Here is a 72,089-nt window from a genome sequence, read left to right on the forward strand (position 1 = left end):
CTTACCATAATAGGGCATTATTGTAAGTTTATAAAACTTCTTCAAGAAATCAAAATTATGTTGTATTTTTTTAGCAAAATTTTTTGAGAAATTAGAGAGGTCGTTATGAAAAGTAACTTTTACTCAAAAAAAAAATCTTTTCCTTTTTTTTCGTAAATATTTTTTTTCTTTTCCTGCTCAACTTGGAGAAAATTTTATTTCAAATTTGGTGGAATTGAATAAAATTTTATTTCAAATTTGTGACTTGTTTTTTTTTTCAATTCCACTAATTCCAAGAAACTACTACTTGATAATTAGATTGTATCATTGAGCTTGGACCATCTATGCTTTGGTAAATGCCTGTCACAAGCTAATTTGAAGCACATTTGCAAAATTTGTTCCAAGAAGGAGAGTCTTTTTTGGGTGGCTTGGTCCATTAGCTACCTCATTAAAAGTAAGAATTTTTGGACAGTAAAAATGAGCTCAGGATTTTGGAGGAAGTCACTTGGGTTAAGGTCAATGACTCAATGGCAAGAGGTCTCTTAAAGCATAGGGTGTGGGCAGGAAGGACACCAGTTTGTGGATAGATTACTGGTTGCCCAATGGTCCATTAGTGCAGCATAGGGCTCTCTAGTTTGAAAATTCTTCAATTAGATAACATCTAAGTTGATAGCCTAATTTCCAATAACCATTGGGTGCATCCAAGCACTTTATAGCTGCACTAATTCTTCAAGAAGTTTCATTTCTCAACTACATGAGTTGCCCCAACCTTCTTTTGAACTAGATTGTGTTGAATGGTAGCCTAGCCCTACCAAAGTGTTCTCAATGGCACACAGCATAAGATATTTCAACCCTCCTCACCAATTTTCCCTTGGCACAAAGTTGTGTGGTTTAAGCACCATATACCAAAGCATAGTCTTATCCTTTGGCTAGCTGTGAGAGGTAGATTATACACATTAGATGTCAAACCAGTCCTCCACAAACACTGCACAAACAGCTGTTACTTACGTAATTCAGAATGGGAATCCATTGACCACCTCTTCTGCAAATGTGTGTATACTTCTCACATATGGAGGTTTGTCCAAGAAGTGGCAGGTTTCTACATTTCACCAAGCAACTGGTCTGATCTACTACAATGGTGTTCATCACATTGGTCCTCATCAGAATTTCTAGTCAATAAGCTGCTTTGGGCTGCAGCTGTGTACTTTATTTGGATGGAACGACATGCAAGAGCCTTCAGGAACCAATCAACCTCTTCTCACAGCATCATAGCTTAGGTTAAAAGCTGTGTTAGAGCCAGACTTGCAACACTCAAGCTTAAAAGCTGCTATGACTTGAAGCAGATCACATCCCTCTCACAGCTGCAGCTACTTTTTCAGCAGGGTTGTTCCACAGCTTGTGGTCAATCCTGGGGCTATTATCTTAACCCAGTGCAAGAGAGGCTGAATATTGTAGTACTGGAGTGCCATCACATATGCTAAGGTAGATGGATAACTCTTTGATGAGTAAGCTGGTTGAAGTTTTTTTTTTTTTTTTTTTTTTTTTTGAAAATTCAAGTAAATTTATAAATATTAACAAGAGTACATACACAGCCTACAGCATGGTTAGCCAAAAGCTAAACAACTAATAAGGGCCCAGACTTGGCCCAAAGGCCAACAAGGCTTAGGAACCAAAAACAGTTAGTTCTCACATCCGGTGACCATGGAGAATGGCTCCAACTTCCGTCGACGGCTGAAAACGTATAGTAACGTCCGGTTGCTTTTGCGGTGGCCGGATTGTGGAATCGGGTAACTCCCATTCATCTGCAACTCTGCGGGGGATGGTTGTCATGGCCGGATTGTGGAATCGGGTAACTCCCATTCATCTGCAATTCTTGTTGTTAGTTCTTCCCTAATTGCCATCATAGATGCTGAGGTAGATGGATAACACTTTGATGAGTAAGCTGGTTGAAGTTTTGTGGAATTGGAATTGGAATTGTAATGTTAAATTTAGATGTCTCCTGCTTGTTGTATTCTTCTTGTTAGTTCTTCCCTAATTGGGACTCATTGTACATTCTTTCTTCCTCGTATATACAAGCTTATCCTTTAACTTTACTTTCCAAAAAAAAAAAAAAAAAGCTTATCCTTTAACTAAAAATAAATAAAAAATTTAGATACAGATCCTCTTATTGCTCCTGTAATGGAGAGGTCTGAAATACTCACTATTTATGTTAGTGTATCACATCACATTTAAGGCATAAACACTACTCTTAGATTGAGAACCAGACTAACAAAAATAAAATAAATTTATATAAGATCAAGTTCAGATATGCAAGAAACTGCCTCAAAATCAGAGGATTCATTCTATACTCATTGTACTACCAAATGCATGCAACAGAGAATTCTCTCTGTTTTTTTTTTTTTTTGCTAAATATTCTCTTGTTTTTTTTTTATCATTAATCATAATACTTATTAGTAAAGTAGTATCTTTTTTGAGAAATAGTATAATACAAGCCCGAACTGCTCCTCTCTTAATCAACTTTTGATTACTCAGTCTTGACAATTCTAACCTAAAAATGGTTCAACGAACCAACAAATTAAGCAAGCAAAAGAGGTGGTGGCATTGGCAAACCTTAAAAACCACTACTTTTCAAGATATGAAACTTCCAAGAACATCCTATGCATGTGAGCATCATTATTAGTAATAACCAATTGCACTTTCAAGGGGCTTAGGGACCCGCAACTATAAGGTTGCTTCATTGTAATCTGAAGGCTACGGGACACGGGTTTAGTTCAGCTTATGCCCCTGCTGTGCCTTGGAGCCAAAATCAGTGCCAGGTTCAGTTTCATACTTCGGCTTATTTCCTGTTCTGCAGTCTAGTGTTTCTTTGTTCATACAATCTCATTAATTAACCCATATGAACATTCCATCCAAGCTTTCTAGCAAAAAGGATATCTTCAAAAACATCACAAACCCTAGAGAGACAAAACCACCCTAAAAAGAGGGAATAATATAGAGAAAACCAAGAGAAAGTTCCATTACACCATCGTCAACGGCGTTGTATTTTTTGCTTTAATGCATTGTTAAAAATATTTTTGCTTTAATACATTGTTAAAAATAAGAGGGTACTAGATAGACACATTTTTTAAAAGAAGTTAAGCCGAACATTCACTTTGAAATCTTGCATTCCACTTTAGTAACTCACTTAGGAACAAATATACTAAGAGTGTACTTGTATTGGTCATAAAAGATGAAACTATTTAAGTAGGTGAATGTATACATAGGTTTTAATACATTTATGGTTAATCCAATGACTCTTAATTAGAATCAAGTTTAATCACCAATAGGCAGCCCCAAAAACTCATTTCACTTTGACAATTTTTTTTTTTTTTAATAAATGAAGATGTATATGAATGGAAAAGGAAAAAAAATTATAATATATGAAATTTGTGTTCTGAAAAAATAAAGATGTAATCGCGCAGACAAATAAACAGAAAACTCATCTACTTGGCAAATTCAATAAAAATAGAAACATAAAACTAACTAATAATACATCATAATTATCAAGAAAGGGATCATCACCGGTTTTATTTTTAGGTGTTTCATCAGGACACGGACATTTCACCTTGACATTGACAATGTGCACTCTCTTTGGAATCTTGATCTTCAGTACACCATGCTTGAACTCCATCGTCCTCTCTTCCACCTTGTAGCAGTCCTGAGGGATTTCAATTTTGCCGTAGTACTTCCTCCTCGGGTAATGCTTCCCCCAATACCCCTTTTCCACCTGTTCCTCTCCATTCACATGGAGAAAGTTGCCTTCAACCCATAGCTTCAGCCCTTCTTGTCGGATTCCCGGCATGTCCAACCTCACATACAATGCTTTTTCATGCTTCATCACCTTGTGGGGGATGGACGACCCTTCTTTCAGAAATCGATTCACCAGTGAACAAGCTGAACAAGACCATCACAGATTATAAAAGCATCCAAACACATGGAAAATTAAAATTATTTATTACTATGTTTGCTAGTAGTATACATAGAGTTGGTGGTTGAAAGTATTCATTGTTTCTGTTACTCCTATACAATTTATATATATAATACACACACACACACACACACACACACACACACACATATAATAAATCCATTCACCAGCATATATACAAACTGAACAACTCATCACCACAACTTATAAAAGCTATCACATGGGAAAATTAGCAAGTACTATGTGTCTTTTTTTTTTTTCTTTTTTTTTTTTTCCCGGTAAATAGTACTGTGTCTGTTTAATAATATACATGGAACTAGGTGAAAGTACTCGTTATTTCTATAGCTCCTATAAAATTTAAGTTTTGGTAGTTTTATTTGGAATTAAAATTCACTATGTCAGCTTTGCATACCCAAAAATTATTCACAAGAGCAGTGCTATTCAACTCAGTATTTTTTATGTTTCTTCTCCTTATTGCTCTCAAATTGATGTGTGCCCCCAACAAACAAGCTGAACAACTCGACAACAAATTTATAGAATCATCGAAACAGAAGAGAAAACAATTATTGATATGTCTGGTAGCTAGTGGTGTCTTGAAATTGAAGCCCGTAGAATTTAGGTATGTTAAATTGTTAGGGTACAATTTAAGTAATTGGTTTTTTTTATTATTATTATTTTTTTAAAATTGGAATTTTTGTATCTTAAATTTTCTAAAATTATCCACAAGAACAGTGCTATTCAACACATAAAACCTCCGCAACATCAGATAATTTATTTTACTTTTTTTGGAGTAGGAAAATTGAACAAAAATTGCAATCTAAACCCTAAAAATACCTCACAATTTATGTCAGTTTCGAGCAATAGAAATTAAATTAAAATCGTCATACCAAATCAAAAACATACTAAGAAACAATTGAGTGCTCTGTTTTTGTTACCTTCGCCGTTAGCACACTGTTTGGAGTGGAAATCGACTTCTGAATGTGAACCATTCGTTGGAATTCCGGAGCTGAGGGAACGAACGGAGGATGGAGTCACAACCCTTGGGGAGAGAAGCTTCATGAGAGTGTGGGCTCTGGTGAGAGCTCTTGATGATGAAAACGCCATTATCGGAGCTTGGGTTTTTAGTTGAAGGAGAGGGTTTTTGATTCCTTCTTCATCAAGTAAGGTATCTGAGGTGGGTGATTAATGATTATATTTGGTAAAACAAGGTGGTTGCATAAGTTACGAATTACTGTGGCAATGAATTTTGGATCTAATGAGACTTGGTATCTTTAAATTTTATTATAGAGTTAAGCGCAAAAAATAATTATGATATATAGGGATTCTGGAGAAATAGTTTCTATTTTTTGAGAATGTTCATAAAATTCAAAAAAAGTGTACATAAGTCTCTTTGATCACTTTTTGGTTAAAATCAACATAAAATAAATTTAAAAACTCTATTTTACCCTTGGATTAAGTGCAAAAAACCCCTCCACTATCGATATAGTGCAAAACAATCCCTGTAGTATAAAACCCCCTAATACTATCATTTTGGTGCAATTAACCTTGTTCGCATAAAAAAATATTAATACCCTCTCTAATATAAATGAAATAATATTAAAAAAATTAGGCAATGTAAAATTACCATTTTAGACAATTTATTCTTTTCTTTTTTCCTTTTTTTTTCCCCTTGTATTGGGTGAGAGATGACGCACTGTGGGATGCATGCTGACCGAAGGTTATCCTACAGTAATGAAATATGCCAATTTTAAAGGAAATGCAAAATGTCCTTATTCGTAACTAGCATTCATTTTCTTTCCAAGTATACCGAAATTAAGATAAGACAATCCCAGATTGAAACCTTAAATTCCAAAACTGTGCCAACAGCCTGATTGAATTTATCTTTATCATGTCTTGGGTTGCACTCGATTTAGATTTGGGTTGGTTTATACAAATATATACTTAATAAAAATAACCTAATTTTTTTTTTATTATTTAAAAACAGGAGATAGTATTATCAACATTAATATTGAACTTGCTATCACAAGAGAGATTGAGGCTCCCTTTGTTTAGATGTATAATATTTTTGTAAAAATAGTTTTTTGATATTTGGTTGTAATAAATAATTATGAAGAAAATTATAGGATTTTTGAATTTATTTTATGTCAATTTTGATCAAAAATGGATTAAGGGGCTTATTTGTACCTTTTTTTAAATTTTATGTACTGAAATGCACATTTTTAAAAAGTATGGACTATTTTTGCATAAATTCTATATATTAGAGTTTTTTTTTTGCATTTAACTCAAAAATTTATATTAAAGATGGTATTAATGTCTTTTTATGCTAACAAAGTAGATAATAGAGGAATTTTATATCACACAGGATTGTTTCGTATTATAGTAAGAGAGGATTTTTTACACTAATTATATTTATGAATTAGAGTTCTATATTACGTACAAGTTACTGAAGTTGACAGCAAAAGAAATTGAAGTGGTTGATGGTTCAAACAGGTCGGGCAACTTGGGAGTCTCAATGTGATTACTGGGGATGGAATTGTCATTTCAAATCCTCTCCTATTCGAGGTACTTTACCGTACGAATTTTATCAACCTCGTTTGTAGTTTAAATTTCTGACACTTTAAATGTTGAATTTCTCACTTTAATTGTTAAGATTTTATTACTAAAAATAGTTGCATTTGCATGGGAGGAAAATATGAGAATAAGTGTACCGGAAATTAATAGCCTAAATTTTAGGCATAGTGTAAAGTAAGAGAGAAAAAAACGTGTCGCGAAGGAAAGGATAGTGCATTAAATTTGAGTTCATAGAGCTTTCTCCATAAATTAGTTTTCATGTGTAATTTTTTGTGAAATTTTTTTAGGAAAATAATTCTTACACCACTAAATAGATGCAGTGAATTATTAAACCTAGTTTATTAATTAGTTAATTAAGCAACAAATAAGGAAGTTGAACCCTCTATTTTATTATATTTGATATAAATAATCAATTAAAAATTATTCAATTAAACAATTCACTACAAATATTAGGTATGAATATCACTACTCAAAAGTATTGAAAAATATTTGATTTCTTTTCTTTTCTTGATACTTTCAACTTAACCAAACGGTGCCTCACAGGTGATGGTGGTGAAAAATATACTGTGGGGAAAAAAATGAACTCGACTAATCCAATTAAGGAAAATGACTAGATTACATAGGTGTATATAAAATTAAAAAAAAAAAAAAAATACTATTTTAAAATTGTCACAATTAGAAATAGTAAATTGGTGAATAGGTTAAATTCTGCAAATGAATGAATTTCAGTCAAATTGGTTCTCCATTTATCCATCCAAGCTATTATATAATCTTTTCACTTGCATGGGTCCATATTTGTAAGCTTTTGAAGGACCCTGTCCACTTTTTCAGGGATATCGGATTAATCATGAATTATCCAACTATATATTTTTATTGAGTCAACTTCCAATTAATACGCTAAAAAGATAGACTTAATTTACTAACACACAACACAATAACATGAAGAATATACTGAAGATCCAAAATACACTTTCATAAATAACCCATATCAACATTAATTTCTTTAGAGTTTGAGTCCTGTAGTGAGCAATTTATGAAATAATGAGGACCACTCCTTAGGAGTTTTGAGTCCTGTAATGTAAAATTTATGAAATAATGAGATATCACTATCCGTCACTTACAAATTAACTTGACTTTAAAATCATCAAATTTATCATTTCTCTTTGTGAAAGGTCTCCCACCTTCCAAAAAAAATATAAATAAATATAAATATAAAAATTCATGCCATCCAAGGTATAGAAATCACATCAATTATCAAACCACCAAGAACATTAAAACAGGAACACCATAAGTGAATTCAATTACACATTTTTCACTCTGACTTTGACCTAAACCCTAAAAAGGGGAGAAATTGTCGGATGGATTTAAAGCTATGGCTTAAATAAAGCCGAAAATGCACTATTATTATTGATTTTTTTTTTGGGTAATTACGCACTATTATAATTGTTCTGGTCATTTTAGTGCAAGATGGGCAAGAATTAATAAGGGCAAAACATCAATTAAGTGGATTCTTCTACAAGATGAACAATTCACCCTAACATCAATTTCTTCCTTTATCTTGGGAATCTTGACCCTGAGCACACCATTCTTGAGCTCCGCTGAAATCTCTTCCACCCGGTAGCATCCATGAGGGAGGTTGATGTTGCCGTAGTACTTCCTCGGTGAACCACTTCCCGCCATTTCCTCTCCATTGATATGGAGAGAGTTGTCTTCAATCCACAGTTTCAGCCCTTCTTTTCCGATTCCCGGCATGTCCAACCTTGCATACAGCCCTTCCGTGTGCTTAATCACCTTGTAGGGGATCGATGACCCTTCTTTCAGAAATCGATTCACGTACGTACAATCTGAACAATTAATAAAATCATCATGACAAAATATATATATATATATATATACGAAAATTGAGTGATTTGTTTTTTGTTACCTTCGCCATGAGGACACTGTTTGGAGTCGTGACGATTATTGGAGAATGAATATGGACCGTTCGTCAGAGGAACGGCGGTGTTAAAGGAACGAACTGAAAGAGCAGCGGCGATCCTTGGAGTGAGGAGTTTCATGATAGCCACCGAGACAGGAGCGGCAACACTTGGAGAGAGGAGGTTCATGAGAGTGGACGATGAGGTGAGCGCCATTGTTGGAGCTTTCTAGGGTTTTGGGGTCTAACGCAGAGATGGTTATATATATATATATATGTATGTGTGTGTGTATATATATATATATATATATTATATGTATGTAGGTGAGGCAGGCGTGCTAACTTTTAGATCAATTTAAAAAGGTAGTAATAGATTGCTTATTATATAGTTTATATTCGATAAATAAAGGGTTGAGTGTAAAAAAATTACTTTATTGTGCAAAACTATTCTGGTGTGATAAAAAATCTTCCTAATTTTTATATTATCTATTTGGTGTAAATTAGTCCTTATATGATATAAAATGATGATAACACTCTTATTTTAGTTAAATAAATTAAAATATCTATAAATACAGTTCATATAAAATAATCATTTTATTTACTTATTAAAAAATAAAATTACCTTAATTTTTCTTAAAATATTTGAGTGGGGTAACCCCAATTGCAAAAACTAGTAGGACCACTAAATCTAAAATTGACGGCCAAAAAAGTTGGAAAAAAATGTAGGACCCACTAAACCTACAATTGACGGCCAAGATTACTAGAACGTCCCCAACGCACATGTGGAACTGGCAACACCCGAATTCTTCCTAATGTAAATATCCTACTGCTATATATCTCTATATAGGAGTATATATTTCATATACAGTATATCTGATTTTCTCTCTCTAAAGAGTCGAAAATTACCCTAAATCTCATCTGATCTCGTCGTCTCTCTCGGTAAACTTCAGTTCATGTCCTTTTACAAATTATTTACAATTAATTGCTATTTATTGTAGTTGAATATTGGATACTATGAGGTCAAATATACGAACATAGATTGTTACTTTTTTATCTAAATTTATTTATTTTAGATTTATCATATATATTTTCTGATGTTTCGAGTGGCTAATTCATGCTTTGTGTTTTTGTTTTATGTTTGTGTCATCAATCATAAGTTTAAGGTTTTCTTTTTTGACGATTTAAGTTTAGGGTTTTTCTTTCTTCCTTTTTTAATTGTGTGTATATATAAATACAAGCTTTTGATTCAGATTTAATTGTGTGTTGTAGTGATGCGCCAGAGTTATTAGTCGATTTTCGCTTCCCTGTCGACTTGGAAACTTAGCTGATTGAAAGTCTATTTCTGTGATGCCAGAGTCTTGACTCAGAGCAAGTTACAACATAAGGTAGAGAAGGAAGCTGGAATTAGGAAAACAAATACAAGCTTTTTTAATGCACATATGGGTGAGGGGGAAAAAATGAGAATCAAAAGCCTAAAATAGGGTTATTATTATTTTTTTTATTTTTATAAAAAAGTAGTCCGATAGGTTTATATGCACATTTTTTTAATTTTATAGATTAATATACATATTTTCAAAAAGTATGGGTTAATTCTATAAAAACTAAATTTTTTTGCCCTTAACCCATAAATAAAGGGAGTACATAAATTATTTTTTATTTAATAGTAAAAAAAAAAAAGCGTTAGGGCTCCTTTTGGTGGGATGAAATAATAAAAAAAAATGTTGGAGAAAAAAAAAAATAACAAGAAAAGAGAGGAAAGGAAATATTATATATAATACATACATTTTAATAATTTTAAAGTTTGGTTAGCTGGAAAACAAACATTTTGAGCCAAAATTCCTTTCCATAACTACATAATTTTCTCATAAAATTTTCTTTCAAAAAACACATAACAACTTTAATTTCTTAAAAATGTCTTATGAACTTATAATAATAATATCCTTTATTTTATAATAGCTAATTTTGCATAATTTTTTACAAAATCTTTTATGCTAATCAAATATTTATTTTCCTTTCATTCATTTCATTTGTATTTTTGTTTTTTAAGAAATTTGTAATTAGTGGATTGTAAGGATTCGAGTCTCTAAAGGAGCAAAGTGATGTGTAAGTGGTGTAGAGTGTGTGAGTTTCTTATCAATGAAAAAAAATAAAATAATAATAAATTACAAAGCCGATAATTTTAATTTTTTTTATTTATTTTTATACTATTCTAGTTGATAATGTCCAACAAAAATTCTTAATATTAATAGATAAGATACACTAATTTTAAAATGTTTTTATCAATGAGAATAGTAACAAAATTATCTTTTTATTTTTATACTATTCTAGTTGATAGTGTTCAACAAAAACTCTCTTAATGCTAATAGATAAGATACACTAATATTAAAGTGTTTTTGTCAATGAGGATGGTAACAAAATTGATGTCCAAGTTTAATCTTTAGGTCTGATTTTTTTAAAGGGCTTTTAGAATAAGGGATTGAAGATCACAAAACCCCTGTAGTATACTCCGTAATATTTTAACAATATATATACCTTTGCATTATACGTAGTAAAAGTTATCAAGTACCCTTGCATAAATTTATTTTTTTGTTATTATTTTTTTTTTTTCAGTTTAGAGGCATGTGACACTCACATGCCAACAAACTTGAGCATTAAGACCAAAACACCCCTCAAACGTCATATCGTTCACCATTCATAAACCTCAACAACTCTTAAAACACCATTTTTCATGGACAAAATTAGGCCAGTTAACGTATCCTATCTAAATCGGATAGTAATTCATATCTAATTTGTTTAGCTAATGAATTATTAAATTAGAATCTCTAACGGAATATCGAATTGAATATTTTAATTCATATACAGATCAAATGACAAATATCGAATTCGAACTATTACACTTATACAAAAATTTATTCCATAAACAAAATTTTCAATCTGAATCTCCAAATGGCCCCCAATTTCCTTCATGCCTGTTTTTCTTTCACCACTTCTCTCTAATGGAGGACCGTAATTTAAAACGTCCAGAATTTTAATCCTAATATGTATTTAATAATAGATTTAAAAGAAAAGGTGTTTGTTTCACCTGTTGCCTACATTACTTGAAATTCACTACATCAGTAAAACTTCTAGTATTTGAAAAATATATGAGATAATTAAATATTTTACATTAACTAATTCATTTTACAAAACCAAAACTAATAATCCATGACCAAAAATATAAAATAACTTGGCTACTATTTTGCCTGCGTTTCTCTATCCAGTTAAAAAACCCTTCCCCATCACTACCTTTTATTCAACAAATTTGCAAGTAGCAACAGAAACCAAATAAAATTAATCAAAAGAAATATATAAAATGGCCATTAAATAAAGATTGCCTGAGAAGTATTGATTATAATCAAAACTTAAATTTCAAGATTGATCCATGTTTTATACTCAGCTTAATAAAATATTTTGAATATGTTCAGCAACTAATTTATAATTAGGAGACTACTATTAGCTTCATAAATTTTTTAGAAAGGTCATGCAAAACAACTCTTAATATATTATTATATATCCATCTAAATGTTTTCAGTTTTTTTGTTTTTTGGTAAATTAAATGTTCAAAGTGTTGTTACTGTAAAAGCATGCCAAAATATGTATACTATCATTGCAAGTCTTAAGTTTTTTCAAGATCCTTAAAGTATTCTAATGGAGAATTATGGTTTCTATTTATTTAAAATCATTTAGTATATGTTTCCATAATTTATCAATAGAATTGATAAAGTGTAGAAAGAAACTAAAAATGATGACTTTTAATTTTAGATTAATTTTTTTTTTTTTGGTTTAATGGTAAGCTTAATTTTACTTCGTCTCAGTTGCCGCTTGTGAATTTGGCAAAAAGTAACCAAATTATTTTATTCTTGTTTCCTTTAATAAATTGTCTAGTGTCATTTTTCTTTAACTAAATTTAATAGCATGGAAAGAAAATGTAAGTTTCTTAAAATAAAGAAAAGAAAAGAAAAGTTAGATTCTAAGGCTACAATTAAAAGTAAGTATATAATTTTTTGCTTTCAAGGAGCAGTTGAACACTACTATAATATATATATATATATATATATATATATATATATATATATATAATGAGTAGTGATCTCTTACTCCCCATAGAGCAAGAAATTTCATTCGCATTTTCTATAGTGACCATCAAATCTAATCTGAAAGGTCTTTATAAATATTCACGTACATCATTTCCTTTTAATGCAAAACTACTGCTGTGATCTCTTACTCCCGTAGTGTAAGAAAATTCATCCGCACTTTCTAGAGGGACCATTAGATCTAATCTAAAAGGTCTTTATAGAAATCCACGTACATTATTTCCTTTTAATACAAAACCATTGTTATTATATTTAGTTTTTAAATTTAATATTTACAGATACCAGGGTCCAACTATTTGGCTAACAAATAAAAATTTACTACTTCACCGATTTTATGTGGCAACTCATGTGTCAAATATAATAGGACTCACTTTAAAATATAAGGTAATTTTTAATATAAGGTAATTGACTATTTTGGCTGCCTATGACTCACTTTAAAATATAAGGTAATTTTTTTCCCCTAAAATATAAAGTAATTGACTATTTAGAAAGTTGTAATATTCTTCTAAGTTTATCTTAATCTAGTATATTTGTTGGTAATTAAAGTTTCAACCACCATATATATTTATATATATTTGTTTTATATTTTAAATTGTATCTCTATAAGAACCATTAAGATACTTCAGATTGTATTTTTGATCATTAATATCCATCTATTACTTTGATATGCATTTGTTAATTGTTATAATGATCAAAACTAATGATCTATCAAATTACCAAAAAAAATTTTTTTTAAAAAGATTGCAAAAAGATAAAAAATTATAAAACATTGCAGTTTTTGCTCTAGATTTTATACAAATCAAATTAGCAAATTTGTGACAATTTTGTAAGAATCATATGTCATTAGTTTAATTTTGTTGCTCTGAATAGGTTGAAGTATGTATGATTAGAACTATGACTTATTATGAACTTGTTAAACGAACTTAGTGAATAATTTGTGACAGTTTTGTAAGAATCAAAACTTAAAGATTAAAGGGAGACAGGGGAGATAAAAAATTTGCAAATATAATTTGTATGGAAGAAGAGAAAATACTTTTGTAAGTCTTTATTTGAGATGGACGTTATTTTAAAAAATGAGGAGGTTTCTAATTTTTTTTTTTTTTTTTTTGGTAATTATATTGTTATAATCAGTGGTATTGGTAAATATTAAATTTGGAAACTAGAAATAGTGAGGTGGTTTTGTATTAAAATGAAAGAATATAGGTGAGTTTTTATAATGACAGTTAGATTAGATCTTAATGATCTCTATAGAGAGTGCGGATAAATTAAATTTTCTTACTCCACAAAGAGCCAGAGATCACTACACTGTATATAATATAGGTAAAGTACAGACTTGTTTTCTTTTATGGGCAAAGTACCAAAAAAAAAAACAAAAAAAACAAAAAAAACCCTCAACTTGTAAGTTTTTTTCCAGTAAACCCCCTTGTCTAATTTTTTTATCAAAGAACTCTACACTTATAGCCCTTTCCAATAAATCCCCTTGTCTAATTTTTTACCAAAGAACCCCCCTCAACTATCTAAAGGACTAAAAGAGTTGATCTTTAGACCAAAATATCATTTTATTTAAATCTAAATTTTTCTTCACTTCAAAAATTAATATCTCATAAACCGTACATCCAAATATTGCAAATAATATATGTATAGAAAGCTTATAAAACAAGGATTACAGAATTATAAAATTTGTTTAACAAAATTTCATAACCAGAGAGAAATAGACAATATAAAAATCTACTACAATAATCTTATTTTATTTTATTTTTTATAATATACTCGGGTTATTTGCAAGAAAATTTTCAGAATTATTCATTTTCATATGGAGTATAACATATAAAAATTAGTCCCAATAGAGACCGAATATTCATTTTTATTTATTTTTAAATGGTGAGTCTATAAAAGAATGAAAATACTTTAACGCAAAATATGATATTTCATGAAATTGATTTCTGTTGGGGCTAAATTTTTTTATATATTCGGCCCCATATGTAAATGAATAATTTTGAAAATTTTCTTGCAAATATGTAGAGTATTTTATTTTTTAAAAATTAAATAAGATTATTAGAGTAGATTTTTAGATTGCCTATTTCTATCTGGTTATGAAGGTATGTTGTACAAATCTTATATTTCTGGAACACTTTTCATGCATATATTATTTATAATTTTACGGTTTGTGGGATATGAATTTTTGAAGTTCGAAAAAATTAAGATTTAAATAAAAGGGCATTTTGTTTCAAATATCAACTCTTTTACCCCCTTTCAGATAGTCGAGTGGGATTCTTTGATAAAATATTAGACAAGGAGTTTATTGGAAAAAAATTACTACAAATCGAAAGGGTTCTTTAATAAATAAATAAATAAAATTTACTAAAAAAAGTTACAAGTCGAAAGGTGTTTTTTTGTACTTTGCCATTTTTTTTTTTTTTTTTGTTTTAATCAAGAAATGCCTTCGCCTGGCCTAAAATTGGTGCCCTCTTTCTAATTTCAAGTTGTTAAGAGAACAAACATTTAAGGTAGGCTCTGGAAACAAACATAATTAGAAAGTTTGATTAAAAAAAAAAAAAAATCACTGAATAACGTGAAAGAAAAGGATTTGAATTTGCAAATGTAACTTAACTTTGGTTAAATTTGCAAATGTAACTTTGGTTATATGTTTGTTTGTTATTGGGCCTCTGTGTCTAATTGCCCGGTCGTTTAGCAATGGGCTTTGGCCCTCCTCCACTTATGTGGATTTGTACTCTATTGGTAATTTGGATTTTTGTACTTTTTCTTCATCCAATAAAATTGTTTAACCTTCCGGGAAAGAAAAAGAAAAAATAAGTTATTTAGACAAATTGTCTCCAATAAATGAGTGCTCAATTTGCCAGGGCTTTTTTGCTAAAAATTATCACGTCACATTTATTTGCAAATTTTTTAGACCATCTCAAGACCTGAAAATTTCTTATATGGCATTTGACATCCTTGTTCCATTAGGGGGAAAAAAAAAAAAAAAAATTCTCAAAATTACTATATATATATATATATATATATATATATTTGTTTAATCACAAAAAATCTAAAATTACATTAATATTCGTTTTTTCGGTACAAGTAGTTTATAGTAAGTAGGTTGATATTTTATTTTTACTCATTTTTTTAATAAATTAATTTCTCCATTCTTGTGATATACCAATTAAAAAGTACATACTTTTTTTGGCAATAAATGTTACCATGTTAGCATACAAAGACATCAATTAAATAAGACAAAGAAAATAACAAAAAACAATTCAGCTTTTATTCAACCATTATTCAACCATATTATATAAATATTTCGTCATTGTATACGAATAGATAAAATTCTCTTCAAAACCCAACCTAACCAAACCTAGTGATCGAGAGACATTAAAAAAAACCCAAACTACAACTAAAACCTGAAATAACCAAAGCAGAAAACCCAAACTAGACCTAAAACCTAACTCATTCGACTTTCACATTGATGACTTCTACCAGAAATAACCAAACCACATTAAGAAAACCCAAACTAGAACTAAAACCTAACTCATTTGACTTTCACATTGATGACTTGTTTCTTGACCTTTGGGACCATGATCTTGAGCACACCGTTCTTGAGCTCGGCATCGATCTCCTCCGCCTTGTAGTGGCTCTGAGGGACATGAATGTCGCCGGAGTACTTCCTCGGGCCATCCTTCATCGCCAATGGAGATTGAGGATCATCTACCACTTCCGATCCCTTGACGTACAGAGAGTCGTCCTCAACCCACATTTTCAGCCCTTCCTTGTTGATCCCTGGCATGTCCAACCTCGCATGCATGGCTTCTTCGCTTTTCACCACTGTGAAGGGACTCTCTGGCCCTTCTTCCAGAAAGGGATTCACCAGATCAGAATCTGAAATAACCCAATAAAAAAAAAAAATCATTAGTCAAATTCAACACTAACAAAAGTACTGTTCGGAATCGGATAAAGACCTGAATGACCAGTTTTTCTTACCTTTAGAGTACGAATCGTTGTGGTCGGAGTCAGAAGAGTGGTCTGTATCCTGCTCGGAATCGTCGTTGTCGGAGTCATGGTAGTGGTCATCAGAATAGTAGTAGTCGGATTCTGGAGGAGGAGGAGGAGGAGGAGTGGAGGAGCGTTTCTCTGGAGGAGTGGAGGAGGCGAAGGAACGAACCAGAACTGCTGGAGAAGCTGGAGAGACATTAAGTGGAGCGAGTAGCTTCACGAGAGACTGGACTGAGGTGAGAGCTCTTGATGACGCCATTGTTGGAGCTTGCTAGGATTCTTTGGGCGTCAGAGGGTCTGAGATTGAGAGACATGCAGGGCGGGGGTGGGTTTATATAGAGGAAAGGTTTGGGTTGTTTCCTTGTTGGGCAGTGTTTGGATCGAGGAAAACAAGGAAGAGTACTAGGGTACGTGAGGGAAATTTTGTATTCTTTTACTTTCATTAGGTTAAGACTTCAAGCAGTTTTCAATCTGAATCAGAGAGCTGAGTTTCTATACAGGTCAATGTTTACTTGTATTTCAAATTTTATATCTATAAAGAAGTTATTAAGGAGGAGTTCTCACTGAGTTTTATGGAATATGATCTTATTATTTTTATCATCTAAATTTACAATTATTATTTGATATTATAATTTTAATTAAAAAAATTATTAGTTATTACTACCAAAATTATTTTAGGGCTTAATATTCTTTCAAAATTTAGTTTATGTAATTGTGTTACTAATTATTATTTTCTAAATAAGACTTATAATTTGTTTTATTTGCAACCCAAATCAATAAAATCATAGATTCACTTACTCTATCAAAATTTTCGATTGATTGGATTATCTAATTATAACTTATAAGGTTATTTATCTTTCATATTTTTTTTTTATATGTTATTTTTTTTATTTTTGTTATGAATGAATTTTTATTATTAGTAGATTGACATTCTGACATAATAGTTATTAAGAAGCAGTTGCTAAGTCACACAATTTGTCCAAAGAGGCCCCGCTCTCAAGCTCCACAGGCGAATTTGTAAATTTATTTTCCTAATTTACAATTTCCATTCGTTGCTATACTACCATATATGATTGGTTGAAAAACAATTCAATTATAGAAGTTGTAATTAATGCTTCTTTTCAATGTTTTTGAAGTTATGAAACTTCAACTTTTAAGACCAATTTATCATTTTATATTTTTTCTTTTTATTTTTCTTCGACTGTTTCTCCCTCTTCTTTAGATAAAGAAAAAGAGATTTTTTATTTTTTTAATTTTTTTTATTTTATGTGAATTGATTGTTTCTTTCCCTTTTTTTTTTTCTTTTTTTTTTTTTTTTCAATTCTTTCATTTTGTATATATATATATATATATATATATATATAGTAGTTAACCATAATGTGATAAGATTGAGAAACCATACTTCTGCTATCTCATATATTAACTAAAACTCAAATTTTATAATACTACTTTAATTAAAACTCAATCTCATACGATATTTCAATTAAATTACATAGAATCCAATAAAAAATCCATCAAGGTGGAACATATATATATATATATATAAGACAAGTGAACAAAAAAAGAAAAAAAGAAAAGTAAAGAATGAAGTATAGCATATATATCCATTCAAAAAAAAAAGTTAAATATATGTAACAAAGGAAAGAAGGAATGTTATTAGGTATAAAGAAAGAAGAAATAATTTAAAGAGTAATTTGGCCTTAAAGTTGAAGTTTTATAATTACAAAAAAATAGGAAAGAGACATTAATTATAACTTATTTTTCAACAAATCATATGTGCGCCTGCGTATAATTAATATATATATATGGTAGTATAACAACGCCATACAACTGGGGCACACCAATATTTAAGTAATTAATGTATATATTAGGTAATAGTGTACGTAATAAATACATATATGGTCATATAGGTGTTCCTATATGAGTGAGACTCTGATAAATTTAGCTATATAAAGTTAATTAGTATGTAAATAGCAAATTAGGAAAATGAATTCGCGAATGCAAAATAATCAAGAATATGCTCCCGCTCTGTAACTTAGGGCAGTTATGAAGGTACTCAATATAAATATTATGAATCAATATTTTAATTACATATATATATATATATATATATATATATCTATATATATATATATATTGGATAAATTATATATATATTATTGCTATTAAAGATTGCTCAAAAAAAAAAAAAAAAAAAAAAATCTGGCTACACTCTGTCAAGTTTTTCATGAATCATATACTAGTATATAACTAAAGTCCAATTAAGATAAGAGAAATTAAAGAATAATATTTTTCAATAACAACTATGCAATAGGACTAAACTATTTCAGTTTTCGTGATTTCAATTTGCAATGCCCAACAGAGACTCGTAATTAGTACGGACAAATCGCTAGTCCCAAAGTGTTAATACCGATTTTCAACTTCTTTAATAATAATGCCGATTTTCCACTTCTTTCAATTTTTAAATAAAAATGAGATACTTCTCGTGAGTAATGATACATCCCAGCCATCAGACTCTTTAGAGTCTAAAAGCGTAATTTTATTTTTCAATAACAGTTATGCAATGGGACAGAACTACTTCAGTTTTTGTTATTTCAGTTAGCAGTGCCCAGCATAGACTCTTAATTGATTAATACTGTAATAAATAAGGACAAATCTCTGGTCCCAACGTGTTAATTGGCGATCAATAATGAACATCTCAATTGATAATAATACCGATTTTCAATTTTTAAATTAAAATGAATAAGATACATCGGACTCCTTTGAGTCTAAAAGCTTCCAAATCCAGCATATTAGGTGTTACAGGGCTAAATTACACTACGAATTTTTTCCTCTGTAATGGCACTTGGGGCCACCAAGTCTCAGCCAACACAACAACACAATACACAGTATAGAAATGTAAAGAAAGCACTCACAGTTTACAGGGACAAGCCCTAACCTTTGCTCATATTAAACATATTACAAAGGAACATGAGTTCGTACAAGGAACAACCAAGGCTCACACCCTCCTCTCTGTTCCCTCTATAAAGCCCACCTTAGCATTATATAGGCCACTCTCAAAACCGCCCATAACTGCCCACTAAGATGATGGATGATACCCCCATCCACCTAGGGTCATGCTGGCACCCTCTAAATGTGCCAGCACCATAATGCAGTTGACAAGCCCAACTGCTAGATTTGTTGGCATGTTCTGTTCATGCCACATAACAACAAGAAGTTACATTCGGCATAGTGGAAAAAACCACCCTTAACCGCCTGTGTGTTGATCCTCTCAGAATTGTGCCACATGCTTGGGAGGTTACTCAGCACTCCCCCACTTCCCATGATGAGTGGGAAGTGCTAGTAACTTCCCCCAACCGACCGAGCTCACTAAGCCACCACCTCTTGTAACCGCAAGTCATGACTTTGTGTTGTCTATGCTCTAGCCACATCTGAGTTAACCTTGTGAACCTAGTCCAAGCCAAGTCCACCAATCTGCACCCACATATATATATTTCTGAGTGCACGGCGTGCCAAGCCATGCACGCCCATGCGCACGCCTATGCGCACGCTCGGGTGCACGCCACAGTGCAAGCCGACACATACACTAGTGCCCTTCTACGTGCGCCATGTTTGAACCCTCATGCGCCCGTGGCTATATGCTCGCCTGGACGCCCGTGCGCACGCTGAGCTAGACGCTCACGCACACTAGGTTGGACACCAGCCCGCGTGTCAGTGCCCACTTGTTTGCCCTTCAATATCTTGGATGCTCCCCACTTGTGCAACCATCTTGGAGTGGTGCAACACGTGCCCATGCACGTTGGCTAAGCCCTCTAAGCAAGCCATGCCATAGCCCAACCAATGTGCTCAACAGACCCCCCTAGTATAGTCTTAAGGAAATCCAGCACTCTGACAGGAGTAAACATCACCCATGCTTGATGAGTCATAATGGCCTTTCAGGCCTTTCCCGACATCCAAATTGAGTGCCGTCTACGCCAACTAGCTTCTATGGACTAAAGGTACCTCCCATAAAGATCCCGAGTCAAAACTCCAAGTTTCACTTTTCGCCATATTTACGAAAGTGCCACTGGGCACCCCCAGTGCATGCCGAGCATCCTTTTAAGCATCTTGTGTGCACGCTGAGCATCTTGTGCACGCTGACAACCCACTGAGCATCCTCATGGCTGTCTAACCAAAGCCAAAGTATTCCCAAGACATGACATGGCCTTGAAATGCCCATGTCTTCCATTGGACAACCGTTAAGGGGCTAACAAACCACCCCCACCAGAAGAAGTCGACGCCCTTGTCGACTTGTCCAAGTACTCCCTTACCTGTTTCTCAAACTGCCATAATATCACATCCCTTTCCCAACTCGCCTTTGCTTCACTGCATCCTTTCCACTGCACTAAGTAATCAGTTCTGCGATTTTTCTTACTCTGACCCTGGGTCCGGTGAGACAAAATCTTCTCCACCTTCTTGTTAAACTGCAACCGAATAACAGGTGGGGCTCTCTTAGCCTGCTGTCTTGATGTATCTGCAGTGTCTTCATGAAAAGGCTTGAGGAAACTCACATGAAAAGTAGGATGGACCTTCAGTCTCTCAGGTAACTGTAATCTGTAAGTAACATTCCCCACTTTCTTCACAACTTCAAATGGACCATCATACTTCTGAATCAGCCCTCTGTGAATAGTCTTGCTGCTTATCTTCTTCCAAATCTGTGGAGTCAACTTCAACAGAACCTTGTCTCCTACTTGGAACTCTAATGGCCTTCTCCCTTTATCTGCATACTTTTTCATCCTTCTCGCAGCCTTGGTAAGCCTGTCCTATGCCTCCTCCACCATCTCTTGCATGGAACGGGCATATCAGTATGCTGTAGGGCATCTTCCACCAGTCCTCTGCACTGACACCTCCTGTGGTGTGCGAGGTTATTGCCAACTCAAAGAGACTCATTCCTGTTACTGAAGACCTGTGCAAATTATAAGAGAATTGTGCAGTGTCTAGCAACTCCAGGCAATTTTTCTGACTTGCAGTGACATGGTGCCTCAAATATTCTTCCAATAACTGATTCATCCTTTCAGTCTGTCCGTTAGTCTGAAGATGGTTTGCTGTGGAGAACTTCAGTTCAGAACCCATCAAGCCAAATAGGACTGTCTAGAACCTTCCCGTAAATCTGGTGTCACGATCACTAACAATATCTTCGGGCAAGCCAAAATATTTCACCACAAACTTATGAAATAAACCAGCAGCAACTTCTGCTGGGCATACATGTGGTGCAGCAATAAAAATTGCATACTTAGAGAATCTATCTACGACCATAAAAATAGATCTCATACCTTCCACCTTAGGAAAACCAGAAATGAAGTCCATTGAAACTGACTGCCATGGACGCTCTGGTATAGGCAAGGGTTGCAGTGGCCATGCCTCCTTCTTCCTCTCATGCTTGTCTTTCTGACAAACCAAGCAAGTCTTAACATAAAACTCTATGTCATCCTCCATCTTGGGCCAGTAATATGATCTGGATATCAACGCCAGTATTCTATCCACCCCTGGATGTCCAGCCCACTGAGGATCATGCATTTCCCGCATTAGTTCCCGTCTCAAACCTCCAATAAGAACATATAATCTACCTCCTTTGGCGTAGAGTAAATTATCTTCAATCCAGTACTTTTTGACTTCACCATCAGCAACCTGTTGCTTAAGTTTCTGATAGGCATTGTCGGACTAAGATTGCTCTTTGATTCTGTCAAGGAAATCAGTATACACCGTTGTCAACGACGCCACATACTCCTGCACTTCTTTCCTACTCAAGGCATCAACAACTTGATTCTGCTTTCCAGGTCTGTGAACCCACACAAAATTGAACTCCCCAAGAAACTCTTGCCAACGAGCTTGCTTTGGAGTAAGCTTTTTCTGTGTCTTGAAGTAAGTATTGGCCACATTATCAGTCACCACTGTAAACTTGGTACCCAATAGATAGTGCTTCCATGCGTCAAGACAATGTATCACTGCAGTCATCTTCTTCTCGTGAGTTGTATACCTCTGTTCAGTATCCTTAAGCTTTCTGTTTTCAAAGGCACATGGGTATCCTTCTTGGACTAGGACCCCACCAATTACTCTATCAGAGGCATCAGTATGCACTTCAAATGGCAAACCAAAGTCAAGCAGTCTTAAGACCGGTTCTGTAGACACTGCCTGCTTAAGCATCTCAAAAGCATTCTGGCACTCCTCAGACCAAACCCACTATTTGTCCTTCTTCAGCAAGTCCGTTAAAGGACTAACCTTCTTGGAATACCCCTTTATAAACTTTCTGTAGTAGTTTGCCAACCCTAGAAAAGATCTCAACTCTGTCACTTTGGTAGGTGCAGACCTATCAAGGATGGCTTTCACCTTTCTCTCATCCATTCTTACATGGCCCTTACTGATCCAATGCCCCAAAAACATCACTTCTTGGCGACAAAACTCACACTTCTCCTTTTTGACAAATAACTGAAACTCCTTCAGTTTTGAGAAAACCAATCTCAAGTGTTTTAAGTGATCTTTCAATGACTCACTATAGACTACAATGTCATCCAAATAAACAACAACAAAGCGATCGATGTAGTCATAAAACACATTATTCATTAAGTTGCAGAAGGTTGCCGGGGCATTAGTTAGCCCAAACGGCATTACAAGAAATTCATAAGACCCATAACGAGTTACACATGCAGTTTTGGGTTCATCTCCTTCTGCTATACGCACCCGCCAGTAGCCTGCACGTATATCCAGCTTAGGAAAATAGGATGCCCTTGACAACCTGTCAAATAAATTTGCGGCATTGGGCACTGGGTACTTGTTCTTCACAGTCACCTTATTCAGAGCCCAATAGTCCACACACATCCGCATTGAGCCATCCCGCTTCTTCTGGAACAACACTGGCGTGCCATACGGTGCCTTGGATGGTTGAATATAGCCAGACTCCAGCAACTCATCCAACTGTCTACACAATTCAGCCAGTTCTGAAAGCGCCATCCGGTATGCGGCCTGAGCAGGAGCCCTTGCACCCGGTTCCAACTCTATCTTGTAATCAACAGCACGTCGAGGGGGCAATTGTTTGGGTAGTTCTGGTGGCATCACTTCTGCAAATTCCTCTAGAATTTCAGCAACAGAATCCGAAACTTCAATAAACTGATCCGGTTTGATCTCTATCATAGCTGCAAGAAAGGTAGAGTCTCCCCTCTTCAAACCTGTTTTCACTTGCAATGCAGAGATTATTTCGATGTAGCCATATTTATGATCTTCCTTCTTTTGGTGCCCATAAAGAGCCACTGATGGAATAAAACATGGACAACTCCTGTCCCAAATAAAAACTCCTCCCAAATTTGGCACAACTACCACTCTGGCTTTCGTAAGGAACTCAATTCCAAGAATTAGATCAAAATCATCTAAGGGTACAGCCATAAGACTAACTACGCCCTCCCAACAACCAACTTTCATAGAAGTAGTGGCAATGCCTAAGACAGGCTTGGCTTCAGAATTCACAGCTTTCATCTTATTAGCATGTGGAATTAACTTTAAATTAAAGTTACTTACTTCCCTCTACGCAATGAAGTTATGAGTGGCCCCCGTGTCCACCATTGCCAAAACTTCCTTGCCGTTCAGCGTCACCTGAATGAACATGAGCCCTTTCAACTCCATGGACTGTTCTTCAGTAAGAGTATTCAGCATTTGCAGAGGATTAACTCGGGTTGGACCAGATTCCGAGTCTGAGTCTCCATTTGAATCAGCGACAATAGCACTCAGCTTCTCCCTCTTGGGGCAGTCCCTAACACGATGGGGACCATTGCAGATGAAACAACTGTAGTTGGGCTTAGTCCCACTACTACTCCCTTTGTTATTGTAATCTGCCTTGGCTTTGACAAAGCCACCGCCTTTATCCTTCTTTTGATTCTTGTCCTTCTTCTTGTCCTTGAACTTGAAGGACTGGCCTTTGTCTTTCTTTCCCTCCTTGGACTTCTTCTTGTCTTGTGTAGTAGACCTAGTCATCTTGAAATCTACAAGATAATCTACCGCTGTCATGGCAGTAGGAAGGTCCCTCACACCTTGCCTACGGAGTTCTGCCTGAGCCCATGGTTGCAATCTGGACATGAAATTGAACAGCTTGTCCTCCTATGACATATTTCGAATGTCCAACATCAAGGAACTAAAGTCCATCACATAGTCACGAACGGTACCTGTGTGTTTCAATTTCTTCAGAGATTCCCTTGCAATCCATGCAGTGTTTTGTGGCAAGAACTGGTCTTTCAATTCCTTCTTAAGGGTCTCCCAAACTTCAATCCGAGGCCTACCCGCAGAAGCATCGTCCTCTGTCCATGTGCGCCACCATAGTTTTGCATCACCAGACAAATACATGCTTGTAATGGTCACCTTCTCACCATCGGGGATCCGAGCAGCCTTGAAGTACTGCTCCAGGTCCCATAGAAAATTCTCTAACTCTTTGGCATTTCGGGTACCACTGAAAGACTTGGGATCCGGCACCTTGATCTTCTGTGAAAGAGGATCACCACCGCTTCTGGAACTCCCATGAATGGCCCTCTTCACCAAGGACACTTCATCTTCAAGGTCTTTCAGGTTCTTCTTGAAGACGTCAGTCAATGACTCAACATCTTCAGTGATACGGGTCAATTGCTCTTTGGTGGCCTGCATGAAGTCACCAAACCTATCAGGATCAGTCTTCAAGATCTCCACTTCAGAAGCCAAGTTTTCAATTCGAACAACAAGGCTCTCTGCACTATCTTGTACCTCTGTGTCTGTAAGAAAACCTACAAACTCTTCCAAACGGGAAACTCTCTCACGAGTATTACCTCCAGCCATCGTAGAACGGGACTGACGACGGCCGTTCCAATACGCCAAACTGAATGTAGTGAATGTGTGGTTCAAGAAAAGCCTTTTATGTCAAATTTAAATTTATAAAAACCACTACCAACACTACTACTAACGTAGCAAGAGTGAGTAGGGATCGTCCCAATGGATTATACGTGTTGGAATTTCAACTTCGACTCTAGCGTACCAAATGATTGTAAAAGAGAATTGGGTTGGTTGATTACTTCTAGAAAAGAATTAATTAAAATGCATTAAGATAAAGAGTAAGTAAGAAGGAAAGGTCTTGGGGTGTAGAGATCACCACCAAATAATACTATTCCAAACCATAATCAAGTGACTAATGAGGGAAATGAATGTGTTGCAACAATGTTGTGTGTATAAAAGACATTCAATTGGTAAGGGTGACTCAACAGGTGCAAATTGTCTCAATCAACATGTGTGAGGCCACAATACATCTATTGGTAGAGGAATATATTGTCTAGACATCATGTGAAGAGAACAAAATATCAAATCAAGTCATTGAACCTTTCATTAAGCTCATAGTCCAAGCAATCCATAAGGATGACTTAGTTAAACATGCATTATCTAAACATCATGTGAGAGGCCACAATTTATCTATTGGGAAAGGAATAAATTGTCTAAACACATGTGAAAGATACAACATATCATAACTAGTCATTAATCCTTCATTAAGCTCACAATCCACATACAACACAATATTAGAGGAATATGCCATTTGGACTCACAAGCATGGAACATCAAACATCAAGAGTAGATTGTCCTCCCATCTAACATTATACTACCACTACACTAAATCTACACTACTAGTATGAAAATAAAGCTATCTAGACTAGGGGAGAGACACAAGCCATCAAGAATAGGCATAAACCATCAAATGAACCAAAATAGTATTCATTAAGCATATCATCTTGATAATCTCTAGATCTATAGCATCAATACACATAGACATGCATCAAAAATACTAAATCTAGAGATAAGCACATGAATATCCTACTTTAGCATACATAGACATATGGGTAGCATAGAATAGTCAATTGGAAGCATTAAACCATACATACCATGAAATGATCAAGATTTATATATACATGAATATCAAGAAGTATCATACAACACCAATCCCTCAATAATACACAAGATTAGAGTATAAAAAGTATGCTTGGGGCTAACTCTAGCCCCAAGAGGATGTCTAGACACTCATGGTAGTGATGATCCAACCCTCAAGGGCTAACTCCATGGCTGCTCCTTGTTGGTGAAGATCTCCTCCAATGGTGCTCTAGCTTCCCTCCTTCCTCCTCTCCAAGAATAGCCTCCAAGATGATTTTCAATGTGTGACAAGAGACTCTAGACTCTCCTCCAAAAAGTGTATCATATTCCTTATATAGGTAGGTCAAATACACCCTATGATGAGCTGTGGTCGTGCAAGGCATATTCTCCAATGATTGGGTGAAGGATGGAATAAATGAGCTGGACTTTAACTTTTTCTCGCTGGAGGAAGTTCGATCGATCGAACCTTAACTTGGATCGATCGAAGATGGGTTCGATCGATCGAACTGCATCTTGGATCGATCGAAGTGGTCTGACTCCTCCGGATAAGGACAAGGCTGAGATATTTCGAAGATATTTATAGGGAAAAGGACAAAAGTGGTTGGTAGGCGTACAGCTGTGGATAAGATCAATCATTTGAATAGGACAAAATAGGGTTCGATCGATCGAAGGTGATGTTGGATCGATCGAACTTGGAATTTCAGCAAAGGCCAAGGTTGGATCTATCGAGAAGTACTGTGATCGATCATAGATGTTCGATCGATCGAACTCTAAGTTGGATCGATCGAACTTTTCAGCTGCACAACTTTGATTCCTTTTTGCTCCTTTCTTTCTCCACTTTGCTCCCTCCTTTGGTTTATCTCAGGATTGCTTCAATTAAGCTCTTATTTGGCTGAGTTAGCTCAATTTTGGGATTAGTGCCTAAAAATATAAATAACACGTAATAAGTCTAAAACGGTAAAGTAAGATAGATAAAGGTACTAGAATGCTTAAGCTTAACGGGTTTAAATGCGTACTTTTCAGTACTCATCAGGGACTCTGATACCAATTGTTACAGGGTTAAATTACACCACGAATTTTTGCCTCTGTAATGGCACTTGGGGCCACCAAGTCTCAGCCAATATAACAACACAATACACACAGTATAGAAATGTAAAGAAGGCACACACAGTTTACAGGGACAAGCCCCAACCTTTGCTCATATTAAACATATTACAAAGGAAAATAAGTTCGTACAAGGAACAACCAAGGCTCACACCCTCCTCTTTGTTCCCTCTACAAAGCCCACCTTAGCATTATATAGGCCACTCTCAAAACCGCCCATAACTGCCCAATAAGATGATGGATGACACCCCCATCCACCTAGGGTCGTGCTGGCACCCTCTAAATGTGTCAGCACCATAATGCAGTTGACAAGCCCAACTGCTAGACTTGTTGGCATGTTCTGCTCATGCCACATAACCACAAGAAGTTATATTCTGCATAGTGGAATAAACCACCCTTAACCGCCTGTGTGTTGATCCTCTCAGAATTGTGCCACATGCTTGGGAGGTTACTCAGCACTCCCCCACTTCCCATGATGAGTGGGAAGTGCTAATAACTTCCCCCAACCGACCGAGCTCACTAAGCCACCACCTCTTGTAACCGCAAGCCATGACTTTGTGTTGTCTATGCTCTAGCCACATCTGAGTCAACCTTGTGAACCTAGTCCAAGCCAAGTCCACCAATCTGCACCCACGTATATATATTTCTGAGTGCACGGCGTGCCAAGCCATACACGCCCATGCGCACGCTCGGGTGCATGCCAAAGTGCAAGCCGACGCACACACTAGTGCCCTTCTACGTGCGCCATGTTTGAACCCTCATGCGCCCGTGGCTGTATGCCCGCCTGGACGCCCGTGCGCACGCCGAGCTAAACACTCGCGCACACTAGGTTGGACGCCTGCCTGCGCGCCCACCTACATGCCTTCACGCGCGCCGTTGCACACCAGCGCGCGTGTCAGTGCCCACTTGTTTGCCCTTCAATATCTTGGATGCTCCTCACTTGTGCAACCATCTTGGAGTGGTGCAACACGTGCCCATGCACGTTGGCTAAGCCCTCTAAGCAAGCCATGCCATAGCCCAGCCGATGTGCTCAACAGACCCCCCCTAGTATAGTCTTAAGGAAATCCAGCACTCTGACAGGAGTAAACATCACCCATGCTTGAGGAGTCATAATGGCCTTTCAAGCCTTTCCCAACATCCAAATTGAGTGCCGTACACCCCCAGTGCACGCCGAGCATCCTTTTAAGCATCTTGTGTGCACGCTGAGCATCTTGTGCACGCTGACAACCCACTGAGCATCCTCATGGCTGTCTAACCAAAGCCAAAGTATTCCCAAGACATGGAATGGCCTTGAAATGCCCATGTCTTCCCTTGGACAACTGTCAAAGGGCTAACACTAGGCCAATTTTCTCTCTCTTCTGTCTGCTCCTACAAAATTGGTCTGTCTTATAGACTTGTATTCTAATTCTGCCACATAACAGTGAAATAGACTATTTTTTTTAGGTGTAAATATTATTACTCTTTCACAATTTATGTTTATAAAGAGATCATTAATACCGTGAGAGAGAGAGGAGTTCTCTCACTTGTTTTTACTAAGTTCTTCATGGAACATTTAACTAAACCTAATTAATGTAAGAGAAATAAAAAAAGAAAAAAGAAAAATCTAAACTGGCTATTTAGAACACTGTAACAATATAATATTAAGCTTTTATTAATTTTGTAGATATAAGTGTATCATTTAAGAATTGATTTTTTTTCACATAAAAAGTTTGGTATAAAATATTTTTCTTCAGTATCAAACTATGCAATAGAAATAAATCACCGGTGTCCAGGGCAGTGTGTGCAGGGGAGCAAATTTTTTGCTGTGAGCATTCTATGCAGTCCCCAGTTGTGAGTTTTAAGTGGCCTATATTTTGCCACATCATTCTTCATTTAATAGCTCTTAAGGCAGCGTTTGAGTGGAATTGAGACAACGTTTGGATCCTTCTTCACCACCATTTATAAGTATCCTTACACACAGAATAAGTTATGCATATAATACAGACTAAGTAATGTTACATACCAATGTAACTCAATTCAAATACTGTGTTTAGCAATTACACCACCATTTATAAGTAACATTTCACCACCATTTATAAGTATCTTCAACCTTAAATTAAGGTATGCACATAAATGGTGATGTTACTTTTAGACTCCTGTGATATTACTTTTCAACCTTAAATTAAGGTATGCACATAAATGGTGATGTTACTTTTAGACTCCTGTGATGTTACTTTTTAGATCCTATGATGTTACTTATAAATAGTGGTGAATTGTTACTTATAAATGGTGGTGTATCTTCACCCTTAAATTAAGGTATGCAAATAAATGGTGATGTTACTTTTTAGATCATGTGATGTTACTTATAAATGGTGGTGAAATAAAGTGGTGTAATTGCCAAACGCCGACTTAGTATCTGTTTTATGAAGAAATCCGTGGCCAAACCAACGTCACAAGACAGTGGACAACAGAGGACTACAGGAATAATTACAGCAGGTGATTCGCGCCCGTGCGTGCAGAGGCTTCCCAAGAAGGGGTACCTTTATGGAACTCATGTTTGGTGGGTTCTTTCCATCAGAGAAGGCTTCCCTTTGGGCACGTCAAAGCCAGCGCCTTTAAGCTCTGGGCTAGTTTTGGGCTTAGGGAGGTGGCTGTTGACCAGAAGTTTTTCATGGTTTATGGGATGGAAGTATATAGCCCTCCTAAAATGGACTGAGAATTCTCATTGCTTAAATGATCTTCCTTCTTCAACTTTAACTTGGATCAGGTTTTATGATGTTCCACTACAGTTCTGGACTGGGAAAGGGCTTAATTAGTTATATTGCAAGTACTATAGGGAAGCCCCTATTTGCAAATGATGCTATTAAGGGAAGGCTGCAAATTGTCTTTGCAAGATTATGTGTTGAAGTTAACCACATGGACAAACCTATTGATTTAATTAAGCTCAAACTGCCTAGTTCACTAATATAAAGGTAGAATATAGCTGGAACCCAACTCACCAGAAGGATGGTAAGAAAGTCAACAATGTACATATGGTTTTTTTTTTTTTTTTGATCCATCGAAGTTCGAATCTCCGACCTCCCTTCTGGGGAGAAAGGGGTGATATTGCTGGGCCATTTGGTCCTTTGGTAATGTACATATTCAAAGCAGTGCTTCCCCTGTTTCACATCACCCACCAAATGATGTACTATCCATCCACCTTTAACCAATAGAGGGTGGTTCAGAGGAAAGGCTCTCCACCTCGAAACACCTTACTTTCTCCTATTAACCCTCCCACACTATTACTGCACAATCTTCCCATCCTCTCTCACCACTATCCCACCTAGCCACAACATTCAATGTTCTACTCCATCTAGTCCTTCCAAACCATGTTCTTAACCTACCAATCTTAATATTGCTAGCTTCTGTCTCAGCACCATGCTCCCCTCTTAAATCCAAGGCTACCACCAGCACCCGCCATTTTTCTGATAATGGTAAGGGTCATATTGTTGTTGAATTTTATCCCTCTTTTAAACACTCTAAAGCAGCCCACACAGCTGTAACAAATATGTTCCAAGTCCTACAATAGACTGAATGTGAGCAGAAGGAGGAATGTTCCAAGCCTAGTTCCATAAAGAAGAATGTGAAACCTAGTATCAATTGCAAAGGAAAGAGTGTTGCCACGACTGGTAGGAGGTTCTCCAACCTCAGGGGTTCCCGTAAAACCCTTGATCAATGACCTTCATGGCAGTATGGAATATTAGGGGTCTTAACAAGACCACTAAGCAAGTAGCAATAAAAAACTCGATAGCTTCTCAAAAGCTTGATATTATGGTCATTTTGGATACCAGAGTTAATCTTGCAAATAAAGTTAAACATTCACAATTTCTTGGCAAGGCACTGGTCTATGGTAGAAAACTACAGTCACCCCATTCTTGGGAAGATTTAGATCTTGTGGGATCCTCATAAGGTTCATATCTCGGAGACTCATACTCAGGTTATCCACTGTAGGATCACTATTTTTAATGGAGGAGTTCAGTTTGCTCTCTCCATTGTTTATGGAGCTAATACTGTTGCTACAAAACAACCTCTGTGGGAGAACCTCACTATGTACCTCACTCATGTTTTTTTTTTTTTTTTTGAAAGTTAAATTTTCAATATATATATGGAACAAATACATCAATTAAATAAGAGAAAGAAAGAAACAAAAAAACATAAAACAGTTTCTGGTTGAAATTGTAAGCTTTCATTCAACCATAACTAGCTCACCCTAGTGAGACATTAAGAAACCCAAATTAGAACTAAAACCTAACTCATTTGAATCCTAGCAAAAACGACTTAAAAACCAAACCCTACTGATCGAGACATTAAGAAAACCCAAACTAAACCTAAACTAGAACTAAAACCTAACTCATTTGACTTTGACATTGATGACTTCTTTCTTGACCTTTGGGACCATGATCTTGAGCACACCGTTCTTGAGCTCGGCATCGATCTCCTCCGCCTTGTAGCGGCTCTGAGGGAGATGAATGTCACCGGAGTACTTCCTCGGGCCATCCTTCTTCGCCAATGGACATTGAGGATCATCCACCACTTCCGATCCCTTGACGTACAGACTGTTGTCCTCAACCCACATTTTCAGCCCTTCCTTGTTGATACCTGGCATGTCCAACCTCGCATGCATGGCTTCTTCGTTTTTCACCACAGTGAAGGGACTCTCTGGCCCTTCTTTCAGAAAGGGATTAACCAGATCAGAATCTGAAACAACGTACCCAATAAAATAAAATAAAATAAAAATCAGTCAAATTCAACACTAACAAAATTACTGTTCGGAATCGGATAAACAACTGAATGACCAGTTTTTCTTACCTTCAGAGTAAGGATCGTAGTCGTCGGAGTCAGAAGAGTGGTCTGTATCCTGCTCGGAATCGTTGTAGTCGGAGTCATCAGAATCGGAGTAGTCGGAGTAATCGGAATCAGAAACACTGGTTTCTGGAGGAGGAGTTGGAGGAGGAGGAGGAGTGGAGGAGCGTTTTTCTGGAGTGGAGGAGCGTTTTCCTGGAGGAGTGGAGGAGGTGAAGGAACGAACGAGAACTGCTGGAGAAGCTGGAGAGACATTAAGTGGAGCGAGTAGCTTCACGAGAGACTGGACTGAGGTGAGAGCTCTTGATGACGCCATTGTTGGAGCTTATTTGCTTGCTAGGGTTCTTTGGGCGTCAGAGGCTCTGAGATTGAGAGACATGCAGGGTGGTAGGTTTATATAGAGGAAAGGTTTGGGTTGTTTTCTTGTTGGGCAGTGTTTGGATCGAGGAAAACAAGGAAGAGTACTAGGGTACGTGAGGGAAATTTTGTATTCTTTTACTTTCATTTGGTTAAGACTTCAAGCAGTTTTTAATCTCGATCACAGAGCTAAGTTTCTATACAGGTCAATGTAGCTTTTAGTAGTTACTTGTATTTCAAATTTTATATCTATAAAGAAGTTATTAAGGAGTTCACATTTAGTTCTGCCAGTTTTTCATGAACTATTAGTATTTAACTAAAGCCCAATTAAGATAAGAGAAATTAAAAAATAATAATAATAATTCCAAACTACCTATTTAAAACACCGTTTTTAACAACAATATAATTGGAGATATAATTGTATCATTTAAGAATTGAGTTTTTTCACCTAAAAATTCATGTATAAAAATATCATTTTTCAATAAAAGTTATGCAATAGGACTAAACTATTTCAGTTTTCGTTATTACAATTAGTAATGTCCAACACAGACTCTTTAGAGTCTAAAAGCGTAATATCATTTTTCAATAACAGCTGTGCAATAGGACTAAACTATTTTAGTTTTTTTTTTATTTCAGTTAGCAGTATCCAACATAGACTTTTAATTAATTAATTAGTACTGTAATAAATAAGGACAAATCTCTCATCCCAAAGTGTTAATCAGCGATCAACAATGAACATCTCAATCGATCAATAATTGGTTTGTCTTAGAGACTTGTATTTCAATTCTGCCACATAACTTTGGTGAGTGAAATAGGCTATTTTTTAGGTGCAAATATTATTACTCTTTCAAAATTTATGTTTATAAAGAATTTATTAATCCTGTGAGAGAGAGGAGTTCTCTCACTCCGTTTTACTAAGTTCTTCATGGAACATTTAACTAGACCCAATTAATGTAAGAGAAATAAAAAAAAAAGAAAAAAGAAAATCTAAATTGGCTATTTAAAATACTGCAACAAAATAATATTGAGCTTTTATTAATTTTGTAGATATAAGTGTATCATTTAAGAATTGATTTTTTTCACCTAAAAATTTTGGTATGAAATATTATTCTTCAGTATCGAACTTTGCAATAGAGAAATGAATCATCGGTGTCCAATATGAACTCTTAATAAGCTATTAAGAGATAAATAAGAGATAATTGTACTGAGGTTCTGATTGAACAAACTCCAGAGGTTTCCTAGTAAGGGATACCTTTATGGAACTCGTGTTTGGTGGTTTCTTTCCATCAGAGAAGGCTGTTTAAAATAAATTTGATTTTAGTATTTAACTAGTCATTTAAAGTATTTGTGTACATAATGTAAGTAGGCATTTAGCATATCAGTGGATAGTAAATTATCTTAATGAGAATTACTATATGAGAGTTAGTGTGATGGTGAAGGTTATGTAAAATCAAGAGTTATAAAGTTACAATTAGTAATGGTCATGTTAGTGGGCTAGTGGGTTAGTTTTGCCTACTAAATGTTATGTTAGTGGGGTGTTAATTTTTCATTTACATTTATGTTTTGAAACTTATATAAACTCATGTATTGTACCCATTGTCAATCAAGTGAAATAAAAAATATTTTCCCCCATTTTTATTTTCTTCCAAATAGTATAGTATTGTGTGTGTAACTAGGCCACTATTTACAACAAAGTGGTATCAGAGCAAAGTCAGAAAGTGGTATTAGAGAAAAAGCCAACAAAGTGGTGTTCAGAACTAGATTCCAACATATCAGAGCCAAGTTCTATATCAAAGCCAAGTCATTATCAAAGCCAGATTTCATGTTTAGAGCCTAGACGATTCTGAAGGCCTGACGAAGTTGATCCTAGAAGGTTCAACATTTTGAAAAAACACATGTTTCTCCTTGATGATGATGAAGAGGGAAAAATGTATTTTCTGACTGAGAAGATGTTGTTCTTTAATTACAAGAGAATAAGAATCATCATCACTTCATACCTCAAAGCATGTGAATTGCGGGATGTTGTTAGAGAAGAGCGAAAGAATAACATGTCCAATAAGATCTGTGTAAAGAAAGAAGAGAAGGCATTGGTAGTGTTGCAAAGGTAATACATCACGAAATTTGGGAGTATATTTTGGAGAGTCCAAAACTCCAAGTTATGTTTGGAAGATGCTTGAGACCATCGTTTCCAATCATAGAGGTGAATCACTACCCATAGAGTATTGGGTACAATGCTTTGAGAATGATGAGTTTATGAAAGATGATTATGAAAGTCTTGATGACAAAGTTGTGGAGAATGAAGAGGTGAATCATGCAAAAGAAGTTGAAGATTTTGGAAATTCAAAAGTTGAAGGAGAATTTGAAATGGTGAATGAGAAAGAGGTAAGAAAATGTGTTAAAGAAGAGATTGAAAAAGTGGACGAGGATGAAGTGAAAATAGAAGATTTGTTGAAGGAAGTGCTAAAGAAGAAGCAAAAGTTCAAGTTGGTGAGTTAACATTTTCAGGTATGGTTACAAATTCCACTTTGAAAGAAGTTATATTTGACTTATTTGATGAAATTATTATTTCTTCATATTCATCAAATAATGCTTATTTTGTGGAGAATAATGAACTTCTTTTTAAGAAAATTGTTCCAATTAATTATGAGATTGAAGCTAAAGGCGAAAAGAATTTTTCGAATTATTTTTTAAAAGATGGTTTGGAGAATTTTGTAATTGATACAGATTGGGTGAATATGGAGTTATTTTTTTATTCCAAAGAAGAAGCACATAAGAAGTTCAAGAGTTCAAGAAGAGAGAAAACAGATGGTGCGCCCATGTGGAAAAGATAAATGTTGATCATAAGAGGGCATTATTCAAGCATTTGAAGAAGTTCCACAAGCCATACACATTAATGGAAATGGCCAAAAAGTTTAAAACTATTGAAGGAGGTGGAATTGAAGATCAACCATCGAACTTTTGATCAAGCCCCCAAGATTAATAAGAAGTTTATTTTCAAGTTACAAAATCAAGTTTAAAGGGGGGTGTTGAAAAATAAACTTGATTTTAGTATTTAATTAGTCATTTCAAGTATTTGTGTACATAATGTAAATGGACATTTAGCATAATAGTGGATAGTAAATTATCTTAATGAGAATTAATATATGAGAGTTAGTGTGATGGTGAAGGTTATGTAAAATCAAGAGTCATGAAAGTTAAAACTAGTAATGGTCATATTAGTGGGTTAGTGGGAGTTTTGCCTACTAAAACCCTATTTTAACATTATAATTAAAAATACTAATAATTAAATCTAATTTAATTCAATTAAAGAAAATAAAAATATAATTAAATATCTAATTAAACAAACAATTCAATTTAATAACAATTAGTCAATTAATGCAAATAAATAGGTAAACAAAATAATCAATTAAACAACCAATCCACGTAAATAAAACAATTAATCAATTCAACATAAACACATATCTACATAAGCACATCAAATACAATAACTAAATTCCAATTAAGTCCTTTTTAAAATTAAGAGTATTACACAAACCTATTGATTTAATTAAGCTCAAACTGTCCAACGGGGAGTTCACTAATATAAAGGTGGAATATAGCTACAACCCTACTCACCAGAAGGATGGCAAGAAAGTCAACAATGTACATATTCAATGCAGAGACGTACAATCACTCACTCTTCTAACAACGTAAGATTTTTCTTTGTGCTTTAGTTTTGGTTTTCCTTCCAGTTTAGTTATTTCATTTCCAATTGGAATATTATTAGGGGTCCACTAAATAGATTCCCGAGTTGTAATAATATTGGAGGTTTTGGAAATATTAGATTATTGAATTAAAATTTTAGGAATTATTATTTAGTTATCGTTCAGCTTATTTATTTATTTATTCATTAAGTTCTTCTTGTAAGCATGATTGTTTATATACTTAATTATTTGGTATTCTTCGGATCTGTGCTCGGACTTGATCCCCCGTGACTCTAGAATCGAGGGGTATCATAGTATTGGACTAGACTGTTCATTCTACCTAAGAAGACTATCAATAACAACAACATCCTTAGTGTCTTTCTTTGGTCTGAAGTTTGAATCTCACAAGGCTAAAATCAACTGGGTTAATGTATGTAAGCTCAACGAAGAAGATGAGCTGGGAATTCCTAAGAAACTTGTGGAGAGTAAACTATTTACAAGAAGGAACAACAACTTGTGGGTTGATTAGAACCATAACTTTTTACTCAAAAACAGAAGTTTCTGGAGAGTAAACTTACCACATAATGCCCCATGGACTTGGAGAAAAATGTTACAGCTCCGACATACAGCTAGACCTTTCATCATGCACCATATAGGCAATGGGTGTTCTATTTCATTCTGGTGTGATAATTGGATACATGATAGCCCCCTCATAGACAGAGTACAAGATCAAAGGATCTATAAGCATTCATACGGCTTGTCATTATGCTACAGTAAGCAATTTCATTTCAGATGGTACCTGAGCGTTTCCATCCTCATTGATCAGACTACTTCCCCAATTGAGTATTGCATCATCGTTGCCAGCAATTTTGATTAATCAGGAGGATCATACTTTTTGGAATCACTCATTAAATAGATCTCATTGGCACACACCCACAAGGTTATCACTCTTCCTTCGGCTATTATGGATTGGGCACACTTAGCTTGGTTCAAACTGTACATTCCTAGTCAGAACTTCATGTTATGGGTGGCAATTCACGAAAGACTACAAATTCATGAAAGTCAGAGCATGTTACATTATCATTTGCCTAGCTTCTGCTCATTTTGTTTATCTTCAGGAGAAACATTCTCCAACATCTTCTTTGGGTGCGAAATTTTCAACCCAATTTGGAAATTCATCTTGTTTAAATGTGGATTCCACATCATGCCCTCTACGTGGAATGGGTTTATCGTTTGGTCCTCGCATCACTGGAAAGATAACTCAAAGAATTTTTCAATTCCATTATTTTATCATAATTTTCCAATTCCTTTCTTTTATCATCGGTTATTATTTAATATTATGTAGTTATAACAAACATGGATTTGCTATTTTCTTATATGCTCTGTAATTTTTATTTATTTTTTAGTTAAGTTAAGCAAATTGTATATATAGATGAACATATATAGAATACAGAATACAAGTCTTCAGCTTCTAGTGAAGTAAAGGCCCTAGGCCAACCAAAAGAAAAACAAAATAGAAAGGCCAAAAAGCGTAAGACAAAACATAAGGCCAAACAAAGGCAAGAAAACTACAACACAAGGCCCAAACAAATAAACCACAATCGATAGAGGTCTCTATTCGTCTTCAATCTGGACGTCGATGATGAGGACGTCGATCTCCATCTAGCCCCTAGTCTGGCAAGTCAAATTCAGATTCAATTTTGGTCCTCAAAGCCTTAGAATGGAGCATTCCTCTGATCGAATTCAAGATTTTAGAGAGTGTTGTATTCTGAGAGGACCATCTAATAATTTTTTGATGGTTTAAACATTAAAAGCCCTGTACTATTGTTATCCTCTTTTTCTTTTCTTTGTTTTTTTTTTTTAAAAAAAAAAAAAAAAAAAAAAGGGTAAGCTTGTATTAAGAAAGGGAGAGAATATACATTGAAGTCCCAATGGGACGAACAAGCTGCCAAGGCAGGAACAAAAAATAACCCAACACACAAAACAAGTTACATAGCAGCTTCACTTACAGAGAGTGAGCATGCCTCACAGCTAAAACCTCAACAACAATTAAGACTACAGAAGCTTGTGATCAAGCATATATCACAGAACAGGTGTGCTGCACGACCAAGCATTGATGGACAACCCATTGACAGATGCACTAATTAGACAAATGCAAGAGTCTGAGCATTGGCAAAGTTACAGCCTTCATTGAAAAGTCTCTACAAATTAAATCCTCAACTTTACCAATTTCCTTCAAGTCTGAAGTTCTTTTTAGGATGATTGAAGCAAGTCTTCCTCTGATACACCTCTTTATCTGGTTAATGATGGAGGAAAAGGTTGATGAAGTATTCCTGAAAACTCTATTGTTCTACTCCATCCATATGAAATAAACTGTAGTAGAGAGTAGTAGTCTATGCTTAAGAAAGCTTTTAGGCTTCCAGTTTGCTGCACACCATTCAATTAAATCTTTCCAACTAAATGGTTAGATGTAAATGTTGGGATTTATATGCCCTGGCATAGCAAATTCTTATCTGGATTATAGTGACATATATTCCTGACATATCTGAAATATTTATGATTTATATAATTGGTGAATTCAATGTATTATGTTTCGATCCACTATGAAATTGATAGTGTCCCTGTAATTACAAGAAATATTTATATATATGTATGTGATGGCAATCAATGCATGATATATAAATAGTAATTATAAATTGTTCATAGTCGGTAATTATGGATGGACTCATAATTAATTAAGACTTGAACTGGATCCGCGTTAGGTTGAGATATATTCCGAGAGCCGTCGTATGTAATTACTCCCTATCACCGTCATGGCATTTGACTCTTAAGCATGAGAAAAGTATAGACTCTTTTATTAATTAATAATTACTTTAATTTGTTCGGCGGATTCTTCGGCATCCTTAGACCGACACTTTAGGTAGTTATGTAATTAATAGTTAGAGGGTTATATTTTCAATATTTGCATCATTGCTACTTGTATTTATTTTGTATTGATTATGGTTGATCACAAAGTAAATTCGAAGGCCTTCGTGTGTTTTTAGACAAAATAATTTATTATATATTTATTTATTTAAATTATTATTTTTGTCAAACAAATGTTTTATTGTGATCGAGCTAAAAATAATCAAATGTACCAAAATAAATATATTAATTAAGTAGTCGGATTGATGGCTTTATTTATCCGATAACTAATTATGCATAGAGGAGTCAAAGTGCAATATTGACTTAGAGGTTATTTATTATTTAATTGGAGTTCAATTAATTTCTTTTAGTGGAGTAGAAATTAATTTATGAATTAATTGAATAGGTCCATGGACCGGGCCAATTATTAATTCATTGTAGCCAATAAAATAATAGGCCCAATGGATTCTCACTCATAGCCCAACTTGATATTGGAATCATATTAGATTTGAGACATGTGAATTAGAGATTGAGAAGGATTTGTTGTTTTCTTTTCTTTATTTTTATGTTGCCTATAAATATACATGGTTTATGTATATTTTAGGGGTGATTTTTAGTAGAAGGAAAAAGGAATATATTTTCTCTCTCTAGAAAATTAGGGTTTATGTTCTCATCTAATGGAGGCTCCCACAAGCCTAGTTTTCCAAGGTCATTCATGGAGACATATGAGTGATTCCTATAATTACCAAGAAGATGGAGATCCAAGGAGAATGCATCTTGCTAAGGGATCTACAATAAGTGAGAACATTCACTTTAGAGGAGAGATCTAAGGTTTACTCAAATCTTGATGTAAGTATTCAATCTTTTAATTGAATGATACATCATGTTTTATTTTTGCATAAAACTTGTCTCTATGTAATGAATCAAGATCTATGAATTTAAATCCCTCGAAAAGCTTTTAAAACTAGCACGTTTCCCAACAGTAAAACCCTGTTGTGTGTTGAACAAAGGACCAAATCTTCCTTGAGAAACTACATTGAAAAAATAAGTGATCCAGAGACTCATTGTTAGCTAAACATAGATAGCAAACATTAGTATGGTGTTTATGCTTCATTGATTTCCGGTCAAAAGTACTTGGTCTACCCTTTTATGGCAAGCCAGACAATAAAACCGTGCTTAGGGATATGATTCTTGAACCAAATGGTGTGGTGCCAAGGGAAGATAAAAGTGGGTGGGAGAAAGTATTTAATTGTATGAGCAAGGGAGAAGTTCATATTTGGGTACCCAACTGATTGTGTCAAGCTCATTGGATGGGGCTGGTAATTCCTGTAATTGGGAGTGAAAGTTTTGAGATTGGAAAAAAGTATTTTCAAAAAAAAATTTTGGTGACTTTGGAATACATAGTGTCAACATATGTGTTAACTTTATTTAATTATTCGGTGACATGGCATATTCATAATCGTGGCCACAACCACCTAATAATTTATCTATTCTAAAGAGTGAGTGAAAAGACTAATGAACAATTATTTAGACAAATGGTCTCCAATGACGAGTGTTCAATGAACAGTTAAAAGTTGCTAGTTGCTACTACTTCATTACTAAATTGTTGTGCATTGAGCTTGAACCATGCATCTATCACAAGCTATGCAATAATCTAATTACATTATCACATCCCATTTATTTGCAAATTTTTTATTACATTTGGTGTCTATGATGAATAAAAAAGTGATCGAAGAGGTTGCTATAATTTGGAGATCTGGAGTTTAAATCCCCATTATTATTATTATATTAACTTATAAATATGAAAATTATTTAAACTGATTAATTATATTTTTAAAGTTATATAAATCATCAGGATGTACATACTTATTTATCTACGATTTATTAATACTCAATTAATATTATTATTAAAATAATAATTTTATTAATCATAACTGATATTATTTAAAATAATATTAACTTATTGTAGACAATTTTTTATCTTAAAATTATTAATCTAAAATAAAATTATCCAAAGAAAATAATAAATTTAATAATTGTTAATAATATTATAATTACTAAATAATTAATAATTTATTATTTATGGGATTTTATTATCAAGAATAATATCAATTTATAATTGTTAAAAATAAATTGATGATAAAATTTATTTTATCAACTTATATCAATTTGTAAATTAATTGAAATTATTAATTTTATCAAGTTGATATGTTGAAAGTCAACAATTTGTTATATATAAGAATAAGTTGTTAAAGGTGGTTTTTTTTTAAAAGGAATTACGTGGTGCATTTGGGACTTGCATGTGTTCGGGGCGTCCAAGTTATGGAGAAAAATAAAAAAATAAATAGCCAAAATAAATGTTTCTTTGTAGAGGCTAGCTTTTCCAAAACTAAGAGCATCTCCAGCAATATGTTAAAAAACCTTTTGTATAAAATATATATATATTTTTTATCTCTAGCGATATATTAAAATACACTTTCATGTCACCAAGCTTCTCTTTCTTCTCTCATTCCTTTATGCCTTTTTGTTTCCCACTTTTCTATAGCACCACGCCTCTTTGTTTCCCACTTTTCTATAGCACCACTCGCTTCTCTTTCTTCTCTCATTCCTTTACGCCTTTCCCAGCCAGCAAGATAACAACTGCTCGACCATTTTTTTTAATATACATAGTTTGATTCATCACTTTCGTTTGATCTTATCTTCTACAATCATCGTACATAGTTTGATTCATCGCTTTCGTTTAATCTTATCTTCTACAATTATCGCAATAGATTCTAATGTTTTTTTAGATTTTTTTATCCTTTTACATTCTATTATAATGAAATAAATATGTACTAGCTAACCAAAGATTAGATATATATTTTAATCACGTTTTTATATAATTGTTTATATAAAACCTTTATTATGTAGTTTCTATATACTTGAATCTTATTTTATTATTTGTTATCAAGTTAGAATTTTGGTGGCCGCGGAAAGGTTTGCTATTGGCTGGGAAAATTATTTTTTTTTTCCTAATTGAGGAGGATTTAGGTTTGTAAAAGTTACGTAAGAGGTATGACACGTGGTTAGTTGTTATTAGGGGATATTTTTTTTTTGCACAAAAGCTATAAAACAACTAAAAATAAGGTCGTACAAAATTTTTGTGTAAATCTACCTGACACATGAGATTTACACAAAATTATATACACAACAATTAGAACTTAAAATTATTAATTTTGGAAAGTTTTTATAAATTAGAGATAACTTAGTTTGATTTTCAAATTTTTACTTTTTAAAATAACACTTATTTTGTAATGTCCTAAAATTTTGATAAATTACTTAAAAAATTTAAATTTTACTATTTAAATATATTTAATAAAAATAAATAAATAAATGATACACCCAAGCACCCAATATATATTGTGTTTCTAATTGATATGATAGTGATATTTATTTGAAAAATGATAGAAAAGGCGAATTGCTAATAAGCGGAATTAGCAATGTTAGGGAGAGAAACTCAAATCTCTATAACCATAAGCATTATTAGTCTTCAAATCCCATTAAAACACAACTCTCACCACCATTCTAGAGAGAGAAAGAATCTCAACTAAATTCATTCTCCTTGCTTCCTCATGTTCGTTTGGTTAGCATGAAGTAGATAGAAAGGAAAATAAACAAAAAAATTTTAAATTTGTTAGAAGTTTAGTTAGCGTGAAAGAAAATTTTTTTAGGAAAATAAATGTCTCGCAATCGCTTAATTGTTTCTCACAAAAAACACAAGAAAATTGTACTTTCCAATAAAAGTGACTCATTCATATCTTAATTTCCTATTATACCCATGTCACTTTCTCCACAAACTTCATTAATAGGTCAGTTTCCTTTTATTGTAAATTGCTTATATAATAATATAATACTATTTTAATTATATATAGTTTTATACGTCCATACAAAATTAAAATTTTATTATATTTTTTTTTTCATAATTAATAATGATTTAGAGTATATAAATCTAAGCAGAGTGTCGAGTGAAAAATTAGGAGCATACAATTCACAATTTAATTCTGAAACTGGTCCAATGAACTTGTCTAGTGGATGTGCTCGTAGGTTGACTGCTTTCCCAAAGCAAGAAAACACAAAAAAAGTGCTGTGTTGATGCAGGCCAGGTAGAGCACTCAATGGGCTAGGGTGGCCTATTTCGCCGTGCTTGCTGTCATGCTGGCAAAAGCAGGGGTTTCGGTCGTCATTAAGCAACTCTCTCCTTCAAGGCCAGGCCAATAGCCCGGTTCGCTGACGAGATCTGACGTTCAGCCCGTTCCCGCCCTGGGCTTCTTTCTATATAGTTCATTTTCAATATCATCCTCGTCATGTCAGATTCAATATCATTCATCTTCAGAATCACAAGAAAAAGGGCTTATATGTCGAAGTGGTGGAAGGCCCCCACAAATCACCAGAGCCCAATCAGAATACCGCCTAACACTATTCCACCCTAAGAGCTAAATGAATGGAACTCCGGTTCGAAGCTGGAAGCAAAGTTCTTAGTACATATACTTCTTTATATATGTAGACTTCTCTCGACTTTAAGACTCTAAGTAATTAGATGTACCAAACTAATTTAATTTTAATTCTACTAATTTAGTTGCAGTATTGTATTTCATTTAGGTTCAACTACTTTCTTTTTCTTTTTTTTCTATGACTAAAAGTGCATATATTAACTTCAATCTTTTTTCCTAAATATTTTTTGGAACAAATTTTTTTATTAATTAGATTTTAAAATAGGAATAAAACTAGATACTTAAAATTTCTGATCTTTTGTCCCGTGAAATTGAACTACGTCTATTAAAAGACGACCATTGATTCACTCGCAGTGTATGATTTGGACTTCAATTCTGGTTCCATTAGGGAACACAAACCATTCAAAATAATTACCATATTCCAAGAACAATTGTGGGTGTAAGTATTTATTTAACCAAAATAATAATAATAATTAAAATCACTAACAGTTATATTTTCTTAATTTTGACATGTTAGCATGCAAAGAGATCAATTAAATAAGAGAAAGAAATTAACAAAAAACATAAAATAACTTCTTAACACAAAATCACAAGCTTTTATTCATCATAAATGTTTCATCAGTATTTAATTTCTAGCAAAAACAAATAGATATAATTCACTTAAAACCTTCATATACCCTAGAGAGACATTAAGAACTAACTCATTATTTAACTTTGACATTGATGACATCTTTCTTCTCCTCGAGTGGGACCGTGATCTTCAGCACACCGTTTTTGAGTTCAGCATCGATCTCCGCCGCCTTGTAGCGTTCCGGGAGATCAATGTCGCCGGAGTAGTTCCTCGGGCCGTCCTTGGCCAATGGAGATCGAGGATCATCCACCACTTCCGCTCCCTTGACGTGGAGAGCGTCGTCTTCAACCCACATCTTCAGCCCTTCCTTTCCGATTCCCGGCACGTTCAACCTCGCATACATAGCTTCATCAGTTTTCATCACATTGAAGGGAATCGCCGGCCCGTCTTTCAGAAATGGATTCACCAGACCACAAACTGTAACACAACTCCATCAAAAATCAATAATCAATCATATCAAATTAAACAATACAGAAACAAACAAAACTGAATGCTCTGTTTTTTCTTACCTTCGGGTGGAGGAGCCACTTCGGTGTGCGAATAATCTGAACCGTCTGACTCGGAATCAGAGTTGGAATCGGAATTGTTTTCTTCATCGGACTCGGAATTGCAGTCGGAGTCCGAGCCAGAACAGTTTTCTGAATCTGAATCAGAATTGTGGTCGGAGTCGGAATGTTCTGGCTCGGAATCGTGGTCACGAGCGGACGAGCCAAAGGAACGAACCAAAACTGGAGAGGCATTCAGTGGAGAGATCATCCTAACGAGAGATAAGGTTGAGGTGAGAGCCCTTGATGATGCCATTGTTAGAGCTTATTCTCTTGTGCTTTTGGGTGTCAGAGACTGAGGCGGGTGGGTTTTATATAGGAAATGTTAGGGTTTTTCTTTTCCTTGTTGGCCAAGAAGGCTAATACGGCAGTGTTTGGAACGAGTAAAAAAAACGGAAGAGTATGTATGGTGAGGGAAATTTTGTATTCTCTTCCTTTCATTTCAGAGCCCCAGAAAATTTGACTTCTATTATTACTTTCCTAAAAAAATTATTTCCTTTGTATTATTAGAATTCGCCAATACCCATAAAAAAAAAGATAGATAAAATTAAATTTTAGTGACCAAAATTAAAAAAAATTTGCTTTATAAGTAACGTTCAACTCAATAAAAAGTAAATATATAGTGACCAAACTTAAAAATTAATTTTCAATGAGTAGCCATTTAACTTTAATGTTTAAAATATCCTTCCTTCCCGATAGAGATCTCTAATTCCTTGGTCTTCTTGGATTTTATCATTATAGAAATTCGAGGCCATAAACAAGTGTGTATATATTATGTTATTTACAGCAAAATAAAATCTCAAAAACCTTCCATCTCCTTCTCTTGAAATTTTTAACATTTGGGGTGGAGTTGAAAAAAAAAAAAAAAAAAAAAAAATGGTCAAGATAGAAGGAATGGTATTTTGGTTATTAAAATTAAATGGTCACTTATTGACAATTTATTTTTAAGTTTGGTCACATTTATTTTTAAGTTTGGTCACTATTTACCTTTTTTTTGAATTTAAAATTACTATAAAATAATTATTTTTCAATTGTGGTCACTAAAATATAATTTTTCCAAAAATAATACAAGGACACAAAAATTTGCATTTCCTTGTATTAAAATTTAGCAAAAGAATCTAGAGTAAAGTACACTAACACCCCCCTAAGGTTTCGCATAAGGATACTGTAATGACTCGGATTTTTCGAATAAATTTTTTCCATTGTCTTTTCCCTTCTAAGTTTGGCTTCTTATCGATTAGTGTCGTCTCGAGTGCTCCGAAGTGATTTCCAAGACTCTTTTCTATGGATTGACAACTTCATTTGAGGACCGAGTCATTCCCACATTTTTCGTTTTACGACACTATTCACTTTTTATCTTTTTCCCTATTCCGTCTTTTCCTCATTTGTCACTCTGTTTGCGAAACCACACTTCTTGTGTTCGGAGTTGGTTTCTGACTTCACGTATCTTCATTCCCAATGATTTCTATGAGATACGTATCTTTACTTTCGTGAGAAAGTACTCTGGTTGCTCCTAGTGTCCATAGGGGCATAAATGCAAAGTTCTTTGAAAACTTTTTCTTTTCTTGGGATATTTTTCATAAATATCTTTTGAAGATATTTTATTTTAGGGGTATCTAAGAAAATATCTTTTGGAAGATATTTTCATTCTGGGGCAGCTTCGCAGTTTTCACTTTTTGTAGAGGTCATTGTGCAATTAATGAAAGTTATTGCTCAATGCCTTGTTTTGAGCCTGGATTCTCGTATGAGATTCATTTTCACATTTCGTCGAGTCGTGGACTCTTAGAATTTCCTCCTGGACGATGTTTTCCAATTTCAGGGTTTCTAGCCCCGGTTTGTGCCAAACTTTTTTTGGGCATAACTCTCTGCTCGGTACTCGGTTTTCGACGCCGTTTCTTCCGTTGTTCATATTTTCTCATTTGGAATCTTTTTCGTTCACAGAGTTTTTCCGTTTGAGCGCGTTTGCTCAGATTTCACTTTTCCGGACCCGGCTGGGCTCGTTCAGGACACTTTTTGAGTTTTTCTATAAATAGGGGCCTTTGAGTGAAAAATCAGATTTTTTTTTCTCTCTCTCTCTCCTCTCTCTTGGCCGGATCTAGAGACAGCCATGGCTACCATCTTCTCTCTCTTCTTTTGAGCTTCTTCCCTTCAATGAAATACATTAATGCCTTAGTGTTTATTGTTCCCCTCGGCGAGGCCTTCGATTTCAACCGATTGGAATCTCGTTTTGGCCATTTTTTGAGTTCAGGTTTGAAGTCAAGTTGTATTTTTGATGGGACTTCCTTGGAATTCATGTTCGTGGTGTTGTCCCCGACAAAACCTATGAGTTTCATCGGATTCGGAGCCGATTTATTTTGGTGGTGATTTGAGATTTCATCTTAAATGGAGGTAGGGAGTGTTTTAGGATTTATTATGTGTTGTATTGAGTGCTTTCCATGTTTATACAACCTATATGCATCCCATGTATCAAATCTAAGAAATTTGAAATATTTAATTTTTTGTATAAGAATTAATTTTCATAATGATGAGAAATTTGGATTTGAATTGTGGCATGGTAGAAACTCTTATTTTAATATGTTGGTTAATATATATAAAATTGGGATTAATTAAATAAGAATTGTTCTTTTTAATTAATACTTACCTTTTGTGAAAGATTAAAGTTTATGGCCGTACATTCCATGAAATTGAGTTGTATTATGCTTCTAAACTAAGTTTTGGCATGTTTGTCAACATACTTTAATTTGAGAGCATTTGGTTGAGTTTGAAAATTTAGAGACTTTAATTAAGAGAATTAATTAAAATCTAATTTTGTGGTTTCATGCGCCTAATTAAGCTTTTATGTGAATATATATAATGACCATGATATGTCTTTTATCATATATTAAATTGAGGCCATTTGGAAATTATTTGAAATCTAGAGTTAATTATTTTGATGTAATTAGATTCTATCTTGTTTATCCATGGATTTAATCATGTTTTAGAAGGTACTTCTATTTTAAGATCATAGATTTAGACTTGTGAAGTATTCACTTGATTGTGTTATATGCATTGAAGGGCATTGTTGTTAAATTTATATTCATGAGAGTATGTTTCTAATATGAATATATTGTTCGCTTGTGATTTCGTAGCGTTATGGATATGAAATGTTTATTATACACAATTGAGAGTTATGTTGCTAACTTGTTACTATATAGTAGTAATATGTATAAGTTATGACCTTATTTGGCTTATTTTGGAATCTTGGAACATTGTTGAGTTGAGATGGCTAAGATTTGGCTCTAGTACAGGGACGTGAGTCCTTTAAGTCATTGAGATAGTGCGCACTTAGGGTGGTCTTCCCTGTGGGTTAGTGCCCGGAATAACCATTAAGGTCTCGGCAGAATTCCGAGCGTGATGTCCAAGTATTCCACTATTTGTTTTCGCATTCAATTCCAAGTTGACAATCATGTTTACCTTGTTGACTTGTGGTTTTGGCTATTGGCGATTTTGATATTGTTAAGTATATCCATACTAAATTGCTATATTTAGTTGATTTCACACTTTTAGATTTCTAATTGATAACCTAGAGAATCTATATCTTGATGTGTGATATTAGATATTCTAATTATGCTAAATTGTTATATTTAATTGATATTGCATTTTAGACTTCAAGTTGATTATCTTGAGAATCTCTATGTTGTTGCTTTGTGTAAGCATGACCCTATGTTGCTACAATTGCATGAATGAGGTGATTGATGCTAGAAATGATCTTAGGTAGTTAGGATGCTCCTTGAGTCTCACCTTTGACATAGATGTTAGGTGGAATGAACCACAATGATTAAATCATGCAAACTTGTAAAACGTAGGTCGATGCATGCTCATTTCCTACGAGTAGCTTTATGTTACTCACCCCTACGATACTGGGGCACATTTTAGGTACAAGAATCAAAGTTGAGGTTTCCATTATGCTTGGATGACTTGTGGACTTAAAGTTTCCATTTTGTAAAGATTGGTTTGAAATGCCTTTGTAGCTTTATATGTCAAAAGTGTATATTTGATTCTAAACTTGTAATGTGTGCCTAAGCACACTTTTTGATTCTCATTTTGTGTATATGACATGAGGCCAAAGGCCAAACTCTTTTTAGAATCACATTTATGTTATGGATGTTGATTTTTGCCTTTAATGAGATTATATGAAAATTCATGTGTTTTAGTATACTATTTTGCACCGGAGCGTGCATTGTGTTTGAAACTCATTCATTAGCATTCATTCATCATTTATGAGGTGTGGCCAAAGGCCAAATGGCATTTTGAAACCATCTCATGATTTTAAATTCTAAGTTTTCGTTCCAAACTTCGTCTTTGGCATTTTGGCCGTTAGGGGGTCATATTTTGTATTAGCCATATTTTTGAGCCATAGACCATTGTAGCACATCTTATTAGGTAAGTTACGTTTGCGTGCATGGTCGTTTCCGGGCAAAGCTTCTTTTTTGGTGAAATGAGCCTCCTACGGACTCATTTTTCACTTTTATCGCATATTCTGACCTGATGGTATTTTGGAAATTTTCTTTGGGAAATAAATTTCGTTCTTCACATGGTTAAATAGAAAACATGATTTTAGGGGGAGTTTCTTTTTGTGATTTTCCAGAAAATGTCGTCTTGACATTGGAAATCGCTTCCGAAGTTCAGCTCTCAGTTTTTAAATTTAGCAGCTTTTTGGACCCTCTGGACCAGTTTTCTTGAGAGGGCATTTTGGGCATTTCACATTGAGTATTTTTCGATTTTTATAATGAGTCACGTAAAAAACTCAATTTTGAGGGGGTTTCTTCTTTGTGTTTTTCCAGAAAATGTCATCTAGGCCTTCAAAAATCAATTTTTTCCAGAAAAACCCCTGCTGCCAGGTTTTTGGGTCGCACCCTTTCTGCCCCTTCACATCTAAACGTTTAAATGGGGTCTCGTAACCGGTTACATGAGTGTGGGCAGTGTTTTTGTCACTGTTTTTGGCCTTCTAACCGGTTAGATAGGCCATCTAACTAGTTAGATGTTCTTGGGTTGGTACTTTTTGACCGTTTTACCCCTTCTTCTTCCGTTAGCCATATCTTTTTCATCCGGACTCCGAATCAAGTGATTCTTAAGTCTAAATTCATTAATTTTTCGTTGTCTTTCCAATGGTGTGCTCAGTGACACCCACTTTTAAGCTGGAAATGACATTTTCTCCCCTAGGTTCATTCTTGTTCGTTTTTGAAACGTTGCTTCCGCATTTGTTTCCTTTGGGTTCCGTGACCTCGTTGAGGGTTACATTGGTGTCTTAGAGTCATGTTGTATCTCTAGAGACCGTTGTTTTTTCTTTTGCTTCCGCATTTTGGATCCGTTATGGGGTCATCTTTCAGTTCATCACTAACGCACCGAGTTGAAAAACTTGGGCCGTCACAAGTGGTATCAGAGCTCCTTGGTTTGAATACCTTGGACGACGGGTTTTGGATGCATATCATACTTATGTTGCCATGCTCTATATGTTTGTATGCTTTTTGATAACATATTTATGTGCTTACGTGCTATATGTAGTATGCCATTTGTTTAACATTGTTTTATTCTAATGTAAAGAGCATGACATGTAACGTATGCTAGATTAGAATTGTATATGCAGAATTGTGTTGCATATTTGGCATGACACGGGATTGGTTATTGAGGCACGAGTTGAGGTTGATGGTGATTGTAGTCACAGTCTCGTTGTAGTATAGGTTGTTGTCGACCTAGCATTGGTTTTGAGGTAGGTGGATGGTCATCTTTTGTTTAGGCTCTTGTGAAATGAGTCATTTGGCGTTATCGTAGTGGTGGATTTGTTGGTTTTGGGCCACGATGAGGTTATGGACCTCTTAGGATCCTTGATTGTTCAGGATGATTCCTCTGGAACTTGCGTTTTTTCGTGGGTGGGTACGTTTATGGACGAGTGCATGGCACTGTCATGCTACCATACTAGCGAGCTACAAGTACAATTCGGATGGAATTAAGTTGGTTTTGTTTTGATAGGCGTTGTCCTTTTGATCAATGATGATGATGGTTGTTTTGGAGATCAGTCATAGTGATTGATTTGATTGTTATTAGTATGGCTGTAGTTGCCATTTTCCTTGATGAGTTCTTGCGTGATGACGCTTTTGGGATCAAGTCGATTGATTGATGTTACGGATAGTGAGAGCACTGTACTGTTAGTGTCACTTGTAGTGTCACCTCTAGATTCGGAGATGGATTGTTAGAGTCTTACCGTTGTGGTAAGGGCTCACGTTTGCTTTGAGACAGGTTGTTGTCGCATTGGTTTTGGGAATAGTTTATGACTAGGAATTGTCCTTTCTCTTCTTAGACACTCTAGAACACGATGTCCATAGGGTTCATTGTTGCATCATGTTGTCTTATGCAGTTTTGTTTACTACCATGTTAGTAGTATGATTTATGATATTGTGATGCATGAGTAGGTGGAGGTGTATTCATAGTTGCCTTCTTATTGTGTAGCATTAGCATGCCTTCTTTATATGCTTAGAGATGCCATGTTGTTATTGCGCTTTAGTAACATGTTTTTGTGCTTATGTGGAGATGTGCAGCATGTACTTTTGATTTTTATCTACGTGAGTAGATTTTCTTTCTGGTAGTTGCATTCCTTGTCATATGCATAACTTTCAGGTTTGGTTTTCCCTTTTGTTTTCCCTCGGTCACACGTAGTGTGTATGCGGGTTTCCACAAAGGTTTTGTGTTGGTTCGTGTTAGGGACTTCACAAGGAGTGAGTCTCTTCTTTTCGTCGTGTTATGCACTGTTTTGGGGTTGGTCGGTCCATGAGAATCATTGTTGTTATCTTGAGTCCTTGGTGAAGATTTGATGGATTTTGGTTGACTTACTTCCATGTAAGAGGTGAAGTTTTTGACCTTGTTATCTTTGATTTCAGAGATGGAGTCGTGGTATTGTCCTTTTTAGGACTAGTGGTTCCCTTTCTTTCATGTCTTCCCTTAGGGAGTTTCTGCCGTGGTTGTTGACGGCTGTAATGCTCAGAGTGAGTTGATTGGTATGAGATCATTTTATGGGTACTTGTGTCCATATCATTGAGGATTTGTTTGATCGTGAAGTGAGCTCGATGCTCTTTTGAGAATGTCTTTTGGAGACTTGTTTCCGTTTTGGAGACCTAGACGTGGTTAACTTCTAGGAGAAGTTTTGAAGAATCGCTGTTGGATATGGCTTGTTGTGGAGTTTCTCGTCCTAGTTATGACTAGGCATGGTCTTGAGGAATCGTAGTTCCAGTGGTTGTTTATGGATCGATAGAAATTGAGGAATTTTGATTTAACTTGGTGTTTCCAAGTACGGTTTTGAGAGATTCATTTTGTGACCTTGGTTGTTGGCATTTTAATGTATGTGCCACTTGGTGGATTTGTATTTTGAGGATTTAGTTATCCATGATAGGGATGCGGATCCGATGTTTGATTACGGTATAGTCTTGTAGTTGATCTGTTTTAGGGAAATATGAAGGACTTTCGATGAAATGTCTTGTGGAGAAGTTTGTTTTGATTTTTGGAGGTTCCGATTTGCTTTTTAGGCTTTGGATTCTTCATTAATGTTGTTGGTTAAAGTATTTTGAGACATTGGAGATGCTGGTTTTGTTGTATTGAGGATTTAAGGCCTTAAGCATAGCGGTACCTATAGCATTGTTGTCGGAGTTTTGGGATTGGCCAGGATGGTCTGGCCAGACATCTTTGGACCATATCTCAACTCTCACAAAATGTTGGTCTCCATAGCGCTTTTGGCAATGATCATTATTGACATTGATGTCATTTGTATCGAGAGGTTTCTTGGGTAGACCTAGTGGGGGGCAGGTTATGAATTAGTGCCTTATACTGTCATGTTACAGTACAAGTTGTGTGTTGTGGGCGAGTACTAGTTGCCGTCGATGCTACCTTATTGACGAGTAAGTGTGGGCGGGCACTAGATACTGTCATTGCTACCACACATTCGAGTACGTCGTGGGCGAGTTCTTGTCGCTATTCATACTACCACATTGTGTTTGTTCTGTACCCTGATTTGATATGTGGTTATCTTGGAGTTCTTTTAGTCGTTGTTTTTGGTTCCTTATGATGGTTTGTCAGGAGGGACGCTTACGGTTGTTGTTTTCTGTTCTTTTGTCTGACCTTTTGTTCTCGGTGTGAGTTCAGACTTGTCGTGTGGCCATGTGGTCACTTTTCCTTTGAAGGGTTATCTTGTCATGAGCACGCGGGTGCAATTGACAATGGTCCGAACCACTTAGGGTCTAAGTGGTTCGGACCATTTAACCTATGGTTTGAACCCACTTGGGTTGGGTTCAAGTCTAAAGAGGGAGATAGAAGAAAATGAAAAAAAAAAAAATCACTTGCAAATGATCCAAAGGGGGGTATTTATAGAAACAGAAATGCCTTTTCGAATTGGGTATATCTCTTCATTATTGGACACAACCATTGCAATAGGTTGCAATGGTTCACATGGTGTCTGTTCACCACTAGACACATCTATTCCAATAGGTTGCAATGGTTCACATGGTGTCTATTTACCAATAGACACATCCATTCCAATAGGTTGCAATGTGCCTTTTTGATTGGGTGCAACCATGGGTTATGATGGTTCGAAAAAAGGTGTAACCCTTTGAAAAAAAAACTAAAAAGTGGTTTTTTAATTTAAAAGGTATAACCCTTTAGAAAAACTAAAATATGGTTTTTTAATTTAAAAGGTGTAACCTTTTAGAAAAAACTAAAATATGGTTCTTTAATTTAAAAGGTGTAACTTTTTAGAAAAACTAAAAAGTAATTTTTTAATTCAAAAAACCAACCACCCAAAAAACCCACCCATTTGTGAAACCCATTTAAATAAGCCCAGCCCAAAATTAGGCCCAATCCAAAATTCCAAAAAAAGAATAATCTGGACTTTACAATTAGGCCCAAGTCCAAATCCTAAACTCAGCTTATTTAAATTTTAATTTTTTCAACATTTTTTTCATGTGGGACAAACACTTCCCACATTTTACATACCCATTTAGGCTTATCAAAACATCATAATTTGGAGCTAATTTCTCATTCACCCAGAAACGAATTTGAGAAAGTAAATAAACCACGTTCATCTCCTTGTAGAAAGAAACGCGCTCGTCTATAGATCCGTAAAAAATTATTAGCGAAATCTATTCCAAATCTCATCCAAAGTTTATGTTTTTAATGCCTCGTTTCCAACAATCCCCCACATGAATGGAAATTTGCATAAAATGTAAAAGATGATCATACAGACACTAGAGAGAGTATAGTCGAAAATTTACTGCATAAGGATAGGTAGCTTTTGGCTTTGAACCTTCCCTGGTTTATTGCTATCGGATTTACTAGCTAACTAGTGAACGCGATGTCTTGAACTGTTCGGCCGTTTGTGTAAATCAAGACAATAACAAACACACAGTACCTTTCCTCACAAAGTTGGTTCTCATTGTTGTGTTCATTTTGGCCCTGAACAAGTCCTGGTATTCAATGAGTGCTCCAGAAAACTTAGCCTTTATAGTTCTCATAGAAGCGGCCCCACTTCACACTCATATAGGTGACTTCTTATTAAGAGTATCCTACCAAACCCCACTTGAATTTTCAAGGTATAAGAGTCATTAAAAGCGTAGCTTATCCTAATCATCGCTGTAGGTAGCACTGTCTCATCATAGAAATGGGTAGAAGATTTATATCTTCCCAGTACTTCTGGTGAGTCACTCAGAATTTCTGTTGTCCCTTTGAACCTAGATCTTGGGATCTCCAGTCAACTAGGTTGGGTTTCCATTAAGGTAACTCGTTAGCTTTCGGCTTTTAATCCCATTCCCCTCGATGATCTGTACAATTGCTCTTTAGTACAACCTTCAATTTTATATGTGGCCACAAGGTTGTGTTTAGAAATATTACACTCTGCAGAGATTTCTCCAGGTGAGAGCAACTGTATACTTTGTGCCCTAAAATTGCTTATTGTTAGCAATATCATTTTTCTTTAGTGGCACAGGTGTAGACTTACTTTGAATTGTCCTCTAGGTGAAGTCTATTGACTTCCCTATTTGATTTATTCAAAGTTTCTAACTTTGAGTTATATTAAGAACATAGAACTACACCTTTAATATAAAAGACATATCCACTATTGGATTTGAAGTCTTTAATATCACATATCTAGATTGCATCATTGTTACACCTCCAATTTAGTTAGATACCTCGATCTATGCAATATTGGATTTAGGGTGTATCTCAACTACCCAATTTATTATTTTTTAGTGATCCGATCCTGGATTGAAAATGTGTAATTAAACACAGTTATTAAGATGCCTTGCAATCTCAACCAATGATATACTTTGGCTAGTATTTATATTTGAGATTTACATGTACAAAAGTTAGTTAGGCTTTTGTTATCATAACTAGTATTATCTCAATCTCACTCTATTGAAAATATACTATATTATTAGATGTTAAATCTTTCATATCAAATATACTAATTAATATATCATTAATTTTTGTAAGGCATACAATGACTTATGCATCACGTTTATGTCATTGTCTTAGTACCAGCTTTAATCCACTCAAGGACTTATAAGCTTGCACACTTTACTCTTTAACTAGAACAAATAACTCAGCTATTCCGTTGGAAAAAAGAACTTTTCTAGTTGTTCTATAATATTTTCCTCATAGGAAACTGTTGGGATTTATATGCCCTGGCATAGCAAATTCCTGTTTGGATTAAAGTGACATATGTTCCTGACATTTATGAAATATTTATGTTTTATACAATTGGTGAATTCAATGTATTATATTTCGATTCATTATAGAATTGATAGTGTCTATTTGATTACAAGAGATATTTATATATATGTTTGTGATGGCCATCAATGCATGATATATAAATAGTAATTATAAATGGTTCATAGTCGGTAATTATGGATGGACTCATAATTAATTAAGATTTGAACTGGATCCGCGTTAGGTTGAGATATATTGCGAGAGTCGTCGTATGCAATTGCTCCCTATCACCGTTATGGTATTTGACTCTTAAGTATGAGAAAATTATAGACTCTTTTATTAATTAATAATTACTTTGATTTGTTCGGCGGATTCTTCGGGATCCTTAGACCGACACTTTGGGTAGTTATGTAATTAATAGTTAGAGGGTTATATTTTCAATATTTGCATCATTACTACTTGTATTTATTTTGTATTGATTATGGTTGATCACAAAGTAAATTCGAAGGCCTTCGTGTATTTTTAGACAAAATGATTTATTATATATTTATTTATTTAAATTATTATTTTTGTCAAACAAATGTTTTATTGTGATTGAGCCAAAAATAATCAAAGGTACCAAAATAAATATATTAATTAAGTAGTCGGATTGATTGTTTTATTTATCCGATAACTAATTATGCATAGAGGGGTCAAAGTGCAATATTGACTTAGAGGTTATTTATTATTTAATTGGAGTTCAATTAATTTCTTTTAGTGGAGTAGAAATTAATTTATGAATTAATTGAATTGGGTCCATGGACCGGGCCAATTATTAATTCATTGTAGCCAATAAAATAATAGGCCCAATGGATTCTCACTCATAACCCAACTTGATATTGGAATCATATTAAATTTGAGACATGTGAATTAGAGATTGAGAAGGATTAGTTGTTTCCTTTTCTTTACCTTTATGTTGCCTATAAATATACATGGTCTATGTATATTTTAAGGGTGATTTTTAGTAGAAGGAAAAAGGAATATATTTTCTCTCTCTAGAAAATTAGGGTTTATGTTCTCATCTAATGGAGGCTCCCACAAGCCTAGTTTTCCAAGGTCATTCATGGAGGCATATGAGTGATTCCTAAAGGCAAAATAATTACCAAGAAGATGGAGATCCAAGGAGAATGCATCTTGCTAAGGGATCTACAATAAGTGAGAACATTCACTTTAGAGGAAAGATCTAAGGTTTACTCAAACCTTGATGTAAGTATTCAATCTTTTAATTGAATGATACATCATATTTTATTTTTGCATAAAACTTGTCTCCATGTAATGAATTGTAATACCCCGATAATTTTAAAAGATTTATTAATTAGGATTAATTATTTTATTTTATTTTTCAATGATTTATTTTATTTTATTGAGTGCTAGATTAATTATCTTATTTTAATTAAGTTATATTTCGTGATTATGTATGATGATTGATTGTTTGTGTGGTTGATTATTGATTGAATTATTGGTGTGTTGATTTTATTGGTATTATATGACTTAGTTGTAAATTCTTGTTTGTTTATGTGCTTCATGTAATTAGTTATTTTAATTTCTGTATTTAATTAATTATCTTATTTATTTAAATTAATTGGATTGGGCTTAAGGAAAGTTGGACCAAAAGATGTGGTCTTGGGCTTGTATGAAACCTTATTGGGTTAATTAATGAAGGTCCGTGGTTATTTAATTATTTAAATGATCACTTTTGTATCAATTATATATATATATATATATATATATATATATATATATAATTAATTAATAATTGTTATGGAAAGATATATATATAGATATATATTTATTGATATTTATAAGTATATATGATTTAATTAACTAATGAGTTAATTATGGAAGGAATATATATTTATATATATATATATGTTTATAGATATAAATTATTTAAAGATTATTATTTTAATTCATAATACTAGTTGGAATAGGATTTGGAATTTAAGGTGTATAAAAATACACATAAGGCTTTAGGGTTAAAGGTTTTACACGTTAGAAAAATAAAACAGACAGAGAGAGAGGAAGAGGAAGGGCTGACAAGGAGGAGGTCGGATCTGAAAAGGAGGACGTCGGAATTGGAAGAGATAATTAAAGCTTAAAGCGTCGGTTTCGTTTCGAAACCTTCAGGCGAGTTTTCTCTAACTTTCCTCTTAGAACTCATAAGGATTTCACCTTGAGTATCAAGGCTTTAATTAAATTTATTTATTTAGAAATTATGGTTAGATCGGAATAATTAAAAAGTATAAACTATTACATTTGATTTTTAGATTATTCGATTTTAATTGATATATATAGGTGTTATGTTTATTTTAAAATCAATCTATAGGTGGATTTGTGACCCAAGAGAGTTAATTATGGTTTCTTTATTTTCTAGAATTGTTCTGTAATTTTCTGGAATTTTTCTGATATTTTTAGGAATTTATTAGGATTTATTTTCCTATTATTTGTTAGGAAAATAATTACATATATATATATATATATATATACTAGGTAACTGGCGGCACAATAAAGAATTGATCCAGTGCAGCGCGGTGTAGGATAATAGGGCGTATACGCCAATTAGGGCCATTTAATTAATTAAACTTATGTGAATTGATATGGTGCATCGCGGCGCATAAAAGTTTGGTGCGCAGGTGTATCTGGACCATAGAAGTGATCTGGTCAACTATGGGATTATTTGGTGTATTGCAGACCATGAGAAGATGGTGCACTCGCTGATCTGGACCTTAGATCTATTATAGTTAATAGAAAATAATCTAGTATGAGCGTGTTCATTTGCGCACTCATTTATGACCATTGGATGCGGCATAAAGGAAGTGATGGATTCAGTGTGGTGAGCTCACGGTAGCTGAAAGAGCTTAGCCAATACCAGCACACAAGGAGGCTTGAATCCAGCGCGTGCAAGTGCATAGTAAGCACGTGGGCGCGCGTGGGAAACTATGTTGGCCTAATTCGACACTAGAAATTAAAACGGTCATAACTTAGTCATTTTAAATCGAAATTGGGTCATTCTTGAGCTCAAATTCAAGGATTTTTCGTCTTCTTTCCAATGGTACCAATTTCATTATCAGATTCCCATCCTACTAGGAGATATTTATGTTTTAGTGAGAAAGTGTCGGAAAACTATTTAAACCAATATGGAGTATTTAAAGGAAACTATTTCTGACATATTTAGTTGAACTAATTTGTGTAAATATAATAAATTAATAATTTGTTATGGAAGGAAGTGTATATATATATATATATATATAAATAATTATTTATATATGTGTATATATAGTTTATTTGTCTATAAGTTGTATGGAAGGATGAATATATATATATATATATATATATATGTATGTATGTATGTATATTGATTTTAAATAATCAAGGATTATTAAAGAAGGTGTTAAACACATATATACATTAAATAACATATGTGTAGGTATATATATATATAAATCATTTAAGATGATTAATATTATCATTCTTATTTGGCATATCTTAATAGGCTGGTTGTTAAATTAATGATATGCGTATAATATGCATGTGATGGCTATGTATGATTTAGCGTATTGTTAATTTTAAAGTTAATTCATGGTTAAAGTGTGGGCATGGATGAATTGTCAAATGACTAAATATATTACCTAAATATTTGTATGAATAGAATACATATATGGAAAGCATGGATGAATTGCTAATTAAATGTATGAATAAATATACCTGTGGAGGCATGGTTGAATTGCCAATGTATAAATATACATACACGGAGGCATGGTTGAATTGCCAATGTATAAATAAATATACTTATGGAGGCATGGTTGAATTGCCAATATATAAATAAAAATATTTACAATGGCATGGTTGATTTGCCAAAGTATAATTACGTTGTTATGTGTTAGATGATTAAAATATCATCTATGGTTGTTGTATGTATGGATTGGATTAGGGTTAGATATTCTTAAATGAGAATAGTTTAGTACTTACTGGTTAGTGTATTATTTTACATTAATAAAATAATATTGGGGAAGACATGGATGATTTGTCAAAACTTGGATTTTGGATATGTGATTTAAACAATTAAAATCATTATCGGGTTGGGATTAAATAGAGTATTTCTTTTATTATAATTTGTTGTTTAAATGATTAAACAACTGACTAGGATGTGATTAAGGTCAAAGGAGTTTTTATAAAATGAAATGGTAGATTGGTCTAGGTATGAATATTATTTTAATAATTATTTAATAGGTATGGAAATTTAATAAACCTATTAATGGATGTGATTAGTATAGTATATATAATTATATATAGACATGTATATCGTGCTTTATTAAAGTTAAAACTTTATTAGGTTTGGTTTTGATCGGAGATGATCTGCTTATTGGTTTTCAGAGGCCTGGTAGAGTTAACTTGCTCGTAGGGTTTAACCCACGATTTATTTTTCAGGTTATTAGAGGTTCCAGTCTCGAGGTTGAAGATCCGCAGCTGGGAGACTGTCATTCGTCTATTCATCTTGTGTACTTTTAAATAGTATTGGATTATTGGATAATGTTTTAAGGGGTCCTTGAGTTATGGGATTTCCGAATTGTAATTGTTGGAGAATCATTAAGTAATATTTATTTATTAGTTTTCTTCAGCGGTTTATTTATTCTTTATTATTCATCTTTGTATTCTGTGCTTGTTAAATACTTAAATTGTTTTGATATCCCTTGATTTTGTGTGCGGACTTGATCAATCCGTGTTCCAAAATTACGGGGTATCACATGAATCAAGATCTATGAATTTAAATCCCTCGAAAAGTTTTTAAAACTAGCACGTTTCCCAACAGTGGTATCAGAGCATGGTTTGATTCATTACTAGAGATCATGATTTTATGAAAATCATCATTCATGGATCCAAAATTATATTCATATATATTTTTATTGATGTATGTTGATGTATGATTTAATATGTTGATATATATTGATACATGATGATGTATGAATAATTGTGAATGAATGATGATGTATGGTTAGGCCATGGATGAAGTTTATAGGTTAAATTAATGTAATTTTATCTTTGGATGAATGTAATTAAGGCTTTAATTTAGCCGTTTGAAAGTTCAATGATGTAATTTAATTTTTTCCATTGTATTTCAAATTGTAAATATTTTTAAAGCCATATAATCTTCGTCAAAGGATGCTATGAAGCTTCAAGAAGGTCCAAAAGGGTTAAATTAGGTTTCAGGAATTTTCTGGGATTTTTTAGAAATTTTTCGAAATTTTTCTGGAATTTTTTAAGGCCTAATTTAATTTCTGGAATTTTTCGGCGATTTTCCGGCAACCGAAGAGTTGTCGGCGGCAAGGTTTTGGCTGGAGATCAAGAGGGATTGATGGGAAATAATCCCATGTGATGCGGCTAATGATAGACCCTCGCGCATTACTTAGAGCATATAAATGTTAAAAGCTGAATCCATTGACCATTTAAATTGTTTCTGTCTGTTATTTATTTATTTAACTGATGCATGGAATAATTAATTGTTTATTATTATTATTCATGCATTGGATCCATGATATTTAATTAAATGACTTGATTTATATTAATTAAATTATGAAAATTAATTGGATTTGATTACTAATTAATTAGAGGGCACTTATTGGGAAACGAAAAATTATTTTTGTAAATTATTTTTGAAGTGTGCCTCAAATTAAATATTAGTGAATCATTTAAGTCCAAATATTTTCTAAATTTAATTGGATTAAAATCAAGACGTTTTGCATACATTATATCATGTAAATGAATAAATTCAAAACCCTAATTATGAATGATTAAAAATTGAGTGGGAGCGGGGATTTTTATACATTACCCCATGGCCTTCGTTATTAAAACCATTGTAATTAGATCTTCAAAAATAAGGCCCCACGCATGATTTGAAGAATCTTAATATTACAAGAATGGTTGTCTCATGAAAATAATAATATTAAATGTTCATTGTAATTAGATCTTTAAAAATAAGGCCCTACGCATGATTTAAAGAGTCTAGATTATAATGACAAAATATTTAATGTTTTATTTTTCATTAGAGCATTAATAACGTTATACACTCAATCTAAAATCAATAGTATTAGCTCCCCAACGGAGTGGTCTACACTAGGTGATTTTAGAAAGGTTAAACTTAATCGAGAATCATTTCATATAGATAGACAAGGCATTGTCTTAAGAGATATGGAGATGATGGGATTTGCCCGCTAATAGCAATAATGAACTTCGCCAACCGAATAAGTTATTGGTGTATTGGTTATCCGATTTTTCATGCAGTGGTTAAGGGACCCACATACTATTTTAATGGAAGTGCTCGCCTAATAGTAAATGAATCTCAACAATAGTAATAATGAACTCCTCCAACATGATAAGTTATTGACATATTGATTGGTTGATTTATTATGCTACAGAGTTGAGGGACCCGCATTAATTAAAAGGGATTGTTTACCAATAATGATAATGATCTCTTGTTCGATTGAGATTTATTATATTATGTGGTTAACAAACTCATTTTAATTTTAAATATGCATGATAGTATTAATAATTCACCTTGCATATCGTATGAATGCATTTATATTCAGATGAATTATGTCTAATCCATTTATCTGCTTGCTTACATATTCTATGATATTGGACCTCATTTATAATGACTGGAAAATGAACTTAGATATTTTATTCACAATGTAAGGGTACAAAATATATATAATACTCCTATACCTAATTCATTTACTTTAAGATACTTAATGAGATGTTTTAGTGAGATTAGATAGGGCGTATGCCTACGTACTATGTCAGACTTGAACACCATCAAGATAGCCTAAGGAACTCCAGTATGAAATCGAATTTTGAAAATGATTGTTTATTATTTAAAATTAGCTGGAGATTAATAGGGATGACTTGGGTGGTAAGTTTCAAATTGACATGATTATTGCCATGTTACCAAACTCGTTCGACTCTATTACAGTGAACTAAATAAGGAATCAGTTTGAGTTCACACTCGCTGATATTCTTATAGAATTGGTAACAGAGGAAGGGATAATCAAGAGCTTGGGCGTTCCTATCAATCTAACCTAGTCTATACCATTTTCTTCTAGGCCCAAGTGGACGGGCAAAGCAAAGAAGAAGGATGATAATAGGACTAGGCTAGCACAAAACATAGGTATCTAAAAGGTTAAAGGGAATAAGGCAGTGTATGTTGAGGGCGAATGAAACTGTTTCTTTTACCATTAACTAAAACACTATAGGACGAACTGTCTAAGCAATGACGTGGCATAGGAAAATATATATTTAATCATTGAGCCATGTTATGTGGTTGCATCTATTAATTCCTGATGGATAGATTCTAGAGCCACTAAACATGTTTGCAATGCATTGTAAGGATTTCAGGAATCCAGAAGCCTTGATGATATGGATATATATTTATCTTTTGACCTGATGCCAAGGTTGTAGTTAGGTCAGTGGGAGTATTACATATGAAATTAGAGAGTATGAGGATATTAGTATTAGAGAACTATCTTTATGCACAGAAGTTAGACGCAATCTAATTTTTGTTTCACTTGTGGTTTATAAAAACTGTGTTGTTATTTTGTAAAACTGGTTTTATAAAATTGAATAGATATGTTATTGCTTCTAGTGCATTGAAAGATGGTTAATATACTATAATCACAAACTCTTAAGATTTGCAGGATGTAAAAACTAATGTTGCATCTTCTAAATTGAATGTTAAGAGAAAATTTGTTATTCCTGACTCATTATATTTTTAATGTTTTTTTTTGGGTTGTTATCAATCAAAATAAGATTCAAAGATTGGTCAAAGAAGGTTAATTACCTAGTGAGGAAGGGGAGCCTAAACCAAACTTGTGAACCCTGTTTTGAAGGATAGATAACTCTTAGGGCTTAATCAGCCAGATGAAATAGACATAAAGGACAATTGGAGTCGGTACACACTGACACGTGTGGTCTTATGAACATCCAAGTAAGATTACTCACGTTTTGGATAAGTTTATCTGATGCAACACAAGTCTTAAACTCTTGGTATATTCTGAGAAGGTTAAGACTGATGTGGAACACATATTAGGTAAACTTATCAAGACACTTCGATCTGGTCGAGGATATGAGTATTTCTTGGGATAGTGCAAAGACTATATGGTCAATGAGGGTATTATGTACCAGTTTGCCGCAATTGACGCTAAATGCATTTAGGTGTCAAATAGGAATAACAGAATTCCACTTAACATGGTTAGATCTATGATCAGTTATGCCACATTATCTCTTTCATTTAAGAGTTTAGCGTTAATGACATCGATGCGCATTATGAACTGCATTCCATCTTAGTCTGTCTCAAGGATACCGTTGAGTTGTGTTTTTGACTAAATTTTAGTTTGAATCACATGCACGTATGGGGTAGTCTTGCACATGTGCGTTTGATATGGACAAGTAAGTTGGAAGCAGATCATAGGCATGCTAGATTTGATAGCTACTCTTAAGTCACTAGGATGGATTATTTTATGATCTCAAAGATAAAAGTTGATTATTTACACTCACTATTTATCTATAGGAGAATCATATTATGAATCACATACCTAGTAACATAATGTTAGAGAATATGGTATGAGTACCAGATGTACCACATGTGAACACACTTATTATAGAGATTGAGAATAATATATGAATTCTCTATTGATGCGTCAGCATCATCTAGTACACAGATTCCTGCATCGGTACATTAATGTAGTGGGAGGATTATCATCCAACCGATAGAATCATGTTTTTAGGTGAGACCATTATGGACATCCCTGTTAAACATGAGTTGGACCCAGTAAGCTACACGGAAGCGTGAACCGATATGGATACAGATCGTTTTGGTGAGTTACTATGAAATCAGAGTTGGAATCTATGTATTCTAATAAATTCTGGGATCTTGTAGAACTTTCTAGTAGGGTGATACCTATGGAAGGCAAGTTAATCTACAAAAAGATACCAGAAGATTTCTTAGTGAATAAATCATGAGTGTACAAGGGAATGTCATTATTTTTCTTAATTCTATATATTGATGGCATCCTACTCATTTATAATGACGTGGAAGTTTTGTCATCAATAAAAAGGTAGTTGTTCAATTACTTTTAAATGAAGGATTTTCAAGATGTAAGCTATATTCTTAGGATCAAGCTTTTGCAAGATCAGGTTAAAAGGAAAATAGGCTTATCTTAATAATCCTACATTGATAAAGTTTTGACCAAGTTTGGTATGCATAACTCAAAGAATGAGTTCTTGCTTTATTGATATGGATTGCTCTCTCTAGTAAGTAGTTTTTCAAGACTATCAAACGAGATTGAGCAAATGAGACTGGAACAATATGCTTCGGCATATGAGAGTCTCGTATATGCCATGGTCTATACCAAGCAGGACATCTGCTACATAGTAGGGATAGTCAGTAAAGATCAGTCCAATACTGGACTTGACAACTAGTCTGTTGTGAAAAATATCATTAAGTACCTAAGGAGAATCAATGATATCATACTCATTTATGGATGTGATGATATGGTCCTAGTCAGGTATGCTAGTTCTGATTTTCAATCAGAAGTAGATACTATGAGGTTCATGACTTAGTGTATGTTCACTTAATGGAAGGGAAATCAGTTGGTAGATTGTTAAGCAGATTTCAACTGCTAACTCAAACCTGCAGGTGGAATATATTGCAGCCTTAAAGGCGGCAAAAGAAGCCTATTGGTTTGATCTCACTGATTTAGGGGTTGTGGAGCATACTAGCCTGCCTATCGAGCTATATTGCGACAATAGTGCAGAAGTAGTCCAAACCAATGACCCAAGGTTCCATAGATGAACAAAATACACTGATAGGAAGTATCATGTTCTACATGATATTGTTCGGCAAGAAAATGTACTTGTGGCTAAAACATTGCATTGGAACACAACTTTGTTGATCCATTAACAAAGGTGTCGTCGATCAATAGTTTTGATCAACACCTGGATAACATTGGAGTTAGATGCAATTTGAATTGGCTATGAGGAAAATGTACTTGTGGCTAGAACATTGCATTGGAACACAACTTTGTTGATCCATTATCAAAGGTGTTATTGATCAATAATTTTGATCAACACCTGGATAACATTGGAGTTAGATGCAATTTGAATTGGCTATGAGGAAAATGTACTTGTGGCTAGAACATTGCATTGGAATACAACTTTGTTGATCCATTATCAAAGGTGTTATTGATCAATAATTTTGATCATCATCTGGATAACATTGGAGTTAGGTGCAATTTGAATTGGCTATGAGGGCAAGTGGGAGCTGTTGGGATTTATATGCCCTGGCATAACAAATTCCTGTTTGGATTAAAGTGACATATGTTCCTGACGTTTATGAAATATTTATGTTTTATACAATTGGTGAATTCAATGTATTATATTTCGATTCATTATAGAATTAATAGTGTCTATTTGATTACAAGAGATATTTATATATATGTTTGTGATGGCAATCAATGCATGATATATAAATAGTAATTATAAATGGTTCATAGTCGGTAATTATGGATGGACTCATAATTAATTAAGATTTGAACTGGATCCGCGTTAGGTTGAGATATATTGCGAGAGCCGTCGTATGCAATTGCTCCCTATCACCGTCATGGCATTTGACTCTTAAGTATGAGAAAATTATAGACTCTTTTATTAATTAATAATTACTTTGATTTGTTCGGCGGATTCTTCGGGATCCTTAGACCGACACTTTGGGTAGTTATGTAATTAATAGTTAGAGGGTTATATTTTCAATATTTGCATCATTACTACTTGTATTTATTTTGTATTGATTATGGTTGATCACAAAGTAAATTCGAAGGCCTTCGTGTATTTTTAGACAAAATGATTTATTATATATTTATTTATTTAAATTATTATTTTTGTCAAACAAATGTTTTATTGTGATCAAGCCAAAAATAATCAAAGGTACCAAAATAAATATATTAATTAAGTAGTCGGATTGATTGTTTTATTTATCCGATAACTAATTATGCATAGAGGGGTAAAAGTGCAATATTGACTTAGAGGTTATTTATTATTTAATTGGAGTTCAATTAATTTCTTTTAGTGGAGTAGAAATTAATTTATGAATTAATTGAATTGGGTCCATGGACCGGGCCAATTATTAATTCATTGTAGCCAATAAAATAATAGGCCCAATGGATTCTCACTCATAGCCCAACTTGATATTATAATCATATTAGATTTGAGACATGTGAATTAGAGATTGAGAAGGATTAGTTGTTTCCTTTTCTTTACCTTTATGTTGCCTATAAATATACATGGTCTATGTATATTTTAAGGGTGATTTTTAGTAGAAGGAAAAAGGAATATATTTTCTCTCTCTAGAAAATTAGGGTTTATGTTCTCATCTAATGGAGGCTCCCACAAGCCTAGTTTTCCAAAGTCATTCATGGAGGCATATGAGTGATTCCTAAAGGCAAAATAATTACCAAGAAGATGGAAATCCAAGGAGAATGCATCTTGCTAAGGGATCTACAATAAGTAAGAACATTCACTTTAGAGGAGAGATCTAAGGTTTACTCAAACCTTGATGTAAGTATTCAATCTTTTAATTGAATGATACATCATGTTTTATTTTTGTATAAAACTTGTCTCCATGTAATGAATCAAGATCTATGAATTTAAATCCCTCGAAAAGTTTTTAAAACTAGCACGTTACCCAACAGAAACAACATGCACTATTATTATAATACTATAAATGATTTTTGGTTCTATCCAAAATTTCTTTGGATTAAGAACCCTACATTTATAAGTATTTCTTATTTGGTGAGGTAACTCATAGCAAATTTTATCTATGGACAATATCCCTCCACAACTTTGGGATAATCCTGAAATTTTATATATGATATATTTCTTATGATTTTCCAACTATTGAAATACCATATATTAAATATTTCACCTCATCAACCTTTCCAAGATTCTATATTCGTTTTTCAACAAGCATGTCTAACAGTTTCTAGTGCATATATATTCACTTTATCTCTAGCTTGTTTTTATAATATGTCACTGACGTTACTGTGAATTAATGCTGGAGACATGGGCTTTAATTAATATTTGCTTCTACATCTCTTGTATTTATGAATTGAGTTATTCATAAAGTTAGTCATATTAACATGTCATAACCTTTCATGTGTCACACATCACATAATTCAATCATTTAAGCAAATAATCATCTTATTATTTAAGTTTTGGATACAATCACCACAGAGTGAGCACTCACTTCTCAAGTATTATTACACACTCTTCTCATATCTCACTACTAAGTTATGATGAGCACCCACTTTTCAGTTATTACCGCTAGCTTGAAGTTAAGTTTGTTTAGCTAGCAATTCTAGTAGCTCATACCTTTAGTACACATTTATCTAAGTGGTCTATCTTGGTAGTAGAGTAATTTATTTTGAAGAATATTTTTCAAAAATTACTACTTTACAAGTAATATTATTCCCTTCTACATGAGCAGATATGATGTATAACTCAAATAGCTTATGGCTAAAATGGCTATTCATCACCCTCATGTTTTTTACTATCAAGTTAAGAGCTAGAACCAACTGACAGTTTTTCATCTTCGTCTTAGGTTCTGTGCACCTCATTAATCATTTTAGCTTATACCTAAGCTAACTAGTTTGCAACTCAATAACATTTTAGCTTTTAGCTAAATTGTATATTAGAGCTAACTAGCTTGATTTAACTTGTCTAGGTGTACTTGCTTAGTATATCCATAACATTTTCCATTAAATTCTTTTGAGTTATTGGAAAATTTTCTCTGATTCAGCTCATTTACAGCTATATGTGTCTCAAACACTAGTATATATCGTTTTTCTTTGACTATCAGAAGAGTTGAAATAGTTGGACTAGTCCATTCATACAAAATTCAATAATATCACATATTAAATAAATTATGTTGTAAATTTGAACTACAATACACATTAAGTAATTCAACTACATAGTTCAATATTATAGTATCAAATGAAAGTAAACATTTATAAAAATAATATTAAACTTGCATAACAATATAGTTTCATATTATATCACATGATTAATTATATCACATAATTAATATAAGAAATAATAATAATCAAGAGAATAATTTGCTTCCTTAAAGCTTTGTGGCTTATTCTCCAATAAACATGCTAGAAAATCAGGAATAAAAGATTTAGACGTTCTAGCCTTTTTACTACCTCGAAGCTCATCTTTATTTTCATTGTATGATTTATGCACAAGGAAATGATATGCAATACTGTTATGAGCATAACCTATCAAAGGTTTTATGTGTGGGGACTGTGCACTTGTAGCTCGCCTAGTGTGGTAGCCTATTAGTGCCTCTTGCACCCGTCCACGACACACTCACCTACAAGGTTGTCACATTTTAGGTCCACTCTAACCTTTCATAGGAGTAGGATCGGCAACCTTAAATAGACACCCCCACACTTTTAAGAATTTATAAAACTTTTCCATAATTTATATGATGTCACATTTCTAAGGTTTCATCTTTGCTTCGTGGCAAATACACATAACGGTATCTTGTGCAACCATTGATAAAAGTAACGAATTACCTTTTTCCACCTCTAGTTGGTACATGTTTAAGGTAATATCATATACTTCATAATATCATATTACAAACTTAAATAATTGAACCAATATTGAATAATTTAATAATCTACTTATATAACATGCTTCAATTTCACATAATATTGAATGCATTAATATTTAACGTATTATCATATAATAATGTATATAACATTATTTTATCATATATCAACTATTAGTATAATATCTACTTGTTTATATCTTAAATAGAAACATATAATAAAATCTACGCAAGGAATGAATCTGTTTTAAGATTGTTGGTAAAATATATGTTCCAAGTGATATTTAAGATATAACTAACTCTATACTAATATGCAATAAGATATTTGTAATATGCTAAAAATAATTAATTAAATATGCAAATATATATTTAATTAAATATGAAAAATAAAGTAATAAATTAATAACTAATAAATAAAGAATCTGGACCGCGGCTAGTATTGAATACTATATCCTTAAGACAGATTCGCCCCGCTATGGTGCTAACGGACTCAGTGGCGTCTATCTCCCAAGACACAACGGTCTACATTCACCAGTAGCAGCACTACAAACTCGTGGATACGGCGAACCTTCTCCGTGTAATACTCTCTTTGACTTAAAAATGCACCTACACTATATAAATGCTGAATTGGGTGCAATTCGAATCAAATGGTTCGGACCAATCTTAATATGGCTCGATGAAATTGGATTAGGGTCTAAGTGGTTCGGACCATTTAACCTATGGTTTGAACCCACTTGGATTGGGTTCAAATCTAAAGAGGGAGATAGAAGAAAATGAAAAAAAAAAAAAAAATCACTTGCAAATGATCCAAAGGGGGGTATTTATAGAAACAGAAATGCCTTTTCAGATGGTTCACATGATGTCTGTTCACCACTAGACACATCTATTCCAATAGGTTGCAATGGTTTACATGGTGTCTATTCACCAATAGACACATCCATTCCAATAGGTTGCAATGTGCCTTTTCGAGTGGGTGCAACCATGGGTTATGATGGTTCGAAAAAATGTGTAACCCTTTGAAAAAAAAACTAAAAAGTGGTTTTTTAATTTAAAAGGTATAACCTTTTAGAAAAACTAAAATATGGTTTTTTAATTTAAAAGGTGTAACCTTTTAGAAAAACTAAAAAGTAGTTTTTTAATTCAAAAAACCAACCACCCAAAAAATCCACCCATTTGTGAAACCTATTTAATAAGCCCAACCCAAAATTAGGCCCAATCCAAAATTCCAAAAAAAGAATAATCTGGACTTTACAATTAGGCCCAAGCCCAAATCCTAAACTCAGCTTATTTAAATTTCAATTTGTTTCAACATTTTTTTTCATGTGAGACAAACACTTCCTACATTTTGCATACCCATTTAGGCTTATCAAAATATCATAATTTGGAGCTAATTTCTCATTCACCCGGAAACGAATTTGAGAAAGTAAATAAACCACGTTCATCTCCTTGTAGAAAGAAACGCGCTCGTCTATAGATCCGTAAAAAATTATTAGCGGAATCTATTCCAAATCTCATCCAAAGTTTATGTTTTTAATACCTCGTTTCTAATAAGTTTTGCATCTAAAATGTCCCAAAAATTCCCACAAGAGAAGTGCTAGAGAGTTGTATAAAGTAATGGGAAGCTTTAATTAGTTTCAAATTGCAAAATTAACTAATGGCATCACAGTCTCTAGGGGTACGTCATTTGATCTGTGAATCCGATCCCTAATTTAATGGTATGTTTGATTGGAATGAATGATTGAGAATGTATGAATGAGAGTGGAGATACAAAAATCTTTTCGTATTTGGTTGGAGGGAAGGGAATGTGTTAACAAGGCTATTGAAAATTCATCTATTATTGCCTTGTTTGAAAAAAATGTCAAATTATCCAATCAGTGAAATATGCTTAATCTGATTCAATCCAATTCATAAAGTAAAATAACAGATTGGATTAGATTCAATTTTTACCAATCCATTGGTAAGGAATGCCTAATACAACCCTAATGTGGTCATTCCTAACCGTATCCACTATACCCTCCAATTAATTTATATATATTTCAGTTTGGAGCAGAGAAGTAAAAAATTAAACTACTAAGAAATCATCATCACATAAAAAGTAGTCGGAAACATGCGGTTGAGTGCTATGTTTTTGTTACTTCACCATGAGGGCACAATTTGTAGTGGAAAATGACCTTATTACGATCTAAGTTGAAATCGAAGAATGAATCTGAACCGGCCGTCCGAAGAGTGGCGGAGCTGAGAACACGAACCGAGGATGGAGCGGCAACCCTTGGAGAGAGGAGATTCATGAGAGTGTGCACTCTAGTGAGAGCTCTTGATGATGCCATTGTTGGAGCTTCCAAAGGTTTTTCTTTGGTGTAGAGAAGAGAGTGTTTTATATATAGACATACACAATAATATAGTTGAGGTAATGGCTGTATAGGCTTCTTTTCTTTTAGATCAAGTAAGCTTTATAGATTCCTTTTATTAAAGGAGTATTTCTTTTTTAAATTACAGAATTTTCAATTTATGTAGTTATATGCTAATACTCCTCTTAGAACACGTTTGGGGTTGATGTTGGAATAAATAGAGTTGTCAAAAAAATGAGATTTGCAAAAAAACATGTTAAGTGCTTGATGACACATTATAATAAGTATTTTTTATAATTAAATTATTTTTTTAACAATATTTTG

At 34.0% G+C, this 72,089-nt stretch overlaps 4 protein-coding genes across 4 annotated transcripts; all 4 read right to left on the bottom strand.

Moving 5' to 3' along the window:
- Positions 1-7,969: 7,969 nt before the first annotated feature.
- LOC132305421 (23.5 kDa heat shock protein, mitochondrial-like) lies at positions 7,970-8,649 on the bottom strand. The gene is made up of 2 exons (XM_059803064.1): positions 8,442-8,649; positions 7,970-8,361 (listed from the first exon to the last, which is right to left on the bottom strand). Exons 1-2 carry the CDS (start codon positions 8,647-8,649, stop codon positions 7,970-7,972), a joined length of 600 nt encoding a protein of 199 aa, XP_059659047.1.
- A 7,448-nt stretch (positions 8,650-16,097) lies between these two features.
- Positions 16,098-16,817, bottom strand: LOC132305422 (heat shock 22 kDa protein, mitochondrial-like). Its single transcript, XM_059803065.1, has 2 exons — positions 16,547-16,817; positions 16,098-16,444 (listed from the first exon to the last, which is right to left on the bottom strand). Exons 1-2 carry the CDS (start codon positions 16,815-16,817, stop codon positions 16,098-16,100), a joined length of 618 nt encoding a protein of 205 aa, XP_059659048.1.
- Positions 16,818-31,934: 15,117 nt separating this feature from the next.
- LOC132305424 (heat shock 22 kDa protein, mitochondrial-like) lies at positions 31,935-32,702 on the bottom strand. Its single transcript, XM_059803066.1, has 2 exons — positions 32,393-32,702; positions 31,935-32,281 (listed from the first exon to the last, which is right to left on the bottom strand). The coding sequence occupies exons 1-2, from the start codon at positions 32,700-32,702 to the stop codon at positions 31,935-31,937; spliced, it is 657 nt and encodes a 218-aa protein (XP_059659049.1).
- An 11,822-nt stretch (positions 32,703-44,524) lies between these two features.
- LOC132305425 (heat shock 22 kDa protein, mitochondrial-like) lies at positions 44,525-45,252 on the bottom strand. The gene is made up of 2 exons (XM_059803067.1): positions 44,961-45,252; positions 44,525-44,868 (listed from the first exon to the last, which is right to left on the bottom strand). Exons 1-2 carry the CDS (start codon positions 45,250-45,252, stop codon positions 44,525-44,527), a joined length of 636 nt encoding a protein of 211 aa, XP_059659050.1.
- Between the last annotated feature and the right edge of the window lie 26,837 nt (positions 45,253-72,089).

This window comes from Cornus florida, unplaced genomic scaffold (assembly GCF_030987335.1).
Source record: "Cornus florida cultivar Cherokee Brave unplaced genomic scaffold, ASM3098733v1 CherokeeBrave_3.0.0_Hap2_Chr04, whole genome shotgun sequence".
In the NCBI taxonomy this organism is placed as follows: Eukaryota; Viridiplantae; Streptophyta; class Magnoliopsida; order Cornales; family Cornaceae; genus Cornus; species Cornus florida.

Bases quoted from the DNA above. Each gene is read 5' to 3' on its own strand.
- LOC132305421 (XM_059803064.1), bottom strand. From the start codon at position 8,649: ATGGCGCTCACCTCATCGTCCACTCTCATGAACCTCCTCTCTCCAAGT. The intron at 8,362-8,441 runs GTAACAAAAAAC...TTAATTGTTCAG, and splicing joins ACAGTGTCCTCATGGCGAAG to ATTGTACGTACGTGAATCGA.
- LOC132305425 (XM_059803067.1), bottom strand. From the start codon at position 45,252: ATGGCATCATCAAGGGCTCTCACCTCAACCTTATCTCTCGTTAGGATG. The intron at 44,869-44,960 runs GTAAGAAAAAAC...GTTGTGTTACAG, and splicing joins AGTGGCTCCTCCACCCGAAG to TTTGTGGTCTGGTGAATCCA.
- LOC132305422 (XM_059803065.1), bottom strand. From the start codon at position 16,817: ATGGCGTCATCAAGAGCTCTCACCTCAGTCCAGTCTCTCGTGAAGCTA. The intron at 16,445-16,546 runs GTAAGAAAAACT...GGGTTATTTCAG, and splicing joins CAACGATTCGTACTCTAAAG to ATTCTGATCTGGTGAATCCC.
- LOC132305424 (XM_059803066.1), bottom strand. From the start codon at position 32,702: ATGGCGTCATCAAGAGCTCTCACCTCAGTCCAGTCTCTCGTGAAGCTA. The intron at 32,282-32,392 runs GTAAGAAAAACT...ACGTTGTTTCAG, and splicing joins CTACGATCCTTACTCTGAAG to ATTCTGATCTGGTTAATCCC.